This window comes from Aegilops tauschii, chromosome 2 (assembly GCF_002575655.3).
Source record: "Aegilops tauschii subsp. strangulata cultivar AL8/78 chromosome 2, Aet v6.0, whole genome shotgun sequence".
NCBI classification, from domain to species: Eukaryota; Viridiplantae; Streptophyta; class Magnoliopsida; order Poales; family Poaceae; genus Aegilops; species Aegilops tauschii.
In genome coordinates, this window is record NC_053036.3 from 30,051,078 (window position 1) to 30,120,594 (window position 69,517).

Here is a 69,517-nt window from a genome sequence, read left to right on the forward strand (position 1 = left end):
CATAAGATCCAACTATAATAGCAAAGCTCGCGATACATCAAGATCGTGCCGAATCAAGAACACGAGAGAGAGAGAGAGATCAAACACATAGCTACTGGTACATACCCTCAGCCCCGAGGGTGAACTACTCCCTCCTCATCATGGAGAGCGCCGGGATGATGAAGATGGCCACCGGTGAGGGTCCCTCCCCTCCGGCAGGGTGCCGGAACAGGGTCCCGATTGGTTTTTGGTGGCTACAGAGGCTTGCGGCGGCGGAACTCCCGATCTATTCTGTTCTCCGATGTTTTTAGGGTATATGGGCATATATAGGCGAAAGAAGCCGATCAGGGGAGCCACGAGGGGCCCACGAGGGTGGGGGCGCGCCTCCCTGCCTCGTGGCTACCTTGTTGCTTCCCTGACGTACACTCCAAGTCTCCTGGATTGCTTCCGTTCCAAAAATAACTCTCCCGAAGGTTTCATTCCGTTTGGACTCCGTTTGATATTCCTTTTCTTCGAAACACTGAAACAAGGGAAAAAACAGGAACTGGCACTAGGCTCTGGGTTAATAGGTTAGTCCCAAAAATAATATAAAAGTGTAAAATAAAGCCCATAAACATCCAAAACAAATAATTTAATAGCATGGAACAATCAAAAATTATAGATACGTTGGAGACGTATCAATATTCTACGAAGATCTTTATCGGCCGAACCATTATCACAACATATATTATTCCCTTTGTCATCGTTATGTTACTTGCCCGAGATTCGATCGTCGGAATCTTCATACCTAGTTCAATCTCGTTACCGGCAAGTCTCTTTACTCATTCCGTAATGCATCATCCTGCAACTAACTCATTAGTTACTTTGCTTCCAAGGCTTCTTATGATGTGCATTATCGAGAGGGCCCAGAGATACCTCTCCGATACTCGGAGTGACAAATCCTAATCTCGATCTATGTCAACCCAACAAACACCTTTGGAGATACCTGTAGAGCATCTTTATAATCACCCAGTTACGTTGTATCGTTTGATAGCACACAAGGCATTCCTCCGGTATCCGGGAGTTGCATAATCTCATAGTCGGAGGAATATGTATTTGACATGAAGAAAGCAATAGCAATAAAACTGAATGATCATATTGCTAAGCTAACGAATGGGTCTTGTCCCCATCACATCATTCTCCTAATGACGTGATCCCGTTCATCAAATGACAACACATGTCTATGGTTAGGAAACTTAACCATGTTTGATTAACGAGCTAGTCTAGTAGAGGCTTACTAGGGACACGGTGTTTTGTCTATGTATCCACGGATGTATCAAGTTTCCGGTTAATACAATTCTAGCATGAATAATAAACATTTATCATGAAATAAGGAAATATAAAATAACAACTTTATTATTGCCTCTAGGGCATATTTCCTTCACAATCTGGAGCGAGATCCGACGGCCAGAATCGCATCAGGAAATCGATCTGACGGCCGAAGGTGCTTGAGATCTGAGGAGCCAGGGAACTTGTCGCGGGTCTTATTTCTGGATTTCTGGATGGATCACCAGATCAATATGTTCTTACGAGGGTGAAACTGCCCTGGTTATCACTCATCAGAAATGACCATCCAAGGACAGAGCCACTAAAATAAGAACGTGATCAAAATAGCTCAAAGAAATGAGGGAGGATCCAAATTAATACCCACAAGTGCCTTGATTGCTCGAGAGCATGCCTACATCAGCCATAACTGGTCATCATAGCCCTGGCCATGTCCCATATAGTAGCCGAAGCAGAGCAGGGGAAGATGGAGCTCACCGAGGGAGGTTGTAGCCAAGGCAGTACTCAGTGGGCACCGGGGTTGGACCTGAACGTCGTCCAATCGGCGAGGAACCACGTCGGAGTTGCACCTTGCACCATCCCACCGACGAGAACGAACGCCACTGGCACCGAAGCGGCCAAGGAGGCGAGGAGGCGATGTGTAGCACATCTAGGAGCACCATCAGGGGTGGAGATGACCGGGGCCTAGTCAGTTCTCTTATAGCTGCAACCAAGGATAAGAATTGTTAGAACATTCTTGTGGTCAAAACTTTTATCATCATGCAAGCAAGCCACTGATTAGCAAGCCACCGATTTAGTATCTTGTTGTGAAAATCTTGCTGATTAAATGGCCGCCTCTTTTGTTTGGCATGATTTACTATCTTGTTTTTGCCTAATTAGCAAGCCACCGATTCAAAAAAAACTAAAAGGAATCTCTAGAAAGACTTATATTTAGGAACAAAGGGAGTGCATGGTAACAATGCCATCGTGATATTTCACCCGTGATGTACTTCTTTCACCCAAATTTAATATGTCTATCTCTAAAAACTTCATCTTACATCAGTATGTTTATGACTTCCAGAGCAACTCATCACCAACAAAATAACTTGAAATATTTCTTTCTTCGGAACTGCTTAATTTAAATGCATGCAGGTATTTATTTGTCTAGGATGTATGCAAGAATTTCTAGCAAGTTCTACATGGAAAGAACTGAACACAACTCGACAGCAAAGACCATGTCATGTTTATGTTGAAGTTGAAATTGTATGCTCAATATTTATGAAATTGGACGCTCAATACGTGCCTGACCATATATATCCCAGACTCGTAAGCAGTCATATTAATTTTCATAATAAATACACCATCACCAAGGAACATACTCAGTTTTGAAGCAATGTGTATATCCTATTATAATGTCTGGCAACTGATCATAAACAGTAAGGAGCAAAGCAAGTGTGCACCAGTCCTTTTTAGTATATAGAATATCATGGTAGCATTGGAAACATGAAAAAAAATCACCTTGATTTTCACATGCCTAAAACTTTTTGCAGTTCATATATAAACCCAAAACAATATAATGATAGGTTTATAAAACTCTCTGCAGTTCATGTATAAACCCAAAACAATATAGTGATGCATTCCTAAAACCCTTTGCAATTGATGTATAAACCTTGAAGGAGTATTGTAGATTTTTCGTAAACACATATCTAGCAAGAAAGCAGACGGGCGCACAATGTCCTGCCGACGCTACCAGACCAAAGGACCCATGCTTCCCCCGCCCCCGCAGACAAGGCCATGCACCACAGGTCGCGCACCGCGCCAGATCTAGTCGGGCGACCGCCTGCCCGCCACCACCAAAGCAGGGGAAGACCCTGCAGCCGCCGCACATCGCTGGGCCTCAAGAGGAGAGTAGTGAAGGGTGAACCTGGAACCTCAACGGAGTTGAGATGGAGGCGGCAAAGCTCCAACCGTGGCCATCACACGATAAATAAAGGCAGGAAAAACTCGAATTAGCGGATCTTCTACGCATACCCACTACTATAGATTCAAATAACACTAATCGGAAAGCAATGAATGGATGTAGCTTTACAGGACCAACCAGTAGCTAAGAAATCAGGGGCTAAACAATTATCTTGTCTAAGAGCTAGTACATACTATAGAATGAATATTGCAGCAAGAATTGCTAGAACACCTGACCAGTCCAACCAAATAACCGGTTATGATACTACACCATGTCCGGACCAACCCCGAACTAAATCCTATTTGGATTTTGTGTAAACGGAGCCTAGTTATACTACTACAATAACCTAGAACCACTAAAGCAGGACAATAATCCAGTTCTCTTTAATCAAGAAATGAATCAGTTGTCCCAACTAGCCACTATAATTTTGCAACCACCAAAGCATAGTTTCTGGAATGTAGCAGCAATCATGTAAACAAAGTGCGACTAAATATGGCACTGCAGATTTTGAAGTCACCAAGGCCATCCAAAATATACAAACATGCATGGTTGAATAATACAAAACAAAAAAGAAATTTGCAATTGGGACCGAGCCGACCTACTGCTGCTACTCCTTGCTGCCATAGTGCCATTCATCGATGTTCAATGCAAGAAGTAAGCAATCAAGCACAGATTAAGCAATTAACGAAAGGAAGCACAGACTAACGTAGAGATCGATGTTCAATGCAAGAAGCAAGCAATCAAGCACAGATTAAGCAATTAACGAAAGGAAGCACAAACTAACGTAGAGATGGTGACGAGCAAACAGCTCGTTTGGTTTCCCTACTATTCCTGTACATAAAGAACCTTCATCTAATAAAAAAATCTCCTTCCTATAAATATTAGGTATGAATCACATAATCTAGGCACCAACGAGCTATTCGTAGGTACACAACAACCTAAAAATGGCATCCAGCAGGGCAACCTAAAAAAGTAACTGAGCTCATGGTTTCGCACTACAACTATGCTAGTATGATTAAGAAACAAACCAGTCACGAACCAGTGTGTGGACACACTGCTGCCAACCACAAGCAGCACCTCTGAAACGGAGGCTCCTCATGTTCCTGCCAATATCACCTGAAATAAAAGTAACTAAGCTCATGATTTAAGAAACCACAATCAATACATGGTCTACTGATTCAAATATAAATTGCATGATCACAACCAAAAGAGGAACAGGAAATGGTAAACTCACCTTATTTGTATCTACTGCCAAGCTACCTGACCGAGTTTAATGATATGCCTGCCACTCAGTCAAATAAGGCGAGGACCAATTAGATAAGTCGTAAACATGATAATAATTCGGTGTGACAGAATCCATCCTACTTAAATCATCCATCCAGTTATTGTTTATCTTGAATCACTATCCATCGGTGTTAGAGTACGTAATGGGCCTGGGCTGGCGGTATAGCCCGTTAGTCTTAGGGTTTATTAGAGATAAGGGTCGCTTGCTTAGGGGTCAAGTAAAGCCTTGCTTGGGAGTCAAGTAAACCTCTCTATATAAAGAGAGGAGATCTATCAATCTAATCAGGCAAGAATTAAGAAGAAAATCCCTTCCCTCTTGCCCGGCCGTGGGCAAAAGGCCCCCGGCTGGCCCTCTCGCGCCCTCCTTCTAGCAGCGCCATAACAATTTGGTATCAGCTAGCTTCGGTTTGATCATGTCTTCACCGCCGCCCAACCTGTCTCTCCCGCTGTCCTCCGTCGCGCCCGCCCCCGCCGTCCTCACCCCGGAGGAGGTGTCCGGGGCGCTGCGGGACCTAACCCAGGCGGTCCAGAAGATCCGCCTGTTCTTGGCCGGGTCCTACGGGCCGCACCAGGCTGCGCCGCCCATCGCCGCCACCGTGCCGCTGTGGCTGTCGTGGCTGCCGCCGCACCAGGCGGCCTCCGCCACGCTCGCCGGGCCACTGCAGCTGCCATCCACCGCCCTGCCCTGGCTGTAGTGGCAGCCGCCGCTCATGGCGGCCTCCGCCGCGCTCGCCGGGCCGCTGCAGCTGCCATCCACCGTCCCACCCTGGCTGCAGTGGCAGCCGCCGCTCCTGGTGGCCTCCGCAGCGCCCAGCGCTCCACCGCAGCAGCCGCTGCCGCTTCCCGGCGCGACACCACAGCAGCCGCTGCAGCTGCAGCGGCCCCCGACGGTCAGCTCCGGCCCCGCATCGACGGTGCCGGCGGGAGTCCCGATCCACCAGATCAAGTTCCCGCCATCGCCATCACCGCTTTCCCAGGGCATCCCCATCCAGCAGATCAAGTTCCCGCCGTCGCCATCACCGCTTCCGGCTTGGATCGCTACCCGCCACGTGTCGGCGGCGGTGAGGCCGCAGGCTGCTACGCGCGGCCTCCTACCGCGTCGGCGTGTGCGGGAGATGCGTGGTCTGCAGCTGCCGCTCCTCCCAGTTGTCCTTCGCTGCGCAAAGGACCTCGATCTCGTCCCCACGGACAGCGACCTCAAAGTCTGCGATATCGGCGGTTGGGGGGGCGCACCCCTCCTCGTCATTCTCCATCGCAAGCCCTCCACTCTTCTCTGTGCGGTGCAGACCAACAGCCGTCCGGCGGGGAAAGGCAGGGTCTCACCGAAAGGAGCGCACCGCGTCCCAACTGCTGCAATGGCTGGTGTCCATGGGATCCAGGTGGCTGTACACGTGCACGTCCGACGTGCGGATGATGTCCACTTTTGTTAAGGGGTCCAAAATAAAGCGTCCCAGTCCATTTCAGGTTGAGAGTAATAAAACAAGAAAGGCTTGTTTTTAGGTGTTAGGTTTGTGTTGTGTCGAGTCATGGTTATAAGTTGGTTAGGCTGCAGCTCGAGGACAAGCTGCATGTCCAGGTGGGGTGTAGTGTTAGAGTACGTAATGGGCCTGGGCTGGCGGTATGTCCTGTTAGTCTTAGGGTTAATTAAAGATAAGGGTTGCTTGCTTAGGGGTCAAGTAAAGGCTTGCTTGGGAGTCAAGTAAATCTCTCTATATAAAGAGAGGAGATCTATCAATCTAATTAGGCAAGAATTAAGAAGAGAATCCCTTCCCTCTTGCCCGGCCGTGGGCAAAAGGCCCCCGGCCAGCCCTCTCGCGCCCTCCTTCTAGCAGCGCCATAACAATCGGAGACTTGGATTACTAATTTGGTTGGGGGAATATTTGACCTATACTTCTATTGTTGCTTACATATCCTCTACAGATTCTTTTCTCATGCCACTGGACAAGTTGTTTGCTCACACACGATCAAGTGTCTTATAATTGCAATATACGGTTATATTTGTCTTGCATTCATGTACTAAGTGCACTCATTTTTCTATCAGATATCCTATATTTCCCTCACAGTAACATATATATATATATATATATATATATATATATATATATATATATATATATATATATATATATATGTATATGTATGTATGTATAGAATTTGGTTATTTTGTAGTAGAATAAATTTTAGATCATATTGAAAGAGAAGTGAATAATTTTCTACTTGGTCTGGACTACACCAAGCTTGCTCAAAGCGATTACATTGTTCGTATTTGTATATTGAAGTTAAGCGGAATTTCTACAAGCTGGTGTTGTAGGTGTGCTTACATGGCAAAGCTTGGTCCTCAAAGTTAATTATTGTCCACTAACTATACATCTATTTACTGTCAGAACATTGTAATATGAGGTTGCATAATGATTTCCTTACTACAATTGATTCATGGTATGTATGCTTCCTATAATTTGAAGGATTAAAATAGTATATAACTAATATTTAAGTACTTCTTATAAATTTTGCAATTTTGGTTTGCGTGACCGCACAAAATATTCTACTACAGTGATAAAATTCAATTTATTTTTTATCTCTTATCCACCATCCAAGAATTTACCTCATGAATATTCACGGTATTGCACACTAATATCCCGCAGCACCGCGTGAGGTATCATCTAGTTTAGTAAATTGCCTTTATTGGTGTGAGTGCAACAGGTTCAATTTATGTTCCAAAGGGAGACTGTGTTTGTATGTGTGTACGGGGGAATCAAATAATTATGAGGTCAAAAATAAAGAAATTTTATTTGTAGATTGTACTTGTTATGTATGACCATGGCAAAACATATTTGCCTACTTCCATTAATGCAGCGAGCTACATTCAGAGTGTAGGCAAGCAAATATCACGGACCTCTCGCTCTCAGGTTTCAATCATACACTGTCTATGAACAGGACGAAACCTATAAACGCAGACAACAGTGACGCTTGGGTAGATGACCCAGAAAAGGATTCACTGCACAAATGCCATCTCAGGTTCGTTAATTTAGACCTCTGACTAGCTTTTTCAAACATGAAAAATTGTCGAGAAGACATTGCTTTGTTCGACGATACACTCATAACAAACAGGCCTCCAAATATTTCATCATAAATATGTATGTTGGAATGTAATTTTCATGGGAACACAACAAGCACTGTGACAGTGTAGATGTTAATCCTACTAATTGTGTTGCACTAAAAGAGTAGCACGAGATTGTTGTGCACTTGTGCTTGACACTGTTCCATTCTGATAGATGAGGCCTCATAGCATTACATGCAAATGTAGACCAAATCCTCAATAAAGAGTGCACAGAAGGAAAACAACTTTTGCTGAAGATGAACACTAATTTTGATGCAGTGAAAATCTCAAACTTGCAAAAAAAAAAGCACTCAGTCTGTATATTCATCCGATCGATGGCTAAAATCAGTTGCAACCTGATAAATCAAACTTCAAGACTAAACTATGAGAGACGGGTCAGTCACTTTGAGATTCTTATGATGATGATGATGATGATGATGAGCTACTCATGCATTGCGAATCTTTTTTGTACTCTCCAACAGATCCACTATGAGAGACGGGTCAGTCACTTTGAGATTCTTATAGCCTTGGGTTTCCACCACAGCATCCATGGCATTTGAACAAGCGATGTACTCAAGGCAAGCATCCTTAAGCTTGTCGCAGCTATGCTGGTCAGCCAAAGCCCATGTGGTTGCCACGGTGTCGACGTTCAGATTCTGGCAAAGGATACTTTGGCAAACCAGCTTGAGCCTCTCCATGGCATATCTGTCTGCAGCCACTAGTAAATGCCGGATCATGTCAGCATTCTTATCACCATCAGGCAAAGAGTCTGTATAAATGAAATGGAGTAGGGCGCTGAAAACATCGGGTTGCATGTCTTTGATGGTAACGCGCCGCAGTGTCCTCGCCTCCTTCATCGGCCCGAAGAGCTCCGCTTTGAAGACATGTGACCGGGCGGCGAGTATGGACCTATGAGCTCCGATGGCCTTTCTTCGAACACAGAAAGTGACATCGAATCCCTCATCGTCTTCGAAAAGCTTGCCGAGATGCTCGGTGATATCGGACGGTGGCACCGGCACCTCGATTTTGGGGAACGGTTTGGATTCGGTCACGCGCGGCTCTTTGATGACAGTGACGATGCACTCGATCATGAGGCGATCGTTCAAAAGGAACGCGGACTTGACATCCCTTTTCTTTTTGAATTCATTGGTCCGGGGAAAAAACCTAGTGCCGTCAGCTGGGTTGAAGGTCCTCAACTCTGTCTTGTGCACCGAAGACGACTGCCCGGTGCGCTGATCGAGTAACCTCAGGTCGCAGGACGCCCGCACCTTGACGCCCGTGCTCATGAGCTCGAGATAAACTGTGATGAAATCCTTGTCGAGCACCTCTTTGCTGAACCCGTCCGGGTAGAAGCGGATGGACCAGTCGTTGCCGCCGGCGGAGAAAGTATCGGACCTGATGAACTTCTCGTTGCCCATGCCTCTGTGCTTGCTGTAACCAAAGATGTCGAACACGTGGGTGACCTGCGGCGTCTCCGGGGTGCACATCGACATCGACTTAGATTGCTCCATGGCGCGACTACGAGGAATCAACGGTGAGTGCGAGTGCGGCGGCGTGCCCTAGATTGACATTAATCTGATGGTTTGGAAGAAAAGGGCGTTATTTCTCAGGGGGGACCAAGAGGGGAGAGCAAAGGACGTGGTGAAGTGGACCAAACCTTGAGAACTCAGCATATGACCGGAGATGGCGGCGTCGGCGGTGGCGGCGGGGGTGAAGAGGAGATGAAGCCGATTCAGCTTCCTTTTTCTTTGGGAGGTTTGGCCTGGACTCGCTTGTCTGCTGGGTATCAAATCCTCGCGCGTCCTGGGCCTTTTTTTTTCTTTCTTTCCATTTTTTCTCTCTTTTGTTCTTTCCTTTTTATTATGTTTTTCCTTTATTATACATTTTGCAATTACTCTTGGTCTCCGTCTTTGGCACACGAGGCGGGACAGCCACCGGCAAATCCATATGGGCGTCAGTTTGATCGCATCTGCCTGCTAGCTACTGCGATTCCCGGTTTGTTTGGGTCTGTTTAGTTAGAGTATTATAGGCATATCTTTGTATTCAGTAACATATGATTTGTAGTCATCTTCTGCCTTATTCTAGAAGAGGTTTATTGCCCTCCAAGCCTTGTACTTTATATGAACCGTTTGAGAGGCTCAATACAACACGCACCGAATTACGTCAATTCCCTCCCCTCTATTTCTCTCACATGTTTTAGCAAAAAGACGCAAGATTGATCGACTTGGTTGTTGTGATTCGATCAGGAGAATCAATAGTCCCGAATGAGCTCCTCAAAATCCGGACAGTTTCCAAACTGCTGGGACGTATGTGTGTTTCGGCTTCACTGAAATGGAGCCCGGCTAATTATACCAATTATAAATCCGTGCCCATTTCAAATCAAACAAACTCTTATTAAACACTTAGGGCATGTAAAATGGTGCTATCTTAGGTGTGCCGCCAAATGCTGAGTTGGAGGAGAAAAGTTTTGGCTACAATGCAAGCAAGCATAGCTAAGAAAGTAATTAACAGAGTACATGATGTTGAGTTCCGGCTGTTTCAAATTTGTTTTAAGCGATCGCTGTGCCACTCTTGTGACCGTATCAATCAGCATCACCGTCAGTTACCTTGAGCTTCTTCCTCTGTTCGTCACCTTCAGCCTCCTCCTGGCAAATCTTCTTCGGACTTGACACCTGTGGCACCTCACCCAACACCTCTCCACGCCCTTCTTTCGCCTTATCAAGAAGAGTCTTGAGCTCACGCAGCTTTGCAAATTGAAGATTGTTAGCTTGCACAGCTTTCCGGTATATTTTCTGGATGCTGGCCTTGATGAGCTTGTCGTTGTATTTGCCTACCCCCTCAAGTATGGCATCCTTTTCAGCAGAATTGAACATCTGCGATTCAGAAACTAGCGTAGTTTGATTACATGTAAAGTCTAATAAGAACATTTCAGAGAGACAGACAATACTAAATTAACCAGCGTCGGTCAACGTTCACGTACCCCATCAGGCATGACTACAGATTCTCCAATCAACGTCATTAGAGCTGTCGCGTATGTCACAGTGTCCCAACAGTCAGTCTTGAGGCCAGATCTCTCCTCGACAACATTATCAACCTGGTGCAAGCTGTCGGAGTACTCCTTGCTGGCCACGTCACAACGTCGCATGACGGACGCCAATAAAGCAATCTTTCCATTGATCTGGATAAAAAGGGCCATATGATCAAATGAAACACAGGCTTCGGTTGACCTATCAAGAACTAAACAGTATCACGACGAATGGGTGCACCAAATTAAAGCTATGTAACTAAACCAGTGGACTCACCATTTCAGGCTTGATGTCTTCAGAGACATTTCTATGCAGGAAGTCAAGTAGTTTTTTGCTGTGGTACTTGCGATCCTGCTTGCCGAACTTCGATTTCTCTTCGGGCACTAAATCGTGCAACAGGTTGTGCAGGCCCCACATCAGCTCCTCCGTTGCTTCATCACATACACAGGGAATTTCCTGCAAAAGACCACACAAAAATTAGTGTTGTTATCAGAATTTTGCACACGTGCGCAGGCAACAAGGAAAAGCCTCATACTGACCAGTTGAGCTTCAATAACTTCTTTGTATGCAGATTCACCGACAATTAGTTTCTGCCCTCTATTGCACTCCTCCTCAATAAGCTTGGCAAGGCTTTCATCAATACCAGTAGTACTGATGGCAGTGGACCTGTTGGTAAGCTTCAGGAATCTCTTTAGCCAGACGAACTGACAAAAGAATTTCCAAGCATGAGGTTAAAGAGAAACACTGCCAAATGGCATAGCGCTAGTTTGAGCAATGTCGCATATTGTCTACAATCACATCAACTCTGCTCAAGATTATGTCGAATTGGCACCAAGGTACTGAAACTATGTAAAATTATAACCCCCACAGTATCCAATACAAGATAATATCAAGGTAGCAAACTATATTATTGGAACTAGGTTAAACTAGAGTATAACGGAATAGACCTGCATCCACAGTTATTTTCAGAGGTACACCCACAGTTTTCAAACACAAGGATTATGTCCATTTGTGGGCTACACATGACAAATATGTGGATCTATATAGATGTACTGTTTATTACAAATGAACATATTTAGTAAATAGTACATCTATATAGATCCACATATTTGTTTTTTTCAGGAACACAAATGAACATATTTAGTAACGGAATTTTACAGGTATGCAGTCACATCCATATATATGTACATGTGGGATTCGTTTTCTAAGCTTTCTGAAACTTTGAAAAAATATATTTATTTTTATTCTGAAAATTTCAGACTCCAAGTGACCCAGGAGCCAAAACACCTCCACTTGAGTTATCAAGCTAACATAAGCAGAACCCACAACAGGGCAGTCAGTCCCACACGCGAAACAAACTGAATAAATAGCTCGCAGTCGCTGCGAGATTTAAAGAAACGCAACAAGAATGACAATGATTCAAGAGAAATTAGTAATACTAACAAAATCCGCAGAGTCCTCATCAACACAGTGAACCCAAATGGTCTGCAAATAAGCACAAAGGGAAACAAATTAATGCTGAATCGAGAGTAATTGGTGCACAACTTATAAGATACTAATAATACAAGATCATGCACGGACGGCAAGGTAAGGCAATCAATCAAGTTGGAGACTGACAAAACCTCAATGCCGGTGTAGTCGCTGCCGATGTCATAGAGGTATCCCGAGTCAATGGCGAAGATTGCAAAGCCTGATGGCGTCTCGAAGAGTACCTTCATGCGCTCCGGGATGTACTTGACTTGAAGACTCTCGTCCTCGACAAGGTGATCCAATTCCGAGATGTCGTATCCCGGATATTGCTTCGCAAGGGCTATGCGCGGGTCTATCCATGGATCCATCTCCTCTCCTACGCGCACCTGCACCAAAGAGAAGTGAGGGGAAGAAAGGAAATTAATGGATCGAGGATTTACATGTTATAAGCTGTAAACTACAAAACTTGAATGGAACCAGATCGATCTAGGGTTTAAAGGGGGTGGCCTCTTTGCAGTGGCGGACCTACAAACAAATTGCTGGGTGGGCCAAGCAAAAGAAGAACAGACACAAAGATAGAATTCTGAATCATTTACATTAATCAGTATCTTCTGTTCCCATTGGTCACAAGATCAAGTGAGTAGATATAAACCATAGTTTTAAATAACGCGCTAAGCCTCTTATCGGCAGAGGGCGCTATTTAAAATGTTTGTTAATGTGCGGAGTTATGCTACCAAATTGGTAATAATGGGATGAACAGACGAAGACTGAAGTGAAATTTAGGGGTGGGAGATTGGGAATGATTCAAAGATTTTTTTTACTTATGCAGCTTGCAGGGATTTAGTGGAATTCACAAAAGGAGCTCATTTGCCTGTTGCCTGGGCTGGCTCGCCAATGCCACTGCTAGCTGCGTGTGATTCCGATCCATTGCCGCGTGAGACCGTGCTGCTGTCCGGCCGTGGGCGACGGTTGATGTGTGCCGGCGGGCGGCGGGCGGCGGGCGGCAGGTAGCTGTGTGACGGTCAGCAGATCGACGTTGTGGGCGCTCGATCGGCTGCGTGCTCATGTCCAGCGGTGTGGGCTGGGCCTATGCATAACCTTTTTTTTTCTTTGTATACAGCGCTGGGAGGCCACGGCCCAGTTCGGTCTTGTGATTTCCCCTAAAAATACAAAACAAATCGAAAACATTAACGCCCACCCGTGTGGCAACATTGCAACTCGCCCACACGCCTGGATCACCGTCCAGTTAAGTTTGCACGAATCTTAACACACCGAGGCAATTTTCGCGTGCCACGTAGGACAAGGCCGGTGTGTGGGCGTTGGAGAGGTCGCCCACACGCGCCCAGCACGCGGTTGCCAGCTGCGTTGTGTGGGCGAACTAGTTTCTGCCCACACAACCATCACCTAGTCCACGCGCGTGTGGGTGAACTGCTTTTCGCCCACAGGACAGTCGTATGTTGCTGGATGGCAACTGCAGCTGCGCGTACATAGCAACTAGATAAACACACATGGCAACTATGATTCGTTTGCTAGACGGCAACTGCAGTTGCGCGTACGTGGCAATCAGATAAACATACATGGCAACTGTGATTAACCACACGTGGCAATTAGGTAAACACACATGACAACTTTTTTTGACCATATGTGGCAAGTAGTTAATCACACACGATATTATGGTTTGATTACACGCGGCAACTATCATAAATTAGACATGGCAACTATAGTTAACCAAAACAGAGAGAGTTGACATGCTTTTACAACCATATTTGCCATCCGGGATAACTATATCTGCCATCCCGAATGGCAACTAAATCGTCATCTCGCGAGTACCTAATGTAGCTGTGCCAGAACATGTGGGCATATTTGCTTCGTGCCACACGCACAGGGTGGGGATGAGTAGTACTTGTTGAACTTGTGGCACGAAGTAGCTGCGCCCACACGTGTGGGCAATTCTACTGTTTGCTCACACAGCCCGTGTGGGCTGCCCACTGCTCATGCCACACAAGGTGTGTGGGGAAGGCCTATTATGCCACATGTGTGGTGGATATCGGCGTCCAAACAAATTTGTTTTTTTAGTGCTAAAAAATCATTTTTTGTATTTTGCCCTTCCCTCTCGCGTCGGCCCCGTGGGCGAACCCTAGCTGCCGGCCTCTTCTTCCCTTCCACTCCCCCACCGCTGCCGGCACGTGCCGTCGGGCGAAGCCTGCCCTGGTGGCGTTGGCGGCGGCGGCAAGCATCTTCTCCCTCTTCTCGGATCTGGGCGATGACATGGGACGACCTTGATGTATGGAGGCGCCGTGCTCGTGTGGGGCCGGCGGTGTGGCAGCTGGCGTGTGTGACAGAGGCATGCGACGGCGGCATGGGCGCGAGCTCGCTGTGTGGTGGTTGCGCGTGGGCTATCGTTGGAGGTTGCGTGCAGCGTGGGCTGGGCTCGATCTGGATGCGATCTGGACGCCTGCAAAACCTCTCTAATTTACCTTCGGTTTGCAGGAAACGGATATCTGGACCTGTCCGCGTACTGATCGGTACCGCATTGTCTAGACGGCTTAGTGATCGGACGTTGGAGATGCCCTTACCAGCTACTGCAGTTACACTTCTCTTTAAAACTGACTCTCTGTGTGTGTGTGCTGTCTAGGTTGTACTACTGTTTACCGAACTAGAAATGACACTTCCCTGTATTGATCGAGACTTGAGAAAAATCCCAATCGACTTGAAATTGAATTAGCAAAACCGTTACACTTATTCACTTGGGTAATTCTTTTTCCGACAGATACAACAAATGGCGTTGCTCTTGGTTTCTGCACAGTAGCCGATTGGTCGAGTTTGCATCTTTAAATGGGTTTGAGTTACATGTGCAGTTGTGGGTTCTAGAGGTCGAAGCGACAACGAGAGAGCACAAATGGAGCCGTTGGTACATCGTGAGAAGGGACGCACCATCGTGGAGCTGGCAGCTCACAAGGCCACACTTTGCTCACAGCCAGTACCTCCTCACAGAGGAATTGGCTGATGGTTGCGGAGTGGCACGTAATAATGTTGTGTACAAACACAAGCTGAACAGCGATAGCGGCATGGTGGAGAACAATGAGACGAGTCCGGGAGCAAGAGTCCTCACTATAAAAGATGCCTTATTCAACCATTGTCAGACGTTTGCCTACGTGGAGACCACGGAGCCGCTGAGTGTTTACAAGTGTTGTTCTTAAAGGTAGCACAATCAGTATTGTGTGCACATACGATTTTTGTCACTTCAAAATGCTAAGATTTTCTACAGTACACTCAAATCGATATATGTATCGTTGATTTTTGTGGATTCTTATCGTCAGCTAATTATTTGATTGGGTCAGATATAACCAAATATTCTAGATTGACAAGTGTTGTTGTCTTTCAGATTATATCTATGTTCATGCTTGAAGTAGAAGGGTGGGCTAATTGGCGGGCAACCACACACTTTGCCCCGCCCAGTGAGTTGCAGACACAATAGATGCCATTTGAAGAATGTTTTGTTAACCTTGGTCTGCTCGTATGAAGTGTGGTTTATCTTTGAGCAATCTGCTATTGGTTTTTAGCAAAGTTGCATGGTCCAGTACATACCTTTGGCTCAACTACGACCTATGTCTGATTCCTTGCTGTTTGAGTTATATGAGACACAATAGATAGGATGAATTCATGATAATGCTTAGAATCAAGAAGATGGTTGTTGATGATATTGATTGCTGCATGTATTTCTAGCTAAGGTGCATACTACATTTTTTTTCTGATGGTACAGATTGCTTTACCAGATTTACGAGTGGTTTGTTGCACGTGACTTGTCTTCATATATCTGCTAGATGCAGTTCGAGTCTGGAAGCACAATCTGGATGCATCATTGCACTCTGCACTAGGAGTTTCTTTTTTAGCTTATACAAGGTTGGTTGGTAAAAGGTAGCTTGGGCTATGTCTTTTATAGCTTGTACTCCCTCCGTCTCAAAATAAGTGACTCAACTTTGCACAAACTTTAGTACAAAGTTGTACTAAGCTTGAGACACTTATTTTGGGACGGAGGGAGTACAAGGTTGGTCCTGGCAGGTTGTTGAGATCACAAAGGGAAGCAAGGTGAAATATGAGCTTGACAAGAAAACTGGACTGATTAAGGTATGTGTTCTGTCTGTAAAATCCTTGCAAACAGATGATGCTAAGCTAGCTAGGTTAAATTTCCTGAAGAACTTGAGGCATAGTTGACCTACTCCCATGTGTTTTGCTGATATGCTTCTTGGTCGTGGTAGGATTGTCCCGTGTGGTGGTGAGGATGGCGAGAAAAGAAATCTTTGCTGGAGATGGTGCAGCTTGGAGCTCTAGGCGTAGTCTGGTGCTTTCCTTTATATTTTGATTGTCACATGTGAATGGGACGCTGTTCTGGATGGGTACTCGTTTTGCTGGGTGCTCATTTTGTATCCAACAAATGTCTCTTTGAACGCAATGTCATGCTTGTCTATGGGAGATGAGAGGTGCATTTTGGAATCTGCGGAACCATGCTTTGTCGTGGGATGGTCTGAATTTCAAACAATGTGATGTTTGTTTTTTGAATCGGAACCAGAATATTAGTATGATCTTTGTTTTTATCCAATGTATGAACTGATAGATCATCATCCTTTGGGTTTTGCTTTCTAAATACTGAAGAGATAATCATCCTGGTGTTTGGTAAAATCTTTCCGCATGGATGTAGTGTCATGATGAAAAAGGCCGTTGTGTTAATTTTCATATATAGCCACAGACGTACTGGTATGCCAAGAATATTTTTGGTAATACCAAATAGATTGTTGAATGAATGCCGTTTTCCGTTTGAGGTAAAGCCATTCGGCTATCTTTATTCGGCCTGAAAAATTGTTACATAGTTTACAAGGAACTACTGAAATGTGAATCCATCTAGTATGCTAATGAAATCGGCTTATGATGCACTGGAGCCCCTTGGAGAGCAAAAGACTACAATACTCAGGCTACAGTTTTTTTTAATATATATTCTAGATCTTCCCTTTTCATGATTTTTGGGAAGCACGCTATTTAAAAACTCACCGAGCATGCTAAATTTAATTCTCATCAACCTCCCAACATCAATAAAACAAAGGAAGCTATACCGGTTTTCAATGACTGCTTGAAATAATAAATTAGCTTATTAAGGTAACATGCCAGTTGGTCCACCACTATTGTGAAACAGCTGTCTCACGACTTCACAAGCGTGGGTCAATGCTACCGGCCAGGGTCATTATTAAACCCACTAGGGATGCCCGCCGGCCATCCATCAAGGGTTTGGCTTGCGCCATGTCAGTGATCCGTGGCCTTCTCGTTCTCTTGGTCATGCCGTCTTCTTCTTTTAAGACCTCTCTATATATGCTAGAAAGAGTCATTCATCCGCGTGCGGGGAGCGCGTGCGACTTAGGAATTGGGACTTGGCGGCGATGGCCAGGAGAGAAGGCGAGGGAGGGCGAGCAGAGCAAGCAGGGCAGGCCTATTAGATGGCCGACGATCGAGCAGCAGTAGAGGAGGCGGTGGACGTACGTCAGAGGGAGAGGAGCCCATGGAGCATGATTGTCTCGTTGGCGGCGAGCCTGCCTGACATTGACGAACGCTGATGAGGAGCCCCGCCGCGGCGAGGTGCGGAGGAAGAGCCGCCAGAGGGAGGTTTGCTCCACTCGCTCGATCGTGAGCCCGCGATATTAGATGGCGACGTCGGCACACGGCCGGGCGTCGACCCAACAAGTGATATCTCCGGTGCGCGGACGCAGGCGGCATCGGAGGGAGTTGCAGTTGCCGGGAGGAGAGACTTGGAGAAGACGAGAGAGAGAGATTGGGCCGGGTCCCTGTTGGTTGCATGCCCAAGAAAAAAGAAGGCTAAGGAAACGATGGTCGCAGAGGTGGATTGCGGCTCCGAACAACACAGCTAGCGCCTCTGAGATGGTACGTCGATGGTGCGATCAATCTTGCTCGCTCGCAGTCGCAGCCGTCTTACAAAAAGAAACCAAGGACGATTGACGAACCCTGGCCGGGCTCCTAGGTCTGCGCTTGGCAACTAGCACTCGATCGGATTGTTATCAAAAGAAAAGAAAAAAAAAACCTAGCTAGCACTCCGGATACAACCGCTGATCGATCGAAATCACAAGAGCCAATTTGAAGTGCGAATTCTTGCCAGGATTGAAGCCGAGGGCAGAGCATGGAAGATGGCCGGGATCATCAAGGGCGATGTGTCCTTTTGGGGTAGTGCCAGGGCGGGCGAGAGCGAGATTGTAACTTAGAGGAGTATCGCCGTGGAGTGGGCTGGCATAGCCGTCGAGTTGGATTCATGTAATATGTAACGCCAAATGCGGAAGGGCTCTTTCCCCATTCTCCCTCTTTAATAGAAAGTATGCACGCTCGTGCACATTCGAGAAAATATTTCCCGCATAGTGGCCCTGTCGATCTCGTCCCCGTATTTGCCTACCCCCTCAAGCATCTTCTTCCTCTCGTCCTCGGTGAACATCTGCGATTGAGGGGAAATTAAGCGCGTGCATGCAGTTTGATCAGTTCCTGACATGTAAAGTCTGTTAAATACACTAAATGAGATTATTCAGCATCAGTCAACGAGGTTTACGTACGCTTTTAGGCGTGGGTACAGATTCTCCAATCAACTTTATCAGAGCTGTCGCGTGCGTCACGGTGTCCCAATGGTCCGTCTTGAGGCCAGATATCTTTTCAAGGTGTCACATTATCAAGCTTGTGCATGTTGTCGCGGTAGTTCCTGTTGGTATGATGGAAGCCAGTAGAGCCATCTCTCCATCGATCTGGGCAGATAAAATAGGCATATATACTATTAATCGGAACACATATATGGGTTAATCAGTTCAACAGAAAAACTTATATTTTCGGACCAAAAAATTCTAGTATATACTGATGAGGTTTCAGTTGAAATATCATGGACTACAACACTACCACGAAAGACATACAGAAGCATAAGTTTTTTTTTTAACTAAAGCAGTGGACTCACCATTTCAGGCTTGATGTCAGGGTTAATGTAATAATGCAGGTAGGCAAGTAATTTCCGGCTGTGGTACTTGCGGTCCTGCTCTCCGAACTCCGATTCGATCTTCGGGCACAAGATCATACAGCAGGTTCTGCAGGCCCCACATCAGCTCCTCCGCGGCTTCATCGCACCTACAGGGAATTCCCTGTGTATGACCACACACAATAATATTGGAGTTGCCATCAGGATTTTGCACACTTGCACAAGCAACAAGGAAAAGCATCGATACTAACCAGATTGCTTTCAATAGCTTCTTTGTATTTAGATTCGCCGACAAGTAGTATGTGCCCAGGATCACACTCTTTCTTGATAAGCTTGGTAAGGCTGCTATCAATGCCATCGGGGCGGATGGCGGTGGATTTGTTGTCGAGCTTGAGGAATCCCTTTCGCCAGAGAAACTGACAAAAGGATTCCCAGATAAGTAAGAGGAGGTTAAAGGGCGCATGAAAGGAGACATAGTGAGCTCTGCACACGCAAAAAAAAAAACTGAATAAGCAGCAGTTCGTTAGTGATGATACCGACAAAGTCTGCGGAGTCCTTGTTGCCGCAGTGAACCCAGATGGTCTGCAAATCAGCACGCACGAAACAAGATCAATGCTGAATCGAGAGGAATAATTAGCTATGATGATCAAATAATGACACTTGGTAATGTTTTCCATGCAAGTTAGGAGCACAGAACGTCGTAAGAGCAAAGTAATGTTGGATGAACAAGGGGCGAAGCGATTAATTAATGAGTGGAGGAGGTGGGAGGAGACCTGGATGCCGGTGTAGTCGATGTTGATGTCGTAGAGGTAGCCGGAGTCGATGGCGAAGCCGGAGGGCGTCTCGAAGAGCGCCTTGATGTCCTCCGGGATGTACTTGACAGTAAGGTTGTCGTTGTCGAGGACGTGCGCCAGTAGCTCCATGATGTACCCCGGATACTCCTTTGCTAGGGCTTCCAGCCGCTCTGCCGATGACTTCATCTCCGTCCCCATCTCCTCTCCTGCGCGCGCTTCGAAGTGAAGAGAAGAACTTTATCGATCGATCGGTCGAGGATTTGAGGGAGATGAGAACAGAACCAGATCAATCTAGGGATTAGAAAAAAAAATTGAAAAATGTCTAGGGTTTGGAAATGGAAGAGCAGATCGCCCTAGGGCTTTACCTCTGGGGAAGTTGCGCTGATGGCGGAAACAAAAGCAGGCCACGTTCTCTCAAAAGAGAGAAGAAAGAAACAGGCCACATTTTTTGTTTTGTTTCTTAGGGAGAAACAGGCCACATTTTGTTGAGCGATGCGGTGGGTCTCGCAAATGGGCTGGCCCGTGTGTTACTAGTTTTTCATTATTAGGTTCTCCTGAAAAAAATTCTCAAAAAAAAGGTTCTCCTGAAAAATAAATGTTTCACTCCTCACAACCAAAATCGGAATATGTTACCGCTGTCGTTGCTTAATGTTTTTATCCCACTTTAACAGCTGAACCTTGTAACATACCCGTGCGTGCGCGCCTGTTCAAAAAAAATTCTGCTAAGCAATCTTTACTGCTGGTTCAACATGGGAAGAAAACCACAATCTTTACTCATTTGTACTACCCCTCCATAATAAAATGCAAGGCATTTTTTAAGCAATATGCAAAACCAAAAAAAAAAACCTTGTATTTTGGTACAGAGGTGCTCACCGACATGGCAGAATAAGAACCGTCGTCAGGCTGACTAATTTGCAGCCACAGCGAAATAGAGAACCACTGCGCCACAAAGGAACGTCAAAGACGACATCTGGGCCACAAACTAGCCAAATTTGCAAAAGCCGGCATGCAATCGGTTGCAAGACGCAAAATACCATCGCTAGCTCGTTTGTTTCTTCTACTTTACACGACAATCTCCAGGGCAACAACATCTAAGAGCTTGCAAATTAAGAAGAGGCTGAGTTGGTTTTGGAAACCAGAGCAGACAGATACATGGTGATCTGCTCCCAGTCTGATACATCCCATCCATCATGAGATAAATCTTGCACCCAACAGATAGCACAGCCACCGACTTGGCCGCAATCAGTCGGTCTTCATTGCCTCCGCATGATAGGATTCCAGGTCTTTGTCCAGGTCATCTGCGCTTTTCTCTGCCCCCTTCCTGCCCCGACCGCGGCCCCGGCCCCGGCCCCGGAACTGACCGCGCCCCCTGCCTCGGCCCTGGAACTGGGCCTGTGACGGAGCATAGCCCCTGCCTCCGCCTCGTCCCGCTTGGAAAGCACCGCGTCCAGCTTGGAATGCACCACGATTCAACCTGGTGGTGGGATTACTGGAACGGCAGATTGAGAGTGAGAAAAATTAAAAAGACAAAACCAAACACAACAATTCCTGCCTGTTCCGAGGGCATCAACTCAAAGAAACAGCATGACTAAAATAGATATATACATCTGAAATAGCAATTTGTCCTATGGCACGGGCAACATGGCTGCTTCGTGCTAGAAATTTAGTAGCATGCATCTGTTACCAGTTATCACTCTCACATCTGAACCTTTTGTGTCATGTTTTTCCTTGAAAGAAAGAAAATGCTCACCAATCACAGTTGATCACGCAAGTTGAGAGCAGAATGTGTCAAAAAAAATTCATTTATAGGTCCTAGTATTGCTGGTAATAACCAGTTAACAATACAAACAACGACACAAGGATAAACTACACAAGCCAAATAATTGCTAGTAACGGACTGAATTGCCACATTAAAAGTCAAAATCATTAGAAGCTTTACCTCAAAGGCCTAGTGCTGGAACCACCACCACGCCGACCCGTTTCAGGCCTGAAATGTAACATTTGTTTAGATACAACAAAATAGTGTGGATATATGACCACATACACACACCAAAAATACTGCTAACTAAAAGAATATGTAAAAACACAGTTAGCAGCCGTTTGGAATGCAGGAGTTTAACAGGAAACAGTTCAAGTCCGACAGGATTCAATAAAAAAGCTCATATTCCAAACAGGCTCTTACAACTTGGATCTGCTTACTGGCAAATGATTTGCACTTGTGGTAATCAAACTTCAGTAAATTTGACAACTACATGACTAAAATGCAGAAGTTGCTGATCAGACAAATAGAAGATGGCAGATTAGCATGAAATTGGCTGACAAACAAAAAAAGGAGAGGGGGGTTTCCACTGTGGGCAAGCAATTAGTGTTAAAAACATTGGACAAAGAAACAATGCATTGGCATAGGCTGAGGCAGAGCGGTGATCCAGCTGATGTTTTAAGTTACATACTAGAAGAGAAAACCAGCAAAAGTTCAGGCAACATAAGAACATCACTGAACTCGTCAAAGCAAAATATCCAACACGTCCATCAAACACACTTCTGGTGGCAGATGTAGAACATTGAAAAAAAATCATGAATGGTGTGAAGTAGGCAAATTTGAAATTTTCACTCACGTCATAACAACCGTTCTCGTAGCTCTACCATTAGATGCCCCGACAACATTTATACGAGGTGTCATAGACAAACCCAGGTCACTTCCAATAACCTCAATCTTCATAGATTTTCCATCAAGCAGAACATTATTATAACGTTTCAATGCAGCAATTGCATCACTCCTCCTTGTAAACACCACCTCCGCTGTGCCCTTCAAAAAATTAAAAATAAAATAGTGAGTACAAAGAGTTTCTAGATAAATAATAAATACAAACGAGTATTCAAGTAAACTTAATCTAAGACTATAAACTTATTGTCTTCACTAGCTAAAAAGATAATGTATAGGCATGCACTCAACCATTTTTTGCACCCAAGGTAAAAATATGAGAAGAAACTAGCTCAATACTAGACCTGTATTTCCTCTTCTATCGGTAAGCTAGATGCTTCACAAACCACCGGTACTTAAGTCACCCTCGTTAAGAGACGCGTACCAATACAATTGATGTCCCTCTGTTTGGTTGGGGGTAATTAGAGCTAGGGAATGAGAATTGAAGGGGTACGAGACTTTAAATCTATTGTTTGGTTGGAGGGATTGGGAATTCATAAGGGAATAGTCATGGGACTTGAGACTCCAACTCCCACAGCCTGTTTGGTAAACACTTAGGCAGGGGAATGGGAGTTTGCACAAGGGTGTTTATGAAGGGATTAGTCATGGGAAGTAGATTTTTACTCCCATTCCCTTGTTTGGTATATGATGGGAATTAGCGTGGGATAAAACTCTGCTCACGAATTAACAGGGTACCCCCTGGGAAGAAATAGGTGGGAATTGGCTTCCTCAACTCCCATTCCCCTTCCTACTTAAACTCCCATTCCCTCTAATCAAACAGTGGACTTTTAATCTCCTCACCCCTCAACTCCCATTCCCCATCTCGAATTCCCCCGAACCAAACACGCTGCCACCGTTTTATTAACAGGGGAGGGGGTGGGAGTTGGGAGGGAATTGTTTTAGCGAGTCAATCTTAGCCGTTCATCATAACTTATGTTAACTTCGTTTGTCTAGTCCCTCACCAATTCCCACAAACCAAACAAGGGAATACAATTTGTCCTCAGTTCTCACACATAATTCCTATCGTGCGCCAAACAGAGGATTGGGAATAAAATTACTCATCCCATGTCTAATCTCAATACAACTCCCTACTCTAAACTCCCATTCCCCTTCCCTAATATTGCCAAACACGCAGTTAGATCCAGTTCTACCCAAATTTCTTTGGTTCACCCCAACATTACCCACTTGTTTGACTTGCCCTTTCCTTATCCAAATGATACCAAATGCAAGATAACAGATTTTCTAACAAGTTGTCATCGCTAACATATAATTAAGCTGTGAATATATATTCATCTAGAGCAAACAGAAACTGCTGAAGGGACAACGCGAAAAGGTTTCAATATCCTCTGAAAGCAATTCAACATATACGTATCATTTTTACTCTCCATATAGTATTAAAAATGATGAACTTTTCATTCAAGGTGAAGTAAAAAAGTAAGGGGCTGTTTGGTTTGAGACTAAGTTTGCCTAAGGTTGCCACACCTAAGGTTAGGCAAGTTTGACCAACTTGAGTGGGTGTTTGGTTCAAGCCACATCTTAGGCAAGCCACACTAGGGTCCCACATCACATACACTCAAAAAGTGTGGCAAGATTCCCTTAGGCTTGCCAATTTGTGGCTCTCATTTTGAAGAACTAACCTTAGGCAAGTGTGACTATTATATGGCAAAGTGTGGCATGGTTAGGCCTAGAACCAAACAGCCCCTAAGTCACTTTGAGTTTTCATATAGAACATATGATGCATAAACATTTCTTAAAAGGCATGCTAAATATGCTCAATACTTAAAGCTGAAATGCCAAAAGAGTTACGAACATTTTGGCGACCATAACCATCAAAGTGAACAGCAAAGCGTTTCAAATGACCAACTTCTGAAAACAGCTCCTGAAAGGCAAATTAAAAATAGGTTAGTGTAATAGTTAATATATAGCAATCTAGGACTGGTAAATTCAGGCTGTCTACTTGTTTCACCAACCTTTATATCCTCATTGGAAACACGATAGTCCAAGTTTGAAATGTACAATTTTGTACCAGTTTCGATTCCACTAGCCGCCATACTATCACTAAATAGATCAGGTCTCCAGGTCATGTCTTTGGTTCTGCTAAAAGACTGAAAAATGCCAAATGACCAGCATGTGAGGAAACATGTCTGTCATAGAAGAATGCCACCTCAAACTTTTGAGATGATCATGATAACTATTAGGAACCACTTGGAATATGCATCAACCATTGTGTAGCAACAGGCTACTGAAGAACAGCCAAGCTATGAAATACTGCATAAAGCTAATGATTGAGAGGAAAGAGTTCCAACAATATCACATATATCGAAAGCCAAATATATAAATGGCTTAAAGCTCTTTCCTCAGGAGACAGTCCAGAAGCACACCACTGGAGTACAGTCCAGAACTGTCTGAGGAGCAGCACATTGCAGTTCCAAAAACCATTAGTGTCTCATGTACCATACACATTGAATCATGGAACTCCATAAAGTTTCAAACATAGCAACAAGATCAGCGGAGACTCTTGCTTCAGTGCCACATTAACCAGACACATAAAATTGCAAGGACTGCATGAATTTTCTTTTTCATGTATTTCCCCCTCCATGTGTTTGATGAACAGGTGGTATCCTTCAAAGTTTCCGTTAGATGTATTCATCAGTTACTTCTGTCACCCATAAATGAAAGCTTGGCGGTGCTCTACCCAACAAAGTATTCATCAGAATACCAAAGTTACTTCTGCCCCTCCACATGATCAATGAGATGCTCTAGCCAACAAAGGCCCCATTAATGGTAAACAACACTGTTACTACTGCTCCTCCATATAAAGATCTCAGGGATGTTCTCCACTCGCATCATTCAGTTTTCTACTTTATTCAGGAATCTGACCATGAACAAAAATGAAGTGACAGGTTTGGCCTTGCCTTAGCAATAATGCGTGCAGATGGTCGAGCGTTAATCCCAAGTGGTCCTCGAGGAGGAAGCCCTGATCTCCCACGCATGGCATATCCACCTCGTCCTCCTCCTCCTTGAAAACGCTCACTACCCCTATCTCCACCTCTTCTTGCATAAAATGACATCCTGAGTTGTTTCAGTCTACAGCAGATAAGACAAGTCTTGAACAATACAATGACAATCTGCAAAACAGATAATAGCTTCAAGAGTTAGAGATGAACATTGCATATAATCCAAACCCATAAGAAACTAAACAAGCATGTAAGTTGTGACAGATGATGAGTTTATAATGCTGCCAACTGTAAGGGCAAAAATTGCAGATAACATGCCTGCTCCATTACAATACATCCATATGTATACATAAATAACAAAAGTAAAACTTAACAAGCAGCAAATGCAAATAAAAAAAAAGGACAACAAGCAGCAAATGCAAATAAGAGAAGGCAAACAAGTAGCAAATGCAGTTATTAAAACAAGAATAAAGAAAGCGTTGGGCGTTAATTTTGCATTTTGCCACCGCCTAGTGCTTATCTCGCCTAAGTGCACGCCTACACGATTAAGCGCTAGGCATTTTGTTGTCGCCAAGCACCTAGGCACACTTAAGCGCACGCCTAGGAGCATTTTTTTTATACTGATAAAAAAAGAACGACCTGCATCAAAAGGATTATACTAATCGTAATAAATACTTCGGTAGAAAGATCCAATCCAAAGAAATCTCCAGAGTGTGGTGCCAATCATAAACAAATGATAGCCAACCTGACACTATCAAGACAATGCACTAATGAATTACTCATGCATCTTAGTATCTTTACTAATAATACTATTCCAATGTTTACAGAGGACAACATTTGTTTACAGAGGGAGTATACTGTTTACAACTTACTACAACATTAAATCTGGTAGGATTTTTAAGCCCTCACAGATTTCTGTAGGCAGGGTTGGATCACACTGTGCATAAGCATTGCTTGTAAAGAACTTGTGAGCCAGATAATTCCCCGTTCAGGACACACTATTTGGGAATCACCAATTTTTAGTGTCCAGGAAAAGCGAATTCAACCCACCAACACGTGTCTGAATCAACATGAACCAGGAGGTTGTAAACAAACGCCTTAGATCCTAACCCTCACTCTAGGGTTCCGGTGTCAGTGTCCGTGTCCGGGTGAGTGGGCATGGGTTTGTAACTGATCTAATAAATTATCAATGAAGAAATAAGTTATATGTGTCCTCCTCTCTTTCATCTTCCTCCCAAATCTCCTCTCTTCTGACCCCTGCTGTTCTTCGCCAGATCCGCTACACCTAACCCAATCAAATCATAGGCTAGGTCATGACATACATCTATCCCCTCCTATCTGCATCTATAATTTAACCCACGAGCGCACGGGCATAAGCGCTTGCTGCGGCCCAGTGGCAGGCTGCTGCACAGCCCAGCAAGATACGAATTGTAACCTAAATCCCCTCACTCCCTCGCCCGGCAAGGCTCGAACTGTCAATCCCAGCGGACACTGCCCGACTAAAGCGGATCGAACAAGGAAACAACACGAGCACCGGGTGCGTCGAGCTACGCTGGAATCAAAACCCTAGCTAGACCCTCGTCCAGTGGCGGCGGACGGAAGAAAATTAGAGGTTGCGCGGACGGGTATGGCCTGGACGCACCTGCGCTGCCGCCGCCTTCCCGCCGACGCTTCTGCCGCACCTGCGCTGCTGCCGCCGTCGCCGTCGCCGTCAACCGTCGCCGCTGCTGCCTGGCGGCGCTGGCTGTCTCTTGGGGAGTCGGGAGGAATTGGTCTCTCGTCAGCTCCAGGCTCTCAGGCTAGCGTGAGGACTTACTTGGTCCAGTCCAGGTCCAGCCACGGTCAGCTCACGGCCCAAATAACATTGGCCTACCAGGCCCTTCGTGCCACGGTGCAACCCATTTACCGGGGATGGTTTTCTTCGAAGAGTCTCGAAAAAAACCTAATTATTAAGGGTACCTGATCCTAGAAAAACTAATTAAGGGCATATTGTGCAAAGGTCATTGGCTTCTTTCTCGGTAGTTTTTGATGTGCTGGCTCCTTCGAGAGGTATTCATCGAGGAAATTAGAGAAGTTCTGAACTTGTATTGCGATGCCTCGGGTCAAAGAGTAAATTTGGAGATCTTCTGTGTTCTTTAGCAAGGGTTGTCCCAATGACTTGAAGGCTGAAGTGAAGAAGTTTTAGAGGTACAATAAGAAGCACTTTTATAAGAAAGGAATCCCTCGATATGCCTACGGAGGTGCGAATGTCGACGAAAGAGGTATTCAAGTATGTGAAGGGTTGATTGTCGAAAAGAATGCAAGGGTGGATTAAACCATTTTACAGAAGAAAAAAATAGGAAAAAACTAAGACGGGGAAGTATTATCCAAAGACTACACAACCCCCCATGGTTGAAGAAAACCTCTGTGCTCGTAAGATTTAGCTAGTTAGACACCATGGAAAATAGGTCTCTATCACCCGATACCTGCATAATAGACCAAGTATGGAGCCAGTATGTACATGCATGAATAACCTACACAAGATCGAGTTGAAACCACATCATTTCTGGAAAGCCAATGACTCCAACATAAGGATGCCCCCGACGAATATATGTGAATGGAATTTTTATCAATACGTACCCCTCAACTAGTTTCCAATCATATTATGCGCTCCACCGGACTGTTGGACGTTTTAAGATATATGGACTATGGACCGTACCACACAAGTATGCTTACATTCAAAGAATGTGTGTTTAATGGACTCGTTATGAGGACAAAAGGCATAACACTTACTACCTTCCTAGTTACAACGTGTGAGCATATGAGCAGCGGAAAGTAAAGCATGGAATTTGCAAGAAAGTAAAGGGATGGGATTGGAGTGTGCAAACGCAATTGGAGTCTCGGAGTTTTTTATCCGTGGTTCCGATAGGTGGTGCTATCGTACATCCACGTTGATGGAGACTTCAACCCACGAAGGGTAACGGCTACGCGAGTCCACGAAGGGCTCCACCCACGAAGGGTCCACGAAGAAGCAACCTTGTCTATCCCACCATGGTCGTCGCCCACGAAGGACTTGCCTCACTAGGGTAGATCTTCACGAAGTAGGCGATCTCCTTGCCCGTACAAACTCCTTGGTTCAACTCCACAATCTTGACGGAGGCTCCCAAGTGACACCTAACTAATCTAGGAGACACCACTCTCCAAAAGGTAATAGATGGTGTGTTGATGATGAACTCCTTGCTCTTGTGCTTCAAATGATAGTCTCCCCAACACTCAACTCTCTCTCACGGATTTGGATTTGGTGGAAAGATGATTTGAGCGGAAAGCAACTTGGGGAAGGCTAGAGATCAAGATTTATGTGGTTGGAATGGAATGTCTTGGTCTCAACACATGAGTAGGTGGTTCTCTCTCAGAAAATGAATGCTGGAAGTGTAGGCATGTTCTGATGGCTTTCTCCATGAATGAAGAGAGGGTGGAGGGGTATATATAGCCTTCACACAAAATCTAACCGTTACACATAATTTACCAAACTCGGTGGGACCGAATCAGAAAACTCGGTCGGACCGATTTAGTTCAAAATGTGACCGTTAGGCATTTCGGTGGGACAAATATGATCAACACGGTGGGACCGATGTGCTAGGGTTAGGGTAAAACCTCACCTTGGTTTGACCGATTACACAAACTCGGTGGGACCGATTTTGGTAATAAGCGAAACAGAGAGTTGGTCAAGCAAACTCGGTGGGACCGATTGCAGATCTCGGTGAGACCGAAATTATTGCAATAGGCAACAGAGAGTTTGCAAGCCCATCTCGGTGAGACCAAGATCCCATCGGTGAGACCGAATTGATTAGGGTTTGTGGCAGTGGCCATGTCAACTGAACTCTGTGGCGCCGGATAGATCAAATCGGTGGGGCCAAGTTTGACTTTTGGTTTGGGACAAAAGTGGTTGTGAGAAAGTGGTTGAGGGCTTTGGAGCATATCACTAAGCACTTAGAGCAAGCAAGCCATTAAGCAACACCTCATCCCCTTTTTATAATATTGGCTTTCCTATGGACTCAATGTGATCTTGGATCGCTGAAATAGAAAATGTAGAGTCATGAGCTTTGAGCTTGAGCCAATCCTTTGTCCTTAGCATCTAGAAGGGGTTCCACATCCTCTTGTCCATGCCACTCCACTGTTGAACTTATCTGAAACATACTAGATAGAAGTATTAGTCCAACAAGAAATATGTTGACATTAATTACCAAAATCACCCAGGGAGCACTTGTGCTTTCAATCTCCCCTTTTTGGTAATTGATGACAATATACATCAAAGCTTTAAATAAAGATATAGAGAAAGGCAGGTAAAGCTTTGGAAGGACATGTAACATGCATAGGCTCCCCCTACAAGTATGCATTCATGTAAATATGAATATAAGAGCATGTGAATGCATGATCATGATAGAGCAAGCAATGAGTTACATGTATCTTGGCTATATGCATCAGAGCAAATGGTGTGAATATAGGAAATGTACCTTCATGCTCATGAGTCCTTCTTGCAAACAATATGTACATCAGCAAGAGATCCTCATGCACATGAGTGTGGGGTGGCAGACGCGACTCTGGAAGATGTAATGGAAGTGGAAGTGGTGGTGTACCCTTTGGTAGGGTTCTGGAAGAGGTGATGGCCCAGATCATGAATGGAATAGGAACAATGTCAGAGGGCGAGTCTATAATGGTCAAGGGAGTTAGTGGTGGAACGGAGCGTATGCACATACGGAATCCCATACCCTAATTAGAATGCATCGTCGGAAAAAATAGGAAATATGCGGCGGGTTAGTGATGTTAACATGACAGAGTAGTTCTTTCGGCAAGAAAGATATTGGCGTCAAACTCCAATGTGGATATGGGGGGATGAGCAGAATTTAAAGGGTTCCTGCAGATGAGCCATCTAAGGTGGCAGACATGGTTGGCACTTTTTATGGAAGTACTATGGTAGACCCCTTAGAGCCACCATAAGGAAATAAAAAACAAGAAAAAGGAAAAGGAAAATATGGAGTAGCAATCGACAATACAGTACACAGTGGAACTTTCAAAGGCTCGGCGGCAACCCATGAGGGTGACCGCCGGGAGCAATACACTCTTATCTTGGAACTGTCGGGGCTTCGGGAATGGACCGACAGTTCAAGCTTTGCTGGATGTATAGAGAGATGTGGATCTGGATGTTTTTATCGGAGACTCATTTAGATAGCTATCCGGCTAGATGCTTAAGGCGAAGATTGAAGATGGAACAAAAATTTGTTTGTATTAGTGATGATCAAAGAAAAGGAGGATTGTTGTTGTTGTTGTAGAAAATTAATGCTAAGGTACAACGGTTGGAGTTAGATATACGGGGCTGTTTGGTTGGTGCCCATGCCAGCCCTACCAAAGCGAGGGCTTGCCAAAATTTTGGTGATGGATTTGGCCGCCAGGGATTTGCCCACGGATTGCTGCAGAATCTGAAAGGGTGACCAAATAATTGGCAGGGATCCAGAAAATTGGCTATGATCCAAACACCTACCAACACATCGGTCAACGACCAGATAATTGGCAGGGCAGCTCTGGGCTCCCATCCAAACAGCTAAGAAATGCATGCAAAGGCTAAGGCCACTACTTCTAGATTAACTCCCGGGTGATTGCACACATCTCGCACGTTGAGGAGGGATCTCTGTTGGGACGCAACTGGGGAGAGGAGGTGGGCTTCTCTATTAAGACGCGGTGGGTGAGGGGCACACATGTGGTTTTACCCCTTCTCTATATCTCTTCTCATTTTCCTGGTGGGGCACACACCCATGTAGGATTTTTGTTTTTGTTTTTTTGTTGTAAGTTCCAAAAATTTAAAAGTTCACAAAATTTGAAATTTCAAAATTTCAAGAAATTCAATTTCTAAAGTTTTTTTTTAAGTTTCAAAAATCCTGTAATTTTCCAATATTGTTTCTAAAAGTGCCTGGAACATAAAGTTATGAAAACTAGAAAGCGTCAAAACTGAAAAGTTCATAAAACAAGAAACTGTATATCTTGCATAGTGAATGTTAGTGTGTGAGCATAACTCCGTCTCTGTATCTTCTCCTCTATTCTCTGCCAGTCATTTTTGTAGTAGTGTTGATCTTTGACAACACTAGTATTCATTTGTGTTGTAAGATTGCCTCCATGTGGATTAGATGTTCCTTTTCAGGAGATTTCCTGCTGCCGGTCTTGTTGTATGTCTCCAGAAATCTGACTGGTTTATCTTCGTTCACATCTAACTAGTTCCACATGGATTTGTGTGTTTCAGAGTTCTAAGGAAAGAAGGAGGGTTCCTATGCTTGGAGTTGATTCATGCGGATGCTCTGATTTTTAGAGACATGTAAGTTTCATTTAGTCAAGTATGTTGCTGCAGCTGTAGGATAACTTCGTATTACCGCTTACCTGCGGCCTCTTTCCCTGTGTCGCACTGATGTGGTTCAATTCGATTTGGCAGGACTGTTCCTCACCGTGTATAGATGCTGGCTGCCACCGTGCAGTCAGTCTCGAGGATAAACAAAGTGAGCGCAATGCCCTCCAAGCAAGCAGCAAGCTCAGTCTCCAGTGCGTTATTGCATGTGTACAGGAATCTGCATGAAGAAAAGACGACGACTCCTCTCAAGGATAGTCATATCTGAACCAAATTCATGCTTATTGAATTGAGAGTACTGTAAAAGATCTTGACATTTAAAAGAAGCAAAAAATCTCATGTAGGCAAATACTGGTGCTACGCAAATACTGGTGCTACCTCTAAGACCAACACCTATAAACATCAAGGTTGACCACAAGTGTGGAGTGGAGTGGACTAAGCGTCGAGGTGTAACATGTAAAATGTAATGTCACACCAGTGGAGGGTTCTGTATGCCCTTTCCCTCTCTTTATAAAATGATACGCGTGCTATGCATAATCGAAAAAAAAAAGACCAACATCTATAAACACATAGCGGCTCTGTTGTCTCCACATAGACGAATGTGTGTCTACTAAGGATTATCCTTCCCCAACTTTTCTCATGGATCTCCACCACACCGTTATCGTTGCTCAACTTGTGTTTACTCACGACATCCCTAGTGAGATGGCAGGACATTGGCGATGAGTACGGTGGTATGTCCGACTCCACTATGTACAACCGGCTCCACTTGTGCTCTTTCATTGTCAACGAGTCCTCTAGAACCCAGACCTGCATATGTAACTCAAACAAATTTAAAGATGCAATACTTTCATGTGAACAAATAAATTCAATCGACTGATGCCCACTACTTACACGATAACGAAGGGTGCGGAACTTAAGTGAACAATGTCATTTTCTTTATCTAATGGAAAAAATCAATTACCCAGGTTTTGCTACTTCTTATTCTTAAGCCTCAATCAATTTAGAAAGGATCGGCTTTAGTTTAGTAAATTACTGCTACACGATATACTTTTTCTAAACATAATTTCACTTTTCTGAATTGATTGGGACATAAGTCTACTTATTGGGCATAGACGGATCCTAAGTGTATAATAATTCCGTAAATACATACCGATGATTTTTCAGCCGGTGAGAGAGAATACAGGATCCCCAACCTCCCCCGCACCTTCGTCAGGTGCCATCCGCCAGACCGCGCATCCGGTGGCGACTTGATGAAGCTGAGGCGCTCGCGGTCGAGGTCGAACGCCATGAGCTTCTTTCCATTCTTCGCGGCCCAGTACATGGTGCCGTCCACCCCCACGATGCCGGCGCTGTAATTGCATCTCGGGAGAGAGCCCGTGGCAACGTCCCGCCATGACGACTCCCCCAACGTGAAGACCTTCAACTGCTGCAAGTTTCCTCTCTTAGCGTAGGCGTCCACATGCACGATCTTGTACCGCCCGGCCGTGGGGTGGTACCCGAAGCCGTACGCCTCGTGCCAGCCTACTAAGCAGGTCCTTTCCGGGACGCCGGCGGTTGACGGCAGCGGCGGGATAGACAGCCTCTCGCCGGTGACCGGGTTGACCAGAGTGATGGCGGCGTCGGGCTTCCGCTTGTCGCGGAGGCAGATCAGGCCGTTGCAGGTGCCGACGACCATCGGCATCGTGCCTTCGCGGGGGCCAGGGCGGGCGTTGGCGTCGTTGTTTTTCCAAAGATATCTTCCGGGGCTCCCTGCTGATATTGATGGATCGTCCACGACGACGTACGCGGAGCCCTCGCCGGTGCCGACGAGAAGCTTGGCGCGGCTCTGCATCTCCGCCGTGCGCGTGTCCACGACGTCGCGCCAGTGACGGCAGACCAGGCGGGTCAGCCGCCGGGTGCTCGGAGGGAGCCGCAGGACGATGCTCACGAGCACGTCCGAGGACAATTCCCGTGGCATCCTTACCTTGATCGCCTGCGCTAGTGCTAGCTAGCCAGATGCGAGTTCGGCTCTTGGCTCGGCTGTTGCGATCTCGATCAATCTTTACCTAATAATATCCTCATATCTAGGAGTGGTTGCCAAGCACAGACCTAGGGTTCCTAATAACACGGACAAATTGCAAACGTACGGGTGAACTGTTGGGTTAATTTGTAGCGTTGTTTTTTTGCGAAAAAGGATAAGATATATTATAAAGATTCATCGGAAGTATAAAACACCTCAAACATAATAAAAATTACGTAGAGGTCATGGGCCACCGAACGACCACCGCTGACGCGCCGCTGTCGCCGCTCCTATACCGAGCTGGTTTGACATTGTCCATGATAGCCGGGAAGTTTTCATGCACGTGCCCCTAAGGACCAACGCCCCGGAGCTGCAGTCGTCGCCGTTGAACCGTTGAATCGATCTGAAGAACCTGACATCAAATATTGCCGATGCGAACGCACCGCCCCGAGGAGCTAGCAGAAATCTACGCCGGAGCTTCGTCTAATCCGTCCCAACGGACGAACTTGCGGAGTATCAGAGCCCGGAAGACTGACTCGAAGAAGAAGTGGCGCCATCCGTCCAAGCGCCACCCCTGCGAGGACTAAAACCCTACCTATCTACTAGCCAGATCCGAGGCAACAGAAACTCCATCCGTACCAATCTCGCCATCTCTTCGGTCAATGGTGAATTCAACGCCAAAGACCACAAAATGGCGGCATATAGAAACGTCGTCCTAAGGATGTCAACCCGATCTGAAGGACTCGGATTCCATTATGTCGCTAGAGACAGTGATCAAGCAGCGGATATCCTTGCCCGCACGGGCGCCAAGCGCGACCCTGTTCCTAAAAACACATTTCTGGAAAGGCTCTTTAAGCCATCCGTAACATGGCACGACGAGGCCACTGGCACAACAGTCAATGAGCACACCCAAATCGTACCGCGAGAAATCGAGCCCGACGACCACATCATTGGCGGCTCCACACTCGAGAAAACACCTTCGGCCCACGTAATCATGGCCGTCATCGCCTCATGGGCCGAACCCTTACTCGCTTACCTCCTGCGACAAGAGCTTCCCGATGACCAAACAGAGGCCCGACGCATAATCTGGTGCTCTAAAGCTTACAAGGTGCACGAGGGAGAGCTTTATAAAAGAAGCACTACAGGGGTCCTTCAAAGGTGCATATCCGAAGAGGAGGGGCAACAGCTCCTGGCCGAAATACACGCCGGCATGGGAGGTCACCACGCGGCAGCCCGGGCCTTGGTCAGCCGCCTAGTTTCATTTATTTGTTTGTGTATTGTGCAAAACTATGTTGTATGTGTGATGCATTTGTGGATTTGATGAACTATGTAATAATTTGATATTGTGGGCATGTGTAATTTTTAATTTGATTATCGGATGTTTTATTCGAATTTGTGCGGCTGTACAGCAGCTGAACAACAGCTACGGCGGCCGTGCGGCGGCCGGCCGTTTTTGCATCTCCGGTTTACATCGCCTATTGGAGTTGTCCATTTACATCATCGTTTTACATTATCTATCGGATTTGGGTCTTTTTCAAAGATGTAAAACCCACTTTTGAGTGATGTGAATTATACAACACCTACATTTACATGTCCAAATTTACATGTTCTATTGGAGATGCTTCAGGTGCGATTGTATCAGCCTGATATAACGATGGATGAAATTTGAAGAAAAAAAGAGAAGAGACAAGTGAACATGCCAACTTGTGGCAAAATCTTCAACCGAAGATCGTCGTTGGATTAATTATATCATACACGTCCCACGCCCCCAATTTATTTAGCAAATAATGTATAGGCAGCCTGTACAAAATCTTGATTTGAATATCCGAGTCAACTTCCATCTAAAAAAAGATTATCCTGGTCGACTGCATAAAAATGATGAGCTGGATTTCAACTCAATCGCCAACCAAGATGCAGCTGGATCACAACCGAAGCTTAAGCTCTGTGTGTCTATATAAACAGCCAGGCCAGCCGGGTGTTAGGAGCATCGAATTGATCCGAGAGATCGTCGTCATTGCATGATGAGTGACGCTGTAGTGACAAAGTCGCCGGTGGTGGTCGTCGGCCCGTCGGAGCCGGGGACGCCAACCGGCACCATCAGTCTCTCCTCCTTCGACAAGGTTCAGATTCCTATTCCGATGGCGCTTCTCCTCGTCTTCGACGAGCCGATCGACGACCCCGCCGAGACCATCAAGAAGGCCCTGTCGCGGGCACTGGTGCCCTACTACCCGATGGCCGGCCGGCTCGTCGCCGGAGCCGACGACGACGTGTACCTCAACATCTCCTGCACCGGCGAGGGCGTGCCTTTCGTGGCCGCGTCGGCTAGCTGTGCCCTGGAGCAAGCCATGACGGCGCCGTCGATGGGGCTCCTCAGGGAGCTCACCGTTCGTTACCCTGGAGAGCTGTGTCGCCTCAGCGACGCCTTGCTGCTGATGCAGGTCACGGAGTTCACCTGCGGCGGGTTCGTCGTCGGGGTGACGTGGAACCACGTCATGGCCGACGGCGCCGGGATCGCGCAGTTCCTGCAGGCCGTGGGCGAGCTGGCCCGCGGGATGGGGGCGCCGTCCGTCGCCCCCGTCAGGTCGGGCGCCACCATCCCGCCCATCCCGACGCCCGTGGTCGCCGCGCTGAGGTCCCAGATGCAGGTCCTAACGGAGGAGCTGGCGAGCCTGGACGTCACGATCCCCTCCGGCCTGATCAGCCGCGTCAAGGCCGAGTGCGGCGGCGACTGCACGACGTTCGAGGTCGTGGCCGCGGCGCTCTGGCGGAGCCGCACCCGCGCGATCTTCTCCGGCTCCGGCGCCGCCGACCCCGCGATGCTCTTCTTCCCGAAAAACATGCGCGAGAAGGTCGGCGCCGAGAGCGGCTACTACGGCAACTGCTTCGGCAGCCAGCTGGTCCTGGCGACGAGCGGCGCGGTGGCGGGCGCCGAGATCAGGGACCTGGTGAAGCTCATAAAGGGCCACGCGGACATACTGGATCTGCTGATGGACGCCGGCGTCGCCTCAGGGAACGACCTGGGCAGGCTCATGTCGTCCCCGAGGTACCACGCGATCGCCGTCTCCAGCTGGCAGAAGCTTGGGCTGGAGGCGACGGACTTGGGGCGCGGGAAGCCGGCGAGGGTGATGTGGCAGCCGGAGAAGGCGGTGGGGTTCTTCTGCGTGGTGTGCCCGCCATGCAAGGGGGAGGACGGCGTCAACGTCTTGTCCCGCTGCGTCACGCCGGAGCACGCCGAGGCGTTCCTACGGGAGCTGGCCGCCCTCGACATGTAGACACGCTCTATCATTTGGTTTCTCTTGTACTCCATTTTCTTTCCTCGCTTCCGCTCGTCGAACGATCAATTAATCTCCGTCGCTGCAGCTTCCTCCCTCTGCGCAACAACAGCTTTGCCGACACAATGTGGCCACGTTCAAACAAACAGACTCATAACGTGATGTGATGTGCTGTGCTAAATTTATACTCCCTCCGTCCGGAAATACTTGTCGCAGAAATGAATAAAAATGGATATATCTAGAACTAAAATATGTCTAAATACATTCATTCCTCCGACAAGTATTTCCGGACGAAGGAAGTATCGCGTTCGTTATTGTCAAGGTGTAACTTTGGGAAGTACACGTGAGTGGTATACAAAATACGTGCCTCGAGAGAATAAAGTTCTTTTGAATCTTCATGCGTTGCATCTTTGCATGAACTTCCGAATTGTTAAGAGCATCTTCAACAGCCGCCCAACGCGCGGCACGTTTAAAAAGTGTTTGCAGCGCGTCGAACGTCTGTTTTTACACGGCGCGGAGCGCTGGCTCCAGCGGCCGCTGTAAACTTAGCGCGCGGTGAGTAGCTCCAACAGGCGCTGCAAAAATACTGCACGCACGCTCTCGCACAAACAACATATGCACTCCGAACTAATATAAAAAGGACGTTGGTGGCGGGGCGAGGAAGCGGCAGAAGAAGCACAGGAAGCGCGGAGAGAGCGCGTGGCAATGTGGATAGTGATGGGAGGCCGCGTGGCGGGCGCAGCAATTTATAGGCGCGCCGGAAGTGGGTCGCCAAATCTAGCGCGCGACCTCCCGCTTTTTTCCCCGCACGCGCAATCGTTTCCCGCGCGCCCTAGTTTCCCGCCTCCGCTGGAGCGCGCAAAAAGTCGCGCGCGCTAAAATGGCAGTTTACCGCGCGCGCGGGGTTTTTGCCGCCGCTATTGGAGATGCTCTAACCAGTGAGCGTGAAGTATTTGCAGTCTGATTCCAAATCTCCAACACACGCGCTTCGCCTCGGCGTGGTGTAATTCTTTTACAGCGCTAAAATAGTCTTTTTGCAAACGAGAGCGACGAAGAGGTTTTTCATATGTACAAAAACACGGCGCCCAATCCGACGGCCCCACTTGCAGCCAACCCCGTGCACAATCCAGCGCCTCAAATTTGCAGCCCAGCAGCCCGCGCGCACACCCGTGCGCTAAAGTTTTGTGTGCGCGCTCTATTTTACAGCGTTCGCTAGAGCGTTGTTTTTTGTCTCTGGCGCACAAAAAACGATGGTTTTTAGCGTGCGAGGCATTTTTTGGGCGCCTGTTGGAGATGCTCTAAAGAGCTTTTTTTTTATTTAGTTTTATTGCTCATGGGATCCTCATAGTAGTTTGGTTTTTATTTAGCGAAAGCTAGACTCTTTTGTTTGTAGGAAAGGCTAAGCTTTATTGCTCGATAATGTTCATTGAAATACAAAATGGGTCATGCGGAGCACCAAGCCACAAATGGCGACCCTGATCAAGTAAAACTGAGTACTTAGCCAAACTATGAGCATTCGAGTTGTTCTCGCGACCTTCAAAAATAACCTCGCAGCTGTCAGGCAGAAGTTCAGTTGCCCTCATCTCCTTAACTATAGCACCATACCTGCTACTAGTTTCGTTCTTAATTTCTTCTACCATCGTTTTACAGTCAGATGAAATAATAACCTTATGTGGTAGTAGGTCGTGAGCCAGAGCTTGAGCTTCTCGGCATGCAAGGCCTTGAGGCTTGCTGGGTCGTTAATGTTGGAGAAGACAATAACTGAGGATCCCATGAACATGCCCGTATGACCTACAACCACCGCAGATGCACCAGACTCCCCATTACGGAGGCAGTCCAAATTGCCCAAAGGGTCACCACTAGTTTGATCAAGCAGCCATGTGTTTATAGATTCAGGGTGTGTTTGGTTTACAGCCAACCATGACCATACCAAAATATTGGCGTGCCCGTATGATTTGGCTAACGTTTGAACTGGGGCCAAAATTTTGGCGCCTGCTATTCCATACGTGAATACGCTGTGTTGGACTTGGAATGACAGGCAGATTATCCGGCCAAATAAACGCTAACTGACTCTAAAGCTTCACGCACTATCGCAAATCTACCTGATTAAATTGGCTGTTTGCCTTTCTAATTAACTGCAGCCTTTTTTCTGCGTGAGACTCGCTCCACGCACCCCATGCATGCTGGTACTGCCTCCGTAATCCAAGGCAGCCCTAATAATAATTGCAGCGATTTGCTTCCTAATTGTGTTTTCAATGCCGTGAACTTTACCTTATAATCCCTTCGTTTTTTTTTTGCGGAAAGGCCCATAGTCCTTTATGCGTCTCACTCTTTTAGCAGCTTATATCATTGAAAGTAAACTAGAATCAAACCAAACACTAACCCAATAAATGTTGACATAGGCAAACTCAGTTGGCTCCAAACCAAACGGAAGTCCAGCAACTTTGCCAAAAATTTGGCATGTACAATGGCTATAAACCAAACACCACCACCTTACCAAAATTTTGGTCATGCCCCTGCTTTGGTCATACCAATATTTTGGTGGGGCTACTTGGGGCTCAAACCAAACACACCCTCAATCATGGTAAACAACCATTGTTTTGCACTCGGCTCCATGGTGTCCATCATGTGGATGTTTATCTCCACAAAAAAGAGGTGCGAGGATTAGTTGGACGGTCGTTCGTGACCTAGTGATACAGGAGTTGAGGCCAAAGCATGGACTTGATTTATGGACACTACTACAAAAACAGCTATAGCCAATATGGACAGTAATGGCGCACTGTACATTAGTAAAGTATTTTTTATTTTTTTTTATTTTCAAAACTACTAATGGCGCACCAGGGGATAGTGCGCCATTACTAGTTAAACTAGTAATGGCGCACCACACCCACGGTGCGCCATTAGTAGTTTGGCCCAAACATGTCAAAAACATAAAAGAAAATAAGATTCCCATTTGATATGTGGTCTTGTTGTTAGCAAAATTTACAAACATGAATTTTCGACTTTTTTGCAAAATCTCTCGAGAATTTGTAAAATGGGCATAACTTTTGCATACGAACTCGGATGAAAAAGTTTTTTATATGAAAAATCATCTACTCGAAAAGTTACATCCGAATTTAACTGGGGGAACCCCGTTAAACATTTTCAAAATCCTCAAAAACCTAACAGAAAAAAAGATACGGGGCTTTTAAGATCTGGAGAGGGAAAAAAATTCAAAAAAATTCAAACTTACTAATGGCGCACCTGCCCATGGTGCGCCATTACTATCTTCCCGCCTTCAAAATTAAAAAAAAAAGTTAGTAATGGCGCACCTGCCCACGGTGCGCCATTACTATGACGTATATATGGCTGGGCGTGGTCCTCTCCTCCTTACCTCTTCATTCTTCTCCTTCACTCCATCTCTCCTCCACTCCATCTCCTCCTCTCCTCCACTCCATCTCCCCTTCTCTCCTCCACCATACTACCCTCCTCCTCTTCTTCGGCGACCTCCTCCTCTCCGGCGACCTCCTCCTCCCTCCTCTCCTCCCCTCCCCTCACGGTTTCTCCTACCTCCTCTCCGGTGAGCTCCTCCTCCCTCCTCTCCTCCCCTCCCCTCATGGTTTCTCCTTCTTTTTCTCCGATGCTCCGGTGAACTCCTCTCCGGCGACCTCATCCTCCTCTCCGGCGATGTAGGCGAGCGCCTCTCCGGTGACCTCCTCCTCCTCCTCTCCGGTGGCCTCGGCCCTCCTCTCCGGCGAACTCCTCTCCGGCAAAAGAACACGGCAAAAAAACGTACAAGATCCAAAAACGAGAACAAAATTTGAAAAAATATCGTGCAAAAAAACGAGCAAAAAATGGGCAAAAAAATCGCGATCCAGATCCAAATTCAAAATTCAAAAATACTAATGGCGCACGGTGGGGGTTAGACGGTGCGCCACTACTATTTTTCCGCCTTCAAAATTCAAAAATACTAATGGCGCACCGTGGCCTATACTAATGGTGCACCAGTAGCCTATACTAATGGCGCACCGCGCCATTAGTATACCAGATACTAATGGCGCACCAGTGGTGCGCCATTATAAAAAATACTAGTGGCGTGGTACTAGTGGCGCACCAGTAGTGCGCCATTAGTAGGCAAAACTGGTGCGCCACTAGTAGGCCTTTTTCTAGTAGCGGGAGTGTGGATGTCCCTGCCAAGTTATGTACTTTTCTTTGGAGGCTTGCAAAACATTCCCTGCCGAGGGAGGATATTCGTCACCAAAGGAAGATGTGTGTCTCTGATGATGCCAATTGTGTGGAGTTGTCGATTCTTGGCGCCATTCTTTGATTGAATGTTCCATGTCCATGTGAGTTTGGGCCTTGGTTGATGAGGAACTAGCAGAGCTATATGCAGATTTAACTAAAAAAATTGCCTTTCTTTTCAAAGTTCCAAGCCCAAAAAATCCTCACCATTACTATTGCATAATGGGATGCTCATGATGGCCGTGGGATCTTATACAAAAGCTAGACAAGTTTTTTTTTTAGCAACCAAAAGCTAGACTAGTTTGCTAAAAAAAAAACTCATCCGGCCTGGCCAGTTTAATATGCAGCGGTGTGCCGCATCTTCATGTCTGGAGCGAGCCCATGTAGGTGCTACTGCTGAGAATTCCCTTGGACTTTGTTTGGCGCGGGAGCTATCGAATTCCCAATTTGACGCGCGCTACGTCAAACTGCCGGCGCTACGCACAGGCGAAGCGACCGAGCGAGGCGATAGGCCGGCCCAATTTGCGTACGCAGTTCCTGTACAATATCATCCGGTTTTGGGAACCGATTTATTTTATTTTACCGATTTCCTTTTTAATTTCTCTTTTTCTTTGTTTTTTCCTTTTTTTGTCATTTTCATGTTTTTTATTTTTTCTATTTTTTTATTTATTCATTTTTTTCACATTTTTCAAAACTAATCCAAAATTAAAAAATGTTCAATTTTTGAAAACTGTTCCTGAGTTCAAATTTTGGTCAGAAATTCAGAAAATGTTCATTTTTTAAAAATTGTTCATGTATCAAAAGATGTTCACGTTTTAAAACAATTGTTTGCAAATTTAAAAAAATGTGCATGTTTTCATTTTTCAGGACTCGAAATTGTTCAAGTTCAAATTTTTGTTCACAAATTTCAAAAAATGTTTGGGCAGTTCAAAACATGTTCTCGTTTTCAAAAATTGTTCTCAATTTTCAAAAATGTGCATGTTTTCATTTTTTCAGGAGTTTAGAAATTTCAAATTTCAAAAAATGTTCTTGTATTCACATTTTCAAAATATGTTCGCATTTTCAAATTCTGTCTTGGAATTTTCAAAATATTTCAGTTCTAAAATTTTGTTTGCAAATTAGCAATTTGTTTGTGTTTCAGAGATCTCTTCGTTTTTTTCAATAAAAAATTCTTTTGAAATTCAATATTTAATTTGGGTCTCCGCTGCTGGTTGGATTCTTTAAGCTTGGCGCTGCTATAGAATGAGTAACGGCTGCTAGCTCTATTGGTAGTACCACATAAGGTATAGCATGAGGTCCTGGTTTCAAATTCCTAGGGGATGGCGGGGTTTTTTTTAGCTACAGCGCGTTTTGGTTCGTATATTCATGGGCCGGCCCAGTTGGACACCCACCTTTGCGAAACCGTGCCTGTTTGCCGCAGCGAGCGGCGAATAGGAGCTCCTCGTGAGCTATATCTTACTTTACGCTAGGTAGAAGCTACTTTCGCCTGGAGGGAATAGCTCTCTCCCGCGAGACTGGGTCGCCCCGTTTTCTTTGTATTTTGTGCAACCTTTGCTGGTTTGAACGTGATCGTTTCACTGTTTTTTCGCTCCAATCGTTTCTTTGTTTTTTCTTGTTTCTTTTCTCATTTTCTTGTTTCTTCGTGGTTTTCTTCGTTATTTTGTGTTCACTGGTTTCTTCATTTCCTTATCCGTTTTCATTATTTTTTCCTTTCTTTATGTTTTCATGGTCTTCATTTTTAATGGTTCTTATCAGTTTTCTTTGTTTTTTCACGGGTTATATGGTTTTTTGCGTTTTCTTCTTTGGTTTTCACTGGGTTTTTTCTTTTCTTCTATTTTTTTGTTTCTTCCTCGGTTTTCTTTGTTTTCTTTTTTCTTGTTTTTTCAGTTTTTCTTGTGTTTCAAAACACATTTAACATTTTCCGTATACATCAACAATATTTTTTATATGTATATAAGCATATTTAATATTTTTAAATACACTATTAACATTTTCTGTAATATTATATTTTTGGATTTCTACTTTTGTTCTATACACATTGTACAGTCTTGGTATATATCTAATACCCCCTGTCCCAAAATAAGTGACTCAACTTTGTACTAATATAAAGTTGCGTCACTTCTTTTGGGACCGAGGGAATATATGTTTTAATACACATCTAACATTTTTTAAATACAAGTTTACCTTTTTTCATACATGGTCAACATTTGTTTTGTATACACACATTTTTAACAATTTTCAAAAGCTTGATTACCATTTCTCAAATACAAGATTGCTTTTTTTTGAATACATGGTCAGCATTTTTTCTATACACATTTAAAATTAAAAAAATGCTTGATCAACATTTTTCAAGTAGAGGACTAACTTTTTTTAAGACAAGGTCAGCATTTTTTCTATATGCATTTAACATTTTTCAAACGTTTGATCAACATTTTTTCCGAACGCAAGATTAACATTTTTTCCGAATACGTGGTCAGCTGTCTTTCTATACACATTTAACATTTGTTCAAGAAGATTGATCGACATTTTTCAAATAGTCGGTTAACATTTTTTTTCCAAATGATTGGTCACGAAAAAATTTAATACATGATCGATTGTTTCTCTGTACGCATTTATAACATTTATAAATGCTTGATTATTTTTTGGAATAGTTGTTTAACATTATTTTTTCCAAATGCTTGATTAAAAAAAGTTAAATTCCGTCGCAAAAAAAAAGACATGATCGGCTTTTTCACACTCATTGTATAATCGTACGTATGCGTTTTTTGTGTAGAGGGTCAACATTTATGAGGCGCATCAATCAGGGATCGGTTGGATTCGAGATTGCAGGTTTGCACGGGCGAGACTTGATTGAGGCGGATCGCTGCTAGTTTTGCCGGACGGCGGGTGGGCGGTGGAGGTCCGAATGTCGTTGCACGGAACCTTGGGCCGACCAGAAATGAAATTTCCTGCCTTCCGGCGAAACTTCCTCCCCTCCGTGAGCTTCCGTCGATCACGCACGCAGTCCGGAAGAAGAAAAAGAGGCTGCATCCATGCTTCTCCACCAAGGAAGAAACCCCATCAGTCGGCCCACGCATCCGCTTCCTTCTTCTTCTCTTCTCCACCCGTGGAACCTTCTCGTCCGCTCTCTTACCTTTCTTCACCGCCTAATAGTCACACCCAGACGCGCCCAATCGACCCTGGACCCGGCCAGGCCCACGCGCCATAGACCGGGCGAGCTTAAACCCCACGCCTCCTCCCGTCCCCATTGGTCACACCAGACCAGACCAGTACTACTAACCCCGTTCCCCGTCCGACCCCGCGGCGGTGGCAAGCAACCGAGCCTCGCCGCGCAGCAGATTCCTTCTCTTTCATTGCCTTTCTCCCCGCTGCCTTTCCTTCGCTCCCCTCCCCTCCCCGCAAGCCCGCACGCGCAGCGCACTCCGTCCCGCAAGCCCTCCCGGTCGCCCGCCCGCACCAACCCTAGCTAGCGCGGCGCGCGGCGGCCATGTCGACGGACTCCGACTCCTCCTCGCGCGGCGGCGGCCCCGCCGGCGGCAGCTTCCGCGAGATCACCCGGGACCGTGAGTGCCTCCCCCCTGCCCTTCCCCCGCGCCGCGCTTCCCATTCCCGCTCCATCCCCCTCCCCTGCTCTGTCTGTCCCGGTTGTGGGGAAACGGCGTCTGAACTGGAGGGGAGGGAGGGGACGGGTGCGGCTGATTGGTCCATGCTGCTGCGCAATGCTTGCTCTGATTTGCCGTGCGTTTGGGTGCGCGATTACTCGTGCTGAACTAACGATAATGCCTAGTTTCTGATTTGCCGTGCTGTTGGATTTCTCGTGGTGCCTCACCCCACCCGTCCCCTGATTTTGGGGGCAAGGGGAATTTTCAGACCGGAGAAACTGAGCGTGCGTGCGTGCGCGAGTGGATGGTGTCAAAATCGGAAGCCACTACTACTTGGGGAGGTTTCTGTTTTAAACCAAAACATGTAATCTAATGAACCCATCTTCAGCACTTCAGCTTGCTTCTGCAGGCAGAGTACCATTGTATTATCGACGCCATTGCCCATTTTAGTAGCCTGTTACGAGATTGCTGCTTGCGGAGGCCTGCATTTCATTACACTCCACATGGAGTTAACCGTGCTGGAACGCCCACTTTGGTCAGAGCATCCTGTTGTTTTAGATTAGCAATCTGGCATGGTGGTGAACGCATTCTCTGCCTTACTTGGTTCCATTTGAGTCTGGCTCATGGGAAAATCGGCAACAGGCCGACACACGTGGGGCTATAGTATTAGCACGCTTCAGCAGGCCATGAAGTAGACTGGCTGTTAAATCATCGATTTGGGGTGGGCTGGGAATCGGCAATCCATGGTTGTGCCCGGCAGAGAGATTTGGTGGTTGGGTGGTTTTGCGGGAATGAATTGGCCAGCAGAGTCATCAGTAACTGATTCATACCAGGCAATACTGGTGCATTGTGCTAGTATACTTTCTTAATGGCGCGGCTTCAAGAGATGCGCATTGGCTGTGAATGTAAAATGATATACGTGATTCTCTTGTACTTATGTTTCACTTGAATGAATTTATTTTGTTTCTTCCATTATAGTAGTTATTTGTGCTAAGAATTTTGGTTATACTTGAATAGGGCAGACTCTGTCTAACTGTAAATTTATCATGTTTTTTTTTTTCTTACTGGCATATTCCAACAAGTTCCAGATTTACCATTTATTTGTTCATTCTTGTTGCACCTATGTAGGTTTGTTAAATGAAATGTTAAGATCAACTAGGCAGAACAAAGGATCCACATGGAAGGTATCCTTTTGGTTTGGATGATTTTCAGGATTTTGATATTGTCATGTTCTACCACCTTGCAAAGAAAAGTGACATGCATAAAATTGTGTTTTGACTAGGTTCTTATCATGGATAAACTTACTGTCAAGATAATGTCATCTTCGTGCAAGATGGGAGATATAACAGACCAAGGGGTTTCATGTAAGTAGGCTGTTGTCATGTTCTGAACCTGGACATTTTTTTCTTCAACACTCGACAAAATGCATGCCATTTGTATTAGAAGAAAGGATAGAAATATTTGATTTGTCCATTTGATCCTCTTAGTGCGTTCAAAAAGTATTCACTTAGGCATATGAAAAAATCAAGTAAATCCCTGTACTGCAGTAGATACATTGCTGTAACATGAGGCATTTATTCTGGCTTATACTATGTGGTTCCACTGAAGGAGTTCTGTTACAATATGCCACCTCAGAGTCATGATAAGAATGCAACTTTTCTGCAAATATTTTAACTGATCCCAGTTGGTGATGCGGTCTAAATATTTTTTTCATGTCAATGTAGAGCCCCTTTAATGTATTAAATGAGGCCACTAGGATTTCTACTAGCATTAATTAAATATTGCATCATGTCTAAAAAAGGCTGCATAGTTCTTTAATTGTGCTACAAAAGTATTTTAACACTGTCAGTGTTCCTAATTCTGGAGAACTTTAACCAGCTTTCTGTTGAGCTGTTAAAGTATTTCCTTCGAACGTATTTAGCATTTAGCTTTCCAAAGTTGTAGGGTGCCATGGAATCCTCCATGGATTATTGTCTATGCATAAAAGCTCCACATTGCCAATTCTTTTGCAGTGGTTGAGGACCTATACAAACGGAGGCAGCCGTTACCATCAATGGATGCAATTTATTTCATGCAACCTACGAAACAAAAGTAAGCTATGTTAGCAACATATCCTCTTTGACATGGCTGTATGTTGTCACTGTTAGTACTTTTCCCTATGCAGTAACCTCTCAAAATTTGTGATCACTGCCAGATTTACTCAACTACTTGGTAGGCTTCATGCCCATGGATCTGTATGATACTGCCTCACTTGTGAAATATTGTTTTGACTGCTACCTTGCCATCCTTGTACTTAAAGTGTCAATGTGCCACTAGTTGAGCCTACCAGCTTTTGATTCAATACGTGGTGGCAAAGATATCCAGTGGTCTAGTTCTAGGACTTATATAGTACTTATGGCGAAGAGCACATGCATCCATGCTTTGGTCTGGGTGTGAGGACCATGGGTACGTCGTTTGCCATCAACTAGCTGTTTGCAAGCCTTCTTCTTGCTGTGGAAGAGAGATCAGGGATCCTAAGCGACCATCTAGATGCTAAGGATCGACACTATGAGTCGGGGGAAATTGCTGAGCTGGGTGGTCACGGTCAAAGGTGCTGATAGGTGGTAAGAGTCGCTGCCAAGGCACATTAGAGTAGCTGGTTGTGGCGGCACACTTATCTCGCGAAACTCGCCAATTAGTTCATCACTGGCCATGAAATTAACACTAAGCTTGTATTGTGGTATTGTCCGTGAACCCGCCTGGCTTGCATAGGAGTTAGGACAGAAGCGTTTAGCAAGATGGTGACCAGGCGAGGTTCCCCTCACTGCTGCTTGACTTCTCCTTTGCCACCTCCAATTCAAGCTCCTCTGCCTCTGAAAATAACCCCCCTGTAGCCGAGTCATGCACTGCATGAACTGGTGCATGCTGTAGTTTTTATCCTTTAAGCCGTGCTGAGAAAGAGTATCTTTTGATTTTGTTGCACTCAAGTCTTTTAGTCCCCAAGGCAATTAAATGTTGTGGTAGGTGCAGTTATTTTTTTGCTGGTGATGTTGAATTTTTTTTTTTTGCACTTCCAGTTTCTCTAACCGTTCGTTGTGTCATAATGCAGTATTGACATATTTATGTCCAACATGTCAGGGAAGCGTCCATTGTACAAGAAGTATGTGATCTGTGCATGTATTTACTTGACATTTGTTCTGTTACTTTAGTTATTGATACAATGTTGTGCCTACTGCAGAGCCTATATATTTTTCAGTTCTCCCATACAGAAAGAATGGGTGGCTCATATAAGAAAAGATTCAAGTGTTTTAGCACGCGTTGGTGCACTCAGTGAGGTCTGTTTAACTGCCCCCTCTCTCACTCGCAAGCATGCAAATTCACTTTTTGCTTATGTCGCAGATGAATCTGGAATACTTCGCTATTGATAGCCAGGTAATCGGGCTACTTAACCTTTCAAGATTGCTGGTTCAGATTAATACTTATTCATGTATGACCGCAGATGAATTAAAACATATCTACTCCCTCCGTCCCAAAATATAAGATCATTATTGACACTATCATAGTGTCAAAAATGGTCTTACAATTTGGGACGGAGGGAGTACTTGTTTATTTACTTTATTATTTGTTTGATTTCGATGAATCCATTGCTGTGCGCAGGGCTTTGTAACTGACCATGACAAGGCTCTAGAAGAGCTTTTCACAGAAAATGCAGAAGGCTCAATGAACTATAATTCATGCATTAACACAATGGCCACTCGCATTGCTACTGTATTTGCATCAATGAAGGTACCTTTCCATTTTATGCTATTTGCAAAGTCTTTATACCCTTGTACACTTGGGGTAGGGGATGGGGGGTGATGAATTCAGGCATTACAGAGAATGTGATTTTGATTAATGAGGACAAAATATGGTGGTTGAGGGCTTGCGTGTGGCAAGTCTGAGCATATGAGCAATTTGAACATGTATCCAAATGTCATGGTCTTCGTACACAACAGAAGATGTTTTTTGTGGATGAGATGGTTATTGCCAATCATGAAAATTAATTTGGAGCGATTATCGTGTGAATCATTGCCACTTTACTTCATTGTTATTGCTTAATTGTTACTTCATCTGCCTTTTCCCATATTTTCCATTAAGACCAACGCTGAATGTTTCCAATATTCTTAGGAATTTCCTCGTGTGCACTATCGTGTCGCTAGGACAATTGATGCTTCTACTTTGACAACTCTACGAGATTTAGTCCCCACAAAGTTGGCAGCTTCTGTGTGGAATTGCCTGGCGAGATATAAATCAATAATACCTGAATTTCCTCAGACAGAAACATGTGAATTACTTATTGTAGATCGTTCAATAGACCAGGTATGAGATCTTTTTATATGTTTGAGATGTTTGTCACTGGTTTGAAAGTGAAATGCTGGCTTACTCCTTACGATGTTTCATGTTTTCATGATGTTTACAGATCGCCCCTGTTATTCATGAATGGACTTATGATGCCATGTGTCATGATCTACTGTCCATGGATGGTAACAAATATGTGCAAGAGGTGAGCATATCAAAATCATTTTAATACAGTTCAGTGTCGACCCATTTTTCAGTTCTGTTGTACCCCTGATATCATGTTCCTACACATGAATTGGAAACAACAGGTGCCAAACACGAGTGGATCAGGCACTGAGAAAAAAGAGGTTTTATTGGAAGATCATGATCCCATATGGTTTGAGCTTCGTGATGTACATGTAGCGGATGTAAGATTGTTGCCACTGTTATCTTTAAACGTTGTTGTATGTTTCAGTAATTGCATTATGACATCAATATTGCAGGCTAATTTAAGACTGCATGAGAAGATGAGAGATTTTATATCTAAAAATAAAGCAGCTCAACTACACCAAGCAAGGTTAGTTCTACACAGCAACTATTGCAAGTTGGGGTTATTACTGGCAATTAGCTTAAGGCCTTGTTCGGTTGAGGTGGTTTTTGAAGGGGAATGGCAGGGTTTGAGGGGGATTAGATCCCCTACAAGCCAGAATCCTCTCCAATCCACTCCAATCCCCTTGGAAGGAGGATTAAACGAACAAGGCCTAAGGGAGTATGCACTATGCAGTTATAACAGTGAACTTTAGTAAGGTTATAACATACTAGCAAACGTTGCATCTTGGAAGAGAATTGAATGGTGCAGAAATGCAAAATCGAACTGGTTTAGATAGTGATGTGTTCTCTGCAAGCGAAATTTGTTCACCAACCTATACTTGTCATTTTTCCTATTTGGTTTGTTAATTAGTCAGGTTTATGCAATTCATAATGACAGCCAAAACATTTGAAGTGTGTGGTTTCTAGGATATACTTACTGAGTTACCATGATGCATTTGAAATAGGCATTAAAATTTTGTTCTATATTGAATTGATTCTCGCATTTAGTAAGATTTTTTTCTTGTTGTAATGTTAATGCTCCTGCTTGATTTGCAGGACCAATGGAGAGTTATCAACAAAAGAATTGCAAAAAATGGTCCAAGCTCTTCCACAATACACTGATCAAATTGATAAGCTTTCCCTCCATGTCGAGGTTTGTAGTTTTGTTTTCTAGTGCCAGTGTGTGCTGCATAAACTTGAAACTAATCACCTATTGTTGTATTACCTACACTTCTAAGATCACCAAATTGTCACTTGATTTTTTTTACATGCACATGCTGAGAAGGCAATATTTACCACAAATTAGAATACACGATTTATCTTGAAATTAAGACGGACTTGACTTTTCATCAACTTGTATATCAAAAAACAAATGTGTGTACCTGGCAAATCTTAAACATTACAACGGAGATGGTGTGACGAGTTGGAAGTGTCTGCCATGGGCCTAGACTAACCACCATATCAGTGCAAGTCCACTAATCCCATTTCTGCTTGCGCTGTTTCCATTTACCAGCATACACTCCACCTGGTGTTACCTTTCCTAGCATTGCCTCATGCTAGCACTCTGGTTAGATCTTGGAAATTGGGACTAGGATAGGAACTGAAGAATTTGAACTGGCTTCCCGAATATCAGCTGTTTTGACATACCAAGGAGTATACTTTACTTTTGGTTACTCATTTTGCTACAGATTGCAGAAAAGCTCTTTGACATAATCAAAGAAGAGCATTTGAAAGATGTTGGCCAGCTCGAGCAAGATCTCGTGTTTGGTGATGCTGGCTCGAAAGAAGTAATCGATTTCTTTAGGACACATCAGGTAATTATTAATTGGACTACAACCAACAAAATGCTAGTTCTAATACTGTCTAGATATCATACTGATATGTTTGAGGACCTAATCCAGGATATAAGTCGTGAAAACAAGCTGCGTTTACTAATGATTTATGCTGCAATTAATCCAGAGAAGATCCAGAGTGAGAAGGGAGCAAAGCTGATGCAGGTAACTTCAGTTATATATTGGGAAAGTTAGCCCATTCATTTGTAAAATACATCTAATTTGAGTTTGACAAGTGAGCCCTGGGCTAACAACAACTGTAAAATAGTATGAACAATTGGCTGCTGTGCATTGACAAATATGTTGAATGGCCACTCATGAAGTAGATCTATGTGCGAAAAGGCCTGCAAATCTTATATCTATAGCTTTTCACAAATACTCCCTCCATCCCATATTAATTGGCGCGGAAATAGATGTATCTAGACGTATTTCAGTACTAGATACATCCATTTCTGCGTCAATTAATATCGGACCGAGGGGAGTATATGATTAGAAAAGATAATGGCCCAATTAATGTCTGAAGACTTAAAGAACTTCAGTTGCTACTTTCTGTGATCAGAGGGGGCATTTACATTGAAATGATGCATTTGTAAAAATCCACCTTATCAAAAGTTGTACATTTGGTTCCTTCTGTACAGTAGACAGTTTCTAAGAATTTCTGCATCAGAGACTTGTAGCTTCAATTCTTCAATCAGTCAGTTGTCAATTTGTTGTTTTATAACTAATTCAGTAAGAGATTTTTTTCCCAGCTGGCCGGATTATCTGCTGATGATATGATCGCAGTGAATAATATGCGCTGCATATGTGCTCATGAAACTAAAAAGTCTTCAAAAGGTGGTTTTCCTCTGAAATTTGAAATACGTAAGGTAACCTGTCGAATTATTTTACTTGTGTCTTAGTTCTTCCAAACATATAGCTTTTAGATAATTAATTTTATAGTAGAAGTTATTCACTCAATTCTACAATTTTCAGAAAAAACGTGGTATCAGAAAAGAACGAATAGGGGAAGAATCAACATGGACGTTGTCCAGGTTTTATCCCATCCTGGAGGTATAAATTTTTTATCTGATTAATTATAGCAGTAAATGATTGATATTCTTCATACTGTTTCATGAAATGAACTTTTTTGCATACGGAGATAATTTATCAATAATTTAAAATGTCTTTGAGATTCTAAGATAATTTATCTCCACCATTCTTTTGTTGTTCCCAAGTTCCTCTTTTGTGCATTATTCTCGATTAATTCTGATTCATCTGCCATCTCACCTCATTTTGTCAACTACTGGTTTGCTGTATATATGGAACCCTCATGGTTGGTCCGTTGGTTTCAGTTCATTTGTCCCCATTCTTTGGCCCCATGATCCATTTGCCCGGCCTACTAATTTCTTGATTTGATTACTGTGTATGTCTTGGGTACCACTTCAGCACAAACATTTACTATCGATAAAAATATGAATTTACACTCACTCTGATTACTTTTACCAAGTCCATGTGCAAACTTCCTCTCTTGTATTTTTTTGCCATTTACATGAATGTGGTTCTTGCCTTTTTTGTAGGATTTGATTGAGAAACTCAGTAAAGGAGAGCTTCCGAAAGATGAGTACCATTGTATGAGTGACCCTAGTTCTAGCTTCCGGGGGATCTCAAGCAGCATGTCGGCTCGAACAAGCCCAGCTCATCAACCAGCTCAATCCATGAGATCTAGACGAACAGGTGGCACATGGGCTAGACCTCGCAACTCCGACGATGGCTATTCAAGGTTGGTCATAACGATTCCATTGGCTTTCCTCTGTTTCAAGTTTTAAGCATGCATTTCTGTTTGGGGTGTTTATGGACATGTCTGTAGTAAGCTGTTTCCTATAGTCTTTCCAGATGCTATGTGGGTGCGTAGGCTATTATGCAAGATCTGTTAGTTGATTAAATTATGTTCTGCGTATTGTTACCAACTATAAATTTTGATTTATATGACACACATCAGTATGATCATTGTTCATATCGGCAAGAGTAGACTAGACTGCACGAAGACTGAACTTTTGGCACCAGTCTGCAGCACTTGCTGCAAAGTTTTAATGCTTTCTAGCAAACTTTCTCCTGTGACCTTTGGCATGGATAATGAAAGCTGTGGCCTCAATTTACTGCAATGAGAGCAAATTAATCAATATTCCATTGTGAGCAATTAACTGACATGCTAATCTAGTGCATACATCAGCTTACGTTCATTTCTCAGTGAAGAGATTTTGAGAGCTGTGTTCGGTAGTTGCACATTTCTGGTAAATCAGAGTTGATAATAAATTGGATTACAGCTAGAAGTTTCTTTATATAATGTGTCAATGATCATTTTACAGCGACTCTGTACTGAAGCACGCGTCAAGTGATATGAGAAAGTTGGGTCGGCGCTTGTTTATCTTTGTAGTTGGGGGTGCTACCCGGTCCGAGGTATGTTTTTCATATTGCCTCTCGAGTCGACTTGCTCCATTTCCAGTCATGGTGCCTAGCTTCATGCTTTATTAACATATAAATAAATTTTGCACGTTCTCCAATCCGCTTTCTTCTACGTTGATGGATGGATATTGCAGTTACGTGCTGTCCACAAGCTGTCATCGAAACTGAAGAGAGAAATTATCCTTGGCTCCTCTAGCCTTGATGATCCACCCAAATTCATTACGGTAAGTCCTTGGACTTGTCCTGCTCTCCTCTCCAACGTGCTAGCTATGTGCCTGCCAACATGACTTTGTGCCGTTATCTGCAGAAACTGAAGATGATGTCGAATGAGGAGCTGTCGCTGGACGATCTGCAAATATAACAATAGGAGGGACGCATCGGTTGTAATTATCTACTGATTTCTCGGTCTCAGATCTAGGTGTAGCTGAGCATTGGACGGACGGGATGTTCGCTTCTCACACGGGCTAGAGGGGCATGCTGTTCACTTGGCAGGATGGCCCTCCTTTTGGTATCTCGTAATCTAGTGTGTACATAAACATTGGCTGGCAGCTGTAGCGTGTCTGATAACATTTATTGGACCAATGGAATGGAGATGTTGTTCATCATTGTGTATTGGCTGGAAGCATCGAGAATGCGTAATGAGAGACGTCTTTTTTTCTTTTTCTTGAATCTGTCGTGCATCTCAGCAGTTTCAAGCTGTCTGAATTTTTTAAGGCAGTGTCGTCAAATGGCTGAAACTAGACCCACACTATACCGTTGGCTGGTACACTAAATAATGCTTACGATCTCGATCTGCTCGATAGCGTTGTCTCCTGGTCTTCTTCCCTTGCGACGCTGCAATGTCTGAAGAGCACCAAAGATGTGCCGGTGCTTCATGCTGTCACAGTTGTGACTGGTCCGCTGGTCTGGAACTTTCGTTTGCTTTGGGTTTAGCTTGGCTAAACGTCGTTGTTGACCCACATCGCACAAACTGCAGAAGAAGAGGTAGTACCGTGCATTTACAGTGTTGTTGGATCTGGCGGTTACAGTACGCGTTGCTTTACATACTGGCGTGCAGAAGGTGAACAATAGGTAAAGAACTGCAACGCAAAGCACAACAAAAGCCTCCGTAGCATAGTGGTAGTGCGTTCCCTTCGTAAGGGAAAGGTCGTGAGTTCGATCCTCACCGGGGGCTTGCTTTTTTTTTTTCATTTTACCTTTTTTACATCTTTTATTTGGACAAATCTTAATATCTATATATCTGGCTGACGAGTGACGATCGCCATGAGGGAGGCTCCAGCTGGCTGGTCGATCGACCAGCCAACATTTCGTTTCGCCAGGAAGCCCAGACAGACCGCCTTTAGGTTCCCCCAAGCCTCAAGGCCCAACTACAATTTTGTTTTAAAGCTCATGACAGTAGGAAAGACTCCTACTGACTTTTGTATATATATGGGTTAATGTGCAGCAGTGTCACATGGTAGTGCATAACTACAATTTTATTTTGTATACAAGAAAATGTTAAAACAAGATTTTCCATGATGTATGTAAAAAAAAATACAAAGCAGTATCTGATAAAAAAAAATGCCATCTTGTACAAAACACATGCTACTTTTAGAAAACTGCCATTGATCTAATTTATAAATTTACAATGAGTATGACAAAAATAAGATCGTATGATCTAGAAAAAAAAATCTCATGCTAAACTTTAAAAATCGCCATCCTCTAAAAATGCCAGGTTAAACTTTAAAAACCACCATCCTGTAAAAATGCCAGGTTAAACTTTAAAAACCACCATCCTGTAAAAATGCCAAGTTAAACTTTAAAAACCGCCATCCTATAAAAATGCCAGGATAAATTTTAAAAACTTCCATCCTGTAAAAATGCCAGGTTAAACTTTAAGAACTTCCATTCTAAATTTTAAAAACTGCCATGTGGTAAAAATGTCATCTCTTAAAATATAAAAATGCCAGGTTAAACTTTAAAAACTTTCATTCTAACTTTTAAAAACTGCCATGTGGTAAAAATGTCATCTCTTAAAATATAAAAATGACAGGTTAAACTTTAAAAACTTTCATTCTAACTTTTAAAAACTGCCATGTTGTAAAAATGTCATCTCTTAAAATATAAAAATGACAGGTTAAACTTTACAAACTTTCATTCTAAATTTTAAAAACTGCCATGCTGTAAAATTGTCATCTCTTAAAATATAAAAATGCCATCTCTTAATAATAAAAACGCCATCTCTTAATAATAAAGAATGTCATCTCTTTATAAAAATGCCATCTCTTAATAATAAAAACATCATCTCTTAATAATAAAGAATGCCATCTCTTAATTAAAATGACATCTTATAAAATATAGAAAATGCCATCTCTTAAATTATAAAAATGCCATGTACAAAAAAAATTGATCTGTGAAAAAATGTCTAAATTGCCATGTGCCATATTTCAAATTTCTAGAAACTGCCGTGTTAAATTTTTGTAGAAAAAATTGCCATGTAAAAGAAGATACCATCTTGGTGAAAGAAATGAAAGCTAAAAAAAGGAGCGCATGGGAATAGAATCCAAGTATCCCATCTGAATGCTCAAGCCTCTAGCCAGTGTAGCAAGATGAGGTATTTTGAAAAAAGTGAAACGTTCGCTGGCTTTAATCTCAAACTACTTTTCAAATATGATGTGTCGTCAACCCCACGTTGAGATCCGTGCAATGGTTGGGAGGACATTCGCTGGGAAATGCCCAAATATCTAACAGATGTCAGATAACATTTCCCCTTTTTATATACTTCCTATGTATCAAAATATAAGAAACGTCTTATATTTTGTTATGGAGGATGTAATTTCGCAAGTTCCTCACCTGTCATGCGAGGAACGAGGGGTTTGGTTGATAATGTTGCTAGGAATCTAGCACATGCTCTCTTTTGATTTGACCATCAATGCCAGGGGCCTCAAGCCACATTCTCACGTCATGATGGCCTTTTAATTGACCACACACAATGGTAGTGGTGGTGATGCTTTGGGTTGGTCAAGCCGTCAGGGTTGGACCTGGCCCAAAAAACTTATCCTTACCGAGTAGGCTTCGCCGATAAGGTAACCAACCTAGGGAGCTGGCCCTCGAATTCAAGGCCAATCTTGTACAAAAGATAAAGGGAATATTTTGTTTATATAAATCTACGGGGCAGTGGGACATCTCGGATGCCCGAGATATACAACTTCTCGTCCGAGTGTAAGATCAAATCAGAAAGCTATATGCAAGATTTAGACTAGTTTGCAAGATCGAAGACTAAAGATAAATAGCAGCTCGAGAGAGGCCGAGGAGTGTCCTCGGTTTGAAGACCAGTTTAGGGGGTGCTCGGCATGTCGGTTGCCCACTTGCCCATCCCTTGGGTTGGGCCGAGTACCCCCCTAAAACTATCATTAGCGGGCCTCGTTCGTCTGACCCAGAAGCATAAAAGAAGGATTGACATGAAGACTTGACGTATTCTCCAAGGTGTAGAGATGGTCCTCGACACGTTTACCTCTTTGATACGGCCGATCATGTGTAAACCCTAAGTACCCCCGGGTCTATATAAATAGAGGTGACATGGCCATACATGATTCATTCACATATGATCGCGCGACAGATCACATGTACTTTGTACCCATCCACAAGCTATACAAACAAGTAGTAGGACATAGGGGTTTAACTCTTCGACAGGGCATGACCCTGCGTAATCCACGTGTTCCTTGTGCCCTTGTTACCATCTAGCCAAGACTACCAGATCGAGATCCCTTACCCGAGATCCGTTGAATTTAGCTCCGATAGGCTCTAGCGATAGTAGGATAGATCTTCTTGGCGGCGTTGTCGATGTGTGGGAGGTGTCGTGATGGAATAAAAGTGCCGGCGCCTCGTCCTTTGCTCGGTGAGGCCCTTGTGGCGGAGCCGGCAAGCGTCCAGCAGTGTGGTCTCACGGATCCGCTGATCCAGCGAGTTGGTGTGCTCGGAGTAAGAGAGGAAGAACGCTCGACACCATGGCGGTTCCAAGCATGGACGTCAGTCAATCGATCGAGGAAGAGTTGCCGGATTTCTTCTTCTGTGGGACGACTACTTCAAAGAGGTTCCTCGCTTTCCCGAACATTTGTTTCGACGAAGGTTCGTAATTAGTACACTTCTCTGCTTTGGTCCTTTTTTCATTTCCCTGTCTTATTTACTTTTTATGCACAGATTTAGGATGTTTCGATTCTGACGCTGCCTCTCCCCAGCCCGTCTGTGACGCCCCCGATTTGACCGTACACTAATCATGCACGCAAATGTGTACGATCAAGGTCAGGGACTCACGGGAAGATATCACAACACAACTCTACAACATAAATAAGTCATACAAGCATCATGATACAAGTCAGGGGCCTCGAGGGCTCGAATACAAGTGCTCGATCACAGACGAGTCAGCGGAAGCAACAATATCTGAGTACAGACATAAGTTAAACAAGTTTGCCTTAAGAAGGCTAGCACAAACTGGGATACAGATCGAACGAGGCGCAGGCCTCCTGCCTGGGATCCTCCTAACTACTCCTGGTCGACGTCAGCGGCCTGCATGTAGTAGTAGGCACCTCCGGTGTCGTAGGTGTCGTCGTCGACGGTGGCGTCTGGCTCCTGGACTCCAACATCTGGTTGCGACAACCAGAAAGATAGGAAAGGGGGAAAGAGGGAGAGAAGCAACCGTGAGTACTCATCCAAAGTACTCACAAGCAAGGAGCTATACTACATATGCATGGGTATATGTGTAAAGGGGCATATCAGTGGACTGAACTGCAGAATGCCAGAATAAAAGGGGGATAGCTAGTCCTGTCGAAAACTACGCTTCTGGTCATCTCCATCTTGCAGCATGTAGAAGAGAGTAGATTGAAGTCCTCCAAGTAGCATCGCATAGCATAATCCTACCCGGCGATCCCCTCCTCGTCGCCCTGTTAGAGAGCGATCACCGGGTTGTATCTGGCACTTGGAAGGGTGTATTTTATTCAGTATCCAGTTCTAGTTGTCATAAGGTCAAGGTACAACTCCGGGTCGTCCTTTTACCGAGGGACACGGCTATTCGAATAGATAAACTTCCCTGCAGGGGTGCACCACATAACCCAACACGCTCGATCCCATTTGGCCGGACACACTTTTCTGGGTCATGCCCGGCCTCGTAAGATCAACACGTCGCAGCCCCACCTAAGCACAACAGAGAGGTCAGCACGCCGGTCTAACCATATGCGCGCAGGGGTCTGGGCCCATCGCCCTATGCACACCTGCACGTTGCGTACGCGGCCGGAAGCAGACCTAGCCTAGTGGCGTTCCAGTCCAATCCGGCGCGCGCCACTCAGTCGCTGACGTCAAGAAGGCTTCGGCTGATACCACGACGCCGGGATACCCATAACTACTCCCGCGTAGATGGTTAGTGCGTATAGACCAAATGGCCAGACTCAGATCAAATACCAAGATCTCGTTAAGCGTGTTAAGTAACCGCGAACGCCGACCAGGGCCAGGCCCACCTCTCACCTGGGTGGTCTCAACCTGCCCTGTCGCTCCGCCACAAAGATCCACTTGCGGGTACTCCTACGAGCCGACCCGACTTTAGTCACCACATGTATCATGTATATAGTATATAAGTATATACCCGTGATCACCGCCCAGGTGATCACGACCCGATAGTATAGCACAGCAGACGGACAAGAATGTAGGGCCACTGATGGAAAACTAGCATCCTATACTAAGCATGTAGGATTGCAGGTACAGGTATCAACAGTAGTAGCAAGGATAGGCTATGCATCAGGATAGGATATCGAAAAGCAGTAACATGCTACACTACTCTAATGCAAGCAGTATAGAGAAGAATAGGCGATATCTGGTGATCAAGGGGGGGGGCTTGCCTGGTTGCTCTGGCAAGTAGGAGGGGTCGTCGACTCCGTAGTCGAACTGGGCAGCAGCAGGGGCGGTCTCGTAGTCTACCGGAGAGAAGAGGGGGAAGAAACAGTAAATACAATGCAAACATAAGCATGACGATGCGTGACATGACAATGAGCGGTGCTAGGTGTGTCCTAACGCGACAGTAGGTGGTACCGGTGAAGGGGGGGAACATCCGGGAGGTATTCCCGATGTTTCGCGTTTTCGGACAAACGGACCGGAGGGGGAAAGTTGCTAGTTCGATAGGTTAGGGAGGTGTGGTGGACGAACGGACTGCGTATTCGGATTCGTCTCGTCGTTCTGAGCAACTTTCATATAGAAAACATTTTCATCCGAGTTACGGTTTAAAAGATATGAATTTTCAAAGTTTATTTGAATTTCTGGAATTATTTGAATTAAGCAAAAATGAATTATGACGTCAGCATGAGGCAATGCTGACGTCATCAGGTCAACAGAGCGGTTGACCAGGTCAAACTGACCAGTGGGCTAAGAGAAGATTAAACTAATTAATTTTTAGTTAATTAACTACTGGGCCCACCTGTCAGTGAATGATTAGATTAATTAATTAGTTTTAATTATAAACACATTTTTCTTTTCTCTTTTTTTTTAATTTTGCGGCGGGGCCCGCATGTCAGTGGCTGAGCCTGCCCAGTCAGCACGTTGACTGGGTTGACCCAGTCAACGGGGCCCACGGGCAGTGGCACTGGGGGGGGGGGGGTGGGGCCCCAGGCCAGCCACGTCGGCGGCCGGCGCCGGAGCAACTCCGACGAGCCAAACGCGGCGGCGCGGCTCGGGAGGGGCGCGGGTTTCGCGCACAGGGGGTCTGCGGGGTCGTGGCTGGGCGCGTTCGACGCGGCTCGGCGCCGCGCGTCCAACGGTGGTGGCCGGAGCGGCTGGAACGGGCGGGGGCGAGCGCTACGAGCTCGCCGGCGGCGAGGTACTTCGGGCTGGGGCGGGTGCGGCGTTAGGGCACGCGAGCGGCCGAACTAGCTAGCTAGGCGGGTGCTACACGGTGCGGTCGAGCTAACGGGCATACGCCCATGACCAAATGGTCACCGGAGACCCGCCGGCGACGAGCTCCGCGGCGCGGCGTTCGGGCGCGCGTGGGGAAGCCGCTAGGGGGCGCGCGAGAGAGAAAGGACAGGGGAGGAGGGGGAGAGGCTCACGGCGAGGCTGTAGGGGGACGGCAGCGTGCTCGGGGAGGCTCGAGGCGGCGAAACGGGGCGGCGATCGACGGCGGCCGTGCGGGGAAGACGAGCTCGGGGAGGCCGTTGCAGTGGCTCGGAGCTCCAACGGAGAGGTGGAGGTGGTGTAGTCGAGGGCGGCGACGGCGTACGACACGGCGAAGTGGCGATTGGGGGCACGGTGGCCGCGGGAACGACGGTGAACGGCGGCGAGCACGCTCGGGCAGTGGGGATCGAAGGGGAGAGGGAGGTGGATCTGACGAGGGAGGCGCAGAGGCCGAGAGGGAGAGCGGGGGGTGAGTGGGAGAGGGGCCCGAGGAGGCGGGGGGCTGGCGTCCTTATCCTCCCCGTCGCCGGCGAGGGGGTGCGGCGGGGACGGCCCCTGTTCCGACCCCGGTCGGGGGAACAGGGAAGGGGGCGAGGGGGAGTGGGAGATGGGCTAGGCCGGCTGGGCCGGGGGTCGGCCCAGTTGGGCCAGGGGTCCAGTGGGGGGGAGGGCCTTCTTTTTTTTTTCTTTGTCTGTTCTGTTTTCTGTTTTCTTTTTATTTGTTTATTTTCTTTTCTGTTTTATTTCATTTAAAAGTATTTAGGCATTTTATAAAAATGTGTTTTCTCCACAATAATTATCAGTGCAATTTCTGGCAGGGCCCGAACATTTTTGTTTAAATTTTTGAAAACTTTTATTTCCCACTTTTAAATTTAATTGAAGTTTGAATTAGGAGTTTGAAAAGGAATGTGATTCAAATGTGATCAAGCCCTGTTTAGCAACATGATTAGCTTAATCACAGGGAGTTACTGTAGCATGATTCTCGGGGTGTTACACCGTCGACCTCACTGCTCTCCCAAGGCCGCAGGCCGCCGGCCTCCCCAGCCCGCCCGTCGACCTCCTACCTCTCCCCAGGCCACAGCTAGCGCCGCCCGCACCCCGCACTCTGCCGCCCGCATCCCGCACCCCGCCGCCCGCACAGCGCCGCCCGCATCCGGCACCCCGCCGCCCGCACAGCGCCGCCCGCCGCCCGCATCTCGCACCACGCCGCCCGCAGCTAGCGCCGCCCGCCGCTCGCGCTGCCCGCACAGCCACCCCACGCGGCCGACCTCTCGCCGCCGCCAGATCTAGCTACAGGGCGTGCGGCCCCCCGTCCCCGCCCTCCCGCTCGTGAGCAAGGCCGGAGAGGAAGAAATTGTTACCTTGGGCGACGGCCGGAGAAGAAACGCGACGGCGACCTGGGGGCGAGCTCCTTCGATCCTTCCTCCGGGCGGGCGCGGAACGAAGCAGCGGTCTCCTTTTCGCGAGCTCACGAGCGTGGCTTGCTCGTGTATATTTCCACGCCTTGTATCATCGTGGCCTGGGCGTGGATGTTTACACGCCCTTCTATACGAGTCGCTGGGAGCTGTTTTTCAGCTCGCATCGTGTATATTAATTTGCTATAGACGTCCATATAGATGATCCACTAGAGATGCTCTAAGGTCGCTGTGGCGGCGGAGGCGGCAACCTTCCTTTGGAGCTTTTTGTCGTCCCGCTCCATCTCCGTCAAGGTGGGGTTCCCTCTGGCCTTGCCGTGGAGTTCGTGGAGGAGGTGCAGCGGCGTTCTGGCGGTCGGCGTTGGGAGTGCGGCCGCGTGTACAGGAGCTGCTCGTGGTCCATGGATCGATGTGAAGCTTCGCCGGCGATGGATCCCCTGCTGGCGCGCTGGTCTCGAAAGACGTTAGATCGAAGACTTCCCGACTGCATGGGGTACCGCGAGATGCAAGGTCACGCCGGCTCAGGAGGAGCGACGGCGGTGGCAGCGGCGCGTCCGCTCTCGGCGGTGGAGTTCTAGTCTGCTGGTCAAAGGACCTGGTTGTAATTTCTTTTACTGCTGAGGTGCTTTGTACATGTACATGTAAAAAGAACCAACTTGTGTAGTGAAGCGGAACGGAGGCGGTAGGGCTTTTGCCAAATCTCGAGCCGCCTTCCTTCCCCCCTCCGTCGTCTCCGCGGCGCCTCTTCCCCCGAGCTTCCGAAACCCCGCCCCAAAACCCTAGCGCCGGCCCGCCTCCGTGAGGATGAGCTACGCGGCGTACAAGATGAAGCACTGGCCGACGGGAATCGAGCACTGCGCCGCCGGCTTCATCACCCACCGCCCCTCCGACGCCGCCGCCTTCTCCGCGCCCGCGGCGGGGCCGGCGGCCTCCTCCTCCGGGGCCGACAGCGACGCCGACTCCTCGGCCGCGGCGGCGAGGCGCCGGCTCGGCCCCACCCCCAACCTCGTCGTGGCGGCCGCCAACGTGCTGGAGGTGTACGCCGTCAGGGCCGAGGCGGCGCCCGCCGCCGAGGACGGGGCCGGCGGCGCCTCGGCCGCGTTCGACGGCATCCTCGGGGCCCGCCTCGAGCTCGTGTGCCATTACAGGTGCGCGCCCGACTGTCTCTGCATTTTATCTTTCGTTCAGTCTGTATTCAGTTCAGGAATTGGAGATGTGTGTGGTGGTTTCGGTCGAATATAATCCTCTGAGTGGCGTGTACCGTGTAGGCTCCATGGGAACATAGAGTCGATGGCCGTGCTGTCGGACGGGGCGGAGAACAGGCGAGACTCGATTGCGCTCGCTTTCAGAGACGCCAAGATAACCTGCTTGGAATTCGATGACGCCATCCATGGACTGCGGACCAGGTATGCACACTTGCTTGCTCATTCTTATAACTGTCAAACATTTGATTACTGTGAATAGGGTTTTCTCTTTTGCCATAGCTGCACAGAAACATGTAGCTTAAAAATGCAGTACCTTGTAATTTTGACACAGGGAGAACCTTTCAACAACAACAGAGGCAAACTATTTTTTTTGTCAATTATATTAGGAAAATAACATCTCTTTAGTACCTTGTTATTGTTTGAAAATTAGAATGTATCTCAGCCTTACATGATTATCAAGAGGCTGATGGTTGAACTATAGCACTACAATTAGTGCCATTCATTTTTTTTACCCCTCTTTCCGATGCCGATAAATCTAAGTAAGCAGGGCTTCTTTGATTCCTAGGAGTTTCTTCTATGTTGGTTATTTGATTGTAAGATTGCATTCCATAGGAAATTTTCCTTGGTGGTCTTTACTCATTAGTACCACAATTTCAACTGAAAATTTCCATTTACTCAAACACCTGGAACGGCTCCTGTATTTATTCTATGGTGCAACCAAACAACCTGTCAGTTACGTGGGATTCAAGGTGGCATGCCAACACAATCATATGTTTTCAGAATCCTGCAATTGAAAGAGGACCCGCATTTCTCTATTTACTGAATCTAGTTTGCTATCTCGCATTTGCTATGAATGGACATGCTATTTTATCAACTTTTTTTTCTTAATATTTCAGCTCAATGCATTGCTTTGAGGGCCCAGAATGGCAGCATCTAAAAAGAGGCAGGGAATCATTTGCTTGGGGTCCTGTCATCAAATCTGACCCGCTAGGCAGATGTGGCGCTGCACTTATTTATGGACTACAGATGGCCATTCTGAAAGCTGCCCAGGTTATATTTCATTGCATCACATATTTTTAACAAGTGTGGAATTATTTGGTGTTTTTTCTGTCTCTTGTTTTCTTTAGTAGCAGGTTTCAATATTTTCAATAATTTGTGTTTAGATTTGGAATTTGTTATTTAAAATTTTAGTCCTGTGCACCATGATTCCCTTTTCTAGTCCAGTAGAATCACCAATATATTATTGTTCTCCAGTTTTCCTATGTTTTCCATATCGATTGGTAACTTATGTTTTTTTATACAATATTAGGTTGGACAGAGCTTAGTGGGAGAAGATGAACCTACACGTGCACTGAGTTCTAGTGCTGTCCGTGTCGAGTCATCATATTTGATTGACTTACGAGCTTTAGAGACAAATCATGTCAAAGATTTTACATTTGTACATGGTGAGATAAGATGTCTTTCTGCATATAAATTTGTTGCACATCCTACATCTTCAACATAAAATTCCATGCTTTTTTTCTGAACTCTGTTGAGCTTCAATGCGTAAGTAAGCATGGCACTAGGGGATAGTTCTTAGGCATATCTAAATTTGCTAAAACAGCGTGTATGGCAACAGCTACACCCATATCGGGCAATTACTTATCTCTTTATGATTTGAATTTTAGTTTCCTGTTACATAAGGTGTGTTACCTTAATTTGAAGATGGCTTGCTTGAGATAAGTTGATCATCCCTCCAAGTTTGTCTCTGTCGTCTATGATCTAATCTATTCTCCAACCAAGCCACTCCGCTGGCCATCCACCCTATGGTGTTTACACCTGTTATGTGCTTGCTACTTGATACACAACAAACCATTGAAAGATCTAGCATATTAAGTACACCATAACTGTTGCTAAGAAGTCCACAGTGCAGCGCATCAGCATGTGTTATCTCCAGTGTTCTACATAACTTTGAAGGACACCAGATGCATAAGAAGTCATAAATGTGTCAAATACTCGGGCTTGAAAATGTCCAGTAAGTTTATATCCTGCAGATATTAACTAAGGATTTTTGTAGAATTTCTCCATAAGATTACTCCTTAATTCTAAAAGCGTGATCCAAAACATTATCTTAGTGAAAATTGATTATGGTGCTAGTTCACTTCATTTATATGTTCACCACTAGTGTAACAACTATCCAAATGTGAAACGGCACCACTCATGGCATTTTCTTCTATTATCTCTTCAGGTTATATTGAGCCTGTATTGGTCATACTACATGAGCGAGAGCCTACCTGGACTGGGCGTATCTCATCAAAGCACCATACATGTATGATATCAGCATTTAGTATAAGCATGACACTGAAGCAACACCCAGTGATATGGTCTGCTGCTGTAAGTATATGACATTGATTGTCAGCTTTGACATTTCCTGTCTTCTGTATCTTCCACATCTATCTTTCATTAATAAATGTTGTAATATACCAAGGTGTTTTCTGTCTTCTGCTCATTATCTGCCTTCCATTTGGCTCCAATGTACAAATTTGAAATTATAATCACAAAGTGTTTTTTGCTTCCAGAACCTACCGCATGATGCATACCAAATTCTTTCTGTGCCTCCACCTATTGGCGGTGTTCTTGTCGTCTGTGCAAATTCTATCCACTATCATAGTCAGGTTTGGTCCCTCTAAATCCACATGGTGGACAGGCTTACATTATTTTTCATTTGCTGATCCTGAGTCGTTGAATTGTGAATTTCTTTGTTCTTGCAGTCCACTTCTTGTTCCCTTGCCCTCAACAATTTTTCATCACAGCCAGATGGCAGGTACTATTTGTGATATAGGTTAAGACTATAAATCCTTCATTTCTGACGACTTTCATAACTTTTGCCTGTCCATTCTCTCTTATCTCATTAACGAAATGTAATGTCTTCGTTCTGGTTGATTATCCTAAGATATCCATAGATTTCGAGCACCTAGTACAGTTACATGCACACCACTACATGGACATTGCCCGTTTGGAAAAAGTTTAAATAATCCTTACTCAAGGAATTATACTGTCACCAACCAACTGTATTCATAAGCATCTCCCAGAAACTTTGTTTTCGTACTTGTAGGCTTGTAGCTGCTGATGTTTCCAAGCTCCATATCATCATCTTTCAACCTGGATCATCATATATAATATAATGGTTCTTTCACAACCTACAAGTCATTAATGCTCATGGTGTTATGCAGCCCAAAAGTCAAAAGACCGAGTCCACCTGAATACATGATCTGTAATAGTGTAATTGAAAGATGTGAACTGGGTGAATGTAAAGGGAATTTACAATAACTTGATTGGCGGTTGATTTCACGTGTGCATAACTTTCGTGGTGCTTATGTCACTAACAAATATGTTCGAACTTGTAAAACCTATCTGATGATGCTCATGTGCTTAAGTTGCTCAAAGCTTATATAAATGATGTGACAAATGGGATCTATATCTCGTGTCATTCAGCATGCAACTGTCAAGGTTATGCTAACTTGCAGGTCTAATAAAAAGCCTAACATGAACATGACCCACACAAAACACATAAACACCATGCATGAATGTATACCATTCAACAATTGACACAACAACAACAACAACAACAACAAAGCCTTTAGTCCCAAACAAGTTGGGGTAGGCTAGAGGTGAAACCCATAAGATCTCGCAACCAACCATTCAACAATTGACACATTAGAAAAAAATTGTACGTGAACATTAGTTTCTCACTACTCAAGCCAGCATATGTGCTAGTGTGCCAGGTACTCTCCTGCAGTCCTACCATAGGGTATGAACTATGAACAACTCTGTAGCTACTTGTGCGTGGTATATTTAGTGCGTACAATGCAGGAACGTGACAGCATCTTGTACCTTCTTTGGAGATAAAAATATAATTCTATTAGTTGGAAGATATTTAGTTAGGCAAGCGATTGATTTAAATAGCAAGATTAGGATATGTTATAGTTCAATCATGTAGGGATTCTAGTCCTTCCAGGCCAAGCATGCCCTTATAGCGAATACTGACTTGGCTAGCCCCTAAGAATAGGATCCCTGCTTGGCTAACAAATGTCATTATCTTCCTATTCAAACCAATGGTGAAGCACGGATTAAGACTAATGGTGTATGGATTATGAATTAAGCATAGAGAAACATGTAAATTTTGAGCTATATAGTCTAAATTATTTGCGAAGAATGGATGTAATAGTGAATTGAAGAATCTAGAACATCATATTTTGATTCTTGTGTTGTCTGGTATATCTATCCAACCATATTTTGCGAAGGGAATGTTTGTATATGCTCCCATGCGGAACTGTTGGACACTTGCATTTGTTGATTATTTTGTACCTGCACCTCCACCTCCACCTCCACCTTTTATTCGGGTCAACCGGTGTTTAATAGGCACAATTTACTAAACAAAATTCTCCGCAATTGAATATCTCTTTCACATTGTGACTTGTGCCACTGTTGTGAAAATCGGAGAAATGCTTTTGAAGATGAGCAGATGAAACACTGAACCTAGTTTTGGCATGGTTCACTTAATCCTGAATATGTCCAGCTGGACATTTGCTGTGAAATATGGTACTAATAATTATTAACATCGAACCATATCTTCTTAAATCGAGAAATGGTGGTTCTACCTATGAGTATATATGGCTTGCATGTACAGTGCATGTTTGACCAACAACTAAGTTTCTACCATATATTGATATATCTTAGTTTCTTCCCCTCCAGTATATGTCAAAGCTGGTAACCTTTTCCTTTTCTTTGCAGTCCAGAAATTCCTAAAATAAATTTCCATGTGGAGCTTGATGCAGCTAAAGCAACATGGTTATCCAATGATATTGTAATGTTCTCGACAAAGACTGGAGAAATGCTGTTACTTACAGTTGTTTACGATGGCAGGTATGATAACTCTATGGATCATTATCTGTCCTATTGCTGTGCAGCTGTTCTAGCTTTTGCAGGCATGATACGGTTGATCATTATCTGCTTCTTTTTCTTTCGCAGAACTGTGCGAAGATTAGATCTTATGAAGTCAAAAGCATCTGTCATCAGTTCGGTTAGTTGCTCATACACTTCTTGTGCTTATATACCTTTTCATATTTAATATTACCAACCCCTCATATGTTATTGATCCATCTGTGCACAGGGTGCTACGACTATTGGAAGTTCATTCTTCTTCCTTGGTAGCCGTTTGGGAGACAGCCTTCTTGTGCAATATTCCTGTGGTGTGGCAACATCTGCCTTACCAGATCTAATAGACGAGGTATTTGACTTTTGAGATACCTTTCTCAATGTGGCATTCTGCAGGAAGTACTTTTTGCATGTACTGTACATGATCTGCATATTTATTTTAGAAATGGCTTGCCGTCGAGTGTTTTAAGCATAGTTGCTGAACGCCTAAATCCAAGCAGACCACTGGTTAAACCGGAAAAAGTCCAGAAGCATAGTCTACACCAGCTTGTCTTCCTCGGATATGTGAAAGCACCAAATATTCCAACCAATAAGGCATCTCACTCAAAATGAATCCTATGCATACATTCTGCAGGACTTGATTGAATGTGTTACTTGTCTGCTATGTTTAGAATGGGATCTTAATCATTGATGCTCATATGTTTCTTTGATGGAAATGACCTACAGAGTAGACATGGAAATGTTACATCTACCTTAAGCTTTCCACACTTTATATTTTTTTTACCAATATGTGTTTATTAATCAATATTGTACTTTATGGGTTTACTAGTATTACTATAACGTTTATAGTCGAAGTTGCTGATATATTTGAATTTGTCGGCCACACTGTACTAAGCTCTTGTAAAATGAAGTAAGCAAATACTGTCCCTTTAATCGTTGACTGGTGATATATGGTGATCTACTTGTGCAGCGGTCTGGTGATATTGACGGCGACCTGCCGTTTTCGAAGCGCCTGAAGAGGGTGCCTTCTGACATTTTACAGGATGTGACCAGTGTTGAGGAACTTTCTTTTCAGAATAACATGCTGCCAAACAGTACAGAGTCAGCACAGGTCTGAAAATGATCCAGTTGCATGGTTGTTATTTGTTTATATACAACTCTAGTGATAGAATCATGTTCTTGTGTATATAATCCTTTTTAACGCCACTTGTTAGTTACCACTTACCACTTCAATTTACAGTTTGCTTAAAATATACTACATCATGAATTTCCTGTGCATAATTTGGTAATTGCTTACTCATTGCTTATTTCTTGCCACTAATTTGTTTCACTTACTTCACAGAAAATCTCATATGTCGTGAGAGA

General features: G+C 45.0%; 7 protein-coding genes and 1 non-coding gene across 11 annotated transcripts in view; 4 read left to right on the top strand and 4 right to left on the bottom strand.

The window, feature by feature from the left end:
• Positions 1–7,868: 7,868 nt before the first annotated feature.
• On the bottom strand, positions 7,869–9,191 carry LOC109767619 (BTB/POZ and MATH domain-containing protein 2-like). Its single transcript, XM_073509510.1, has 2 exons — positions 8,426–9,191; positions 7,869–8,368 (listed from the first exon to the last, which is right to left on the bottom strand). The coding sequence occupies exons 1-2, from the start codon at positions 9,131–9,133 to the stop codon at positions 8,069–8,071; spliced, it is 1,008 nt and encodes a 335-aa protein (XP_073365611.1). The 5' UTR covers positions 9,134–9,191; the 3' UTR covers positions 7,869–8,068.
• An 8,908-nt stretch (positions 9,192–18,099) lies between these two features.
• On the bottom strand, positions 18,100–20,624 carry LOC120974882 (uncharacterized). Of its 2 annotated transcripts, none has more exons than XM_040401430.3 (7): positions 20,287–20,624; positions 19,901–20,156; positions 19,668–19,709; positions 19,379–19,543; positions 19,110–19,290; positions 18,721–18,906; positions 18,100–18,605 (listed from the first exon to the last, which is right to left on the bottom strand). In XM_040401430.3, exons 1-5 carry the CDS (start codon positions 20,364–20,366, stop codon positions 19,132–19,134), a joined length of 702 nt encoding a protein of 233 aa, XP_040257364.1. In that variant the 5' UTR covers positions 20,367–20,624; the 3' UTR covers positions 18,100–18,605; positions 18,721–18,906; positions 19,110–19,131. The 2 variants fall into 2 exon arrangements, with proteins under 2 accessions (XP_040257364.1, XP_040257366.1); XM_040401432.3 differs by having other exon boundaries at positions 19,901–20,212.
• A 268-nt stretch (positions 20,625–20,892) lies between these two features.
• LOC109767624 (THO complex subunit 4C) lies at positions 20,893–27,407 on the bottom strand. Its single transcript, XM_020326366.4, has 7 exons — positions 27,222–27,407; positions 25,538–25,750; positions 24,593–24,727; positions 24,433–24,501; positions 22,537–22,727; positions 21,861–21,908; positions 20,893–21,410 (listed from the first exon to the last, which is right to left on the bottom strand). Exons 2-7 carry the CDS (start codon positions 25,691–25,693, stop codon positions 21,164–21,166), a joined length of 846 nt encoding a protein of 281 aa, XP_020181955.1. The 5' UTR covers positions 25,694–25,750; positions 27,222–27,407; the 3' UTR covers positions 20,893–21,163.
• A 5,336-nt stretch (positions 27,408–32,743) lies between these two features.
• LOC109767620 (F-box protein At3g07870-like) lies at positions 32,744–33,906 on the bottom strand. The gene is made up of 2 exons (XM_020326362.1): positions 33,143–33,906; positions 32,744–32,756 (listed from the first exon to the last, which is right to left on the bottom strand). Exons 1-2 carry the CDS (start codon positions 33,904–33,906, stop codon positions 32,744–32,746), a joined length of 777 nt encoding a protein of 258 aa, XP_020181951.1.
• Positions 33,907–35,866: 1,960 nt separating this feature from the next.
• On the top strand, positions 35,867–37,405 carry LOC120974883 (acyl transferase 15-like). Its single transcript, XM_040401435.3, has one exon. It carries the CDS (start codon positions 35,967–35,969, stop codon positions 37,218–37,220), a length of 1,254 nt encoding a protein of 417 aa, XP_040257369.1. The 5' UTR covers positions 35,867–35,966; the 3' UTR covers positions 37,221–37,405.
• A 7,081-nt stretch (positions 37,406–44,486) lies between these two features.
• Positions 44,487–54,372, top strand: LOC109767625 (probable protein transport Sec1a). Of its 2 annotated transcripts, XM_020326368.4 has the most exons (21): positions 44,487–45,004; positions 46,172–46,227; positions 46,326–46,407; positions 47,056–47,134; positions 48,132–48,182; positions 48,261–48,357; positions 48,422–48,454; positions 48,680–48,808; positions 49,190–49,381; positions 49,482–49,565; positions 49,669–49,767; positions 49,843–49,916; positions 50,486–50,582; positions 51,118–51,243; positions 51,331–51,426; positions 52,011–52,127; positions 52,234–52,311; positions 52,818–53,020; positions 53,607–53,697; positions 53,838–53,927; positions 54,011–54,372. In XM_020326368.4, the coding sequence occupies exons 1-21, from the start codon at positions 44,929–44,931 to the stop codon at positions 54,062–54,064; spliced, it is 2,004 nt and encodes a 667-aa protein (XP_020181957.1). In that variant the 5' UTR covers positions 44,487–44,928; the 3' UTR covers positions 54,065–54,372. The 2 variants fall into 2 exon arrangements, with proteins under 2 accessions (XP_020181957.1, XP_020181956.1); XM_020326367.4 differs by having other exon boundaries at positions 44,689–45,004; positions 49,669–49,916.
• A 433-nt stretch (positions 54,373–54,805) lies between these two features.
• Positions 54,806–54,877, top strand: TRNAT-CGU (transfer RNA threonine (anticodon CGU)). The gene has a single exon. It is a non-coding gene; the product is annotated as a tRNA-Thr (tRNA).
• A 7,805-nt stretch (positions 54,878–62,682) lies between these two features.
• Positions 62,683–69,517, top strand: part of LOC109767626 (probable cleavage and polyadenylation specificity factor subunit 1) — an 18,997-nt gene continuing 12,162 nt past the window's right edge. Inside the window, exons 1-13 of one of the 2 annotated variants that reach the window (XM_073507768.1) lie at positions 62,706–62,999; positions 63,087–63,178; positions 63,299–63,436; positions 64,132–64,285; positions 64,545–64,680; positions 65,463–65,608; positions 65,794–65,889; positions 65,986–66,038; positions 68,009–68,140; positions 68,246–68,297; positions 68,388–68,504; positions 69,123–69,263; positions 69,495–69,517. The exon at positions 69,495–69,517 is cut by the window's right edge and continues 103 nt beyond it. In XM_073507768.1, coding sequence (XP_073363869.1) covers positions 62,835–62,999; positions 63,087–63,178; positions 63,299–63,436; positions 64,132–64,285; positions 64,545–64,680; positions 65,463–65,608; positions 65,794–65,889; positions 65,986–66,038; positions 68,009–68,140; positions 68,246–68,297; positions 68,388–68,504; positions 69,123–69,263; positions 69,495–69,517 — 1,445 coding nt within the window. In that variant the 5' untranslated portion in view covers positions 62,706–62,834. Of the gene's footprint in view, positions 63,179–63,298; positions 63,437–64,131; positions 64,286–64,544; positions 64,681–65,462; positions 65,609–65,793; positions 65,890–65,985; positions 66,039–68,008; positions 68,141–68,245; positions 68,298–68,387; positions 68,505–69,122; positions 69,264–69,494 lie in introns of both variants that reach the window. The other variant, XM_020326369.4, reaches the window with a different exon arrangement.

Coding starts and splice junctions, on each gene's coding strand:
- LOC109767624 (XM_020326366.4), bottom strand. CDS start 25,693: ATGTCATTTTATGCAAGAAGAGGTGGAGATAGGGGTAGTGAGCGTTTT. Junction 24,502..24,592: donor TTTCCAATGAGGATATAAAG/GTTGGTGAAACA, acceptor TTTGCCTTTCAG/GAGCTGTTTTCAGAAGTTGG. Junction 21,411..21,860: donor TCCAGCACTAGGCCTTTGAG/GTAAAGCTTCTA, acceptor CTGCCGTTCCAG/TAATCCCACCACCAGGTTGA.
- LOC109767625 (XM_020326367.4), top strand. CDS start 44,929: ATGTCGACGGACTCCGACTCCTCCTCGCGCGGCGGCGGCCCCGCCGGC. Junction 47,135..48,131: donor ATGCAACCTACGAAACAAAA/GTAAGCTATGTT, acceptor GTCATAATGCAG/TATTGACATATTTATGTCCA. Junction 53,698..53,837: donor GGGGTGCTACCCGGTCCGAG/GTATGTTTTTCA, acceptor TGGATATTGCAG/TTACGTGCTGTCCACAAGCT.
- LOC120974883 (XM_040401435.3), top strand. CDS start 35,967: ATGATGAGTGACGCTGTAGTGACAAAGTCGCCGGTGGTGGTCGTCGGC.
- LOC120974882 (XM_040401430.3), bottom strand. CDS start 20,366: ATGTGGCCTGTTTCTTTCTTCTCTCTTTTGAGAGAACGTGGCCTGCTT. Junction 19,710..19,900: donor TCGACTACACCGGCATCCAG/GTCTCCTCCCAC, acceptor GCTGATTTGCAG/ACCATCTGGGTTCACTGCGG. Junction 19,544..19,667: donor ACAAGGACTCCGCAGACTTT/GTCGGTATCATC, acceptor TCCTTTTGTCAG/TTTCTCTGGCGAAAGGGATT.
- LOC109767620 (XM_020326362.1), bottom strand. CDS start 33,906: ATGCCACGGGAATTGTCCTCGGACGTGCTCGTGAGCATCGTCCTGCGG.
- LOC109767619 (XM_073509510.1), bottom strand. CDS start 9,133: ATGGAGCAATCTAAGTCGATGTCGATGTGCACCCCGGAGACGCCGCAG. Junction 8,369..8,425: donor TCAAAGACATGCAACCCGAT/GTTTTCAGCGCC, acceptor GATGGTGATAAG/AATGCTGACATGATCCGGCA.